The sequence below is a fragment of the Lactuca virosa genome, chromosome 5, assembly GCF_052849685.1.
Source record: "Lactuca virosa cultivar CGN04683 chromosome 5, Lactuca_virosa_CGN04683_v6, whole genome shotgun sequence".
NCBI classification, from domain to species: domain Eukaryota; kingdom Viridiplantae; phylum Streptophyta; class Magnoliopsida; order Asterales; family Asteraceae; genus Lactuca; species Lactuca virosa.
In genome coordinates, this window is record NC_136430.1 from 57,035,746 (window position 1) to 57,107,834 (window position 72,089).

The 72,089-nt window shown below is 37.2% G+C and overlaps 2 protein-coding genes and 1 pseudogene across 3 annotated transcripts; 1 reads left to right on the forward strand and 2 right to left on the reverse strand.

The window, feature by feature from the left end:
• The first annotated feature begins 40,882 nt into the window (after positions 1–40,882).
• Positions 40,883–44,875, forward strand: LOC145114758 (nucleobase-ascorbate transporter 6-like). Of its 2 annotated transcripts, none has more exons than XM_079050846.1 (15): positions 40,883–41,027; positions 41,209–41,352; positions 41,683–41,780; positions 41,875–42,048; positions 42,136–42,236; positions 42,632–42,707; positions 42,797–42,856; positions 42,983–43,167; positions 43,252–43,348; positions 43,443–43,529; positions 43,632–43,690; positions 43,788–43,879; positions 43,958–44,035; positions 44,132–44,292; positions 44,446–44,875. In XM_079050846.1, the coding sequence occupies exons 2-15, from the start codon at positions 41,247–41,249 to the stop codon at positions 44,659–44,661; spliced, it is 1,590 nt and encodes a 529-aa protein (XP_078906972.1). In that variant the 5' UTR covers positions 40,883–41,027; positions 41,209–41,246; the 3' UTR covers positions 44,662–44,875. The 2 variants fall into 2 exon arrangements, with proteins under 2 accessions (XP_078906972.1, XP_078906971.1); XM_079050845.1 differs by having other exon boundaries at positions 40,894–41,111.
• Positions 44,876–47,149: 2,274 nt separating this feature from the next.
• LOC145114708 (pentatricopeptide repeat-containing protein At5g66520 pseudogene) lies at positions 47,150–48,970 on the reverse strand (annotated as a pseudogene).
• Positions 48,971–49,065: 95 nt separating this feature from the next.
• Positions 49,066–51,251, reverse strand: LOC145114709 (LIM domain-containing protein WLIM1-like). Its single transcript, XM_079050786.1, has 5 exons — positions 50,968–51,251; positions 50,263–50,359; positions 49,896–49,936; positions 49,635–49,724; positions 49,066–49,536 (listed from the first exon to the last, which is right to left on the reverse strand). The coding sequence occupies exons 1-5, from the start codon at positions 51,103–51,105 to the stop codon at positions 49,312–49,314; spliced, it is 591 nt and encodes a 196-aa protein (XP_078906912.1). The 5' UTR covers positions 51,106–51,251; the 3' UTR covers positions 49,066–49,311.
• Positions 51,252–72,089: the final 20,838 nt, after the last annotated feature.

Consider the following 72,089-nt stretch of genomic DNA (forward strand, 5'->3'; position numbering starts at 1 on the left):
GGTCCCGAGAAGTAGTTATGTATGCTTGATGTCTTCGTGGTTCATGCATGTTTATGATATGTGTTATATGTTCCGGACTCCGGTACGATGCCGGGCAAGCCCGATGCAGTATATGTGATTATGTTATATGTTCATGTTTATGTTATGTCAGTTTATTCCGGACTTCAGTCCGATGCCGGGCGGGGCCCAATGTAGTGGGCGGGGCCCAAGTTATTCCGGACTTCGGTCCGATGCCGTGTGGGGTTCGATGTAGTGGGCAGGGCCCAATTTATGCCGGACTTCGGTCCGATGTCGGGCGGGGCCCACGATGTGTTATTGTATGGTATGTGGTAGTTGGGGGAGCTCACTAAGCTTCGTGCTTACAGTTTTCAGTTTTGGTTTCAGGTACTTCCACTAGTAAAGGGAAGGGCTCGGGATGATCGCATGACACACACCACAGTCACAGCCTGGGAGTTTACTATGATGTTTGGTTATGAGATTTTGATTTGAGACAGATACTATGATGTTTTATGATACATGATTTATGATTTTACTTATGACTTCAGATGGTTTATGATTTTACTAATGATTTGAAAACGAAATTTTTGGGTCATATTTTTGGGATGTTTCAAAAACACAGTAACCTACACGCGCTGGTACTCAACCTCAGGTGTTGAGATCCCAACATTCTCATAAGCAGACAACATCGGGTTGTCTGGGGTCATTCTCTTTATACTCTCACAAACATTAAAACACATGCATTAATACAAGATCGGACTCAAACATTTCAAACTGTTTTTATTTTCTTCAGAAAATATCGGATTTTCTGGTGTTTACAAAGTAATACAAAACGTTTATCTTAAACATGCTTATGAACTCACCAACATTATATATGTTGACCTTTTTAAATTAACTTGTATTCTCAGGGAATCGTTGAGCAGGTTGGTCAGCATGAATACCTGGATATTTTGTTATGTTTTGTTTCATTATACTTTGGATATTTTGGCATGTAATATTGAAATACAATATTTGATGTAAACCAATGACAGTTGTAATATTACATGTGTTATGATGATGATGTTACGTTTCACTTATATACTTTGTGAGGATACTACAAGAATGAAGTCACCCAAGCCCCGGGATGTTTCCGCCGTCTGGTTCGGGGGTGTGACATATCTGATGGGTTTTATGCATAAGAACAATCCTATGTGCTCATACAAACCCTAATGCTTGGATCTAGGTTTCTCTATTGTACATGCAATGAATCCAAGACTTGCAAACCCTAATCTAGCATACATAATATTATAATTAACATGTAACATCAGATCTAGATGTTTACCTATTCCAATAGTAGCTTGAATCTTCTTCTCTTGAGCTTAGAATCACAATTGTAATTCCTCTAATGGATCACAAACACCACACAAGCAAGAAGGCAATTATGAGAGAGGAGAGACAATGCTAAAATCGGCCCTAGGGTTTCTCTTGGGAACAAGTGGCCGAAAATTGCATGCAAGGGTCTCTATTTATATTATAGGCTGCTAGGGTAAACCCTAATGGATACCTTAGCCACCAAGTAGCCCAAGGAACCTTCTGGAATAGGGCCCTTGGACGAAAATATGATGACCCCTCATCATAATTTCGTTCCCCCTTAGTCCATTAGGTTTCCCAGCCCAAAACTCAACTATCACACATTTGACAGTTTATGCCCCTTTATTTAATTAATCTCTTTTAGTCACCAAATTAATTCCTAATTAATTTATGACTAATACTAATTAAATAAATATGATTTCTCCTTTAATATATTATTCTTATAATATATTAATAAACTATAATATCCTCTCTCTTTCCTTAAATTACCTTGTCAAGTTGCTTTGGTGAAGGCAACCCAAAAGGACCATGCATAACCGGGTCAAGTACATACTAAATATAGTTACGGGCTTAGACACTAATCCAACAATATCTAGAGTGTCAATTCATGTCACAAATGTCATTCACCTCTTAGATGTTAATTTTCATTTAGTTATTCATAGATTTCCCAAAAATGCCCCCAATGAGTACAAAATCCATAGATTCATCCAATAATCAATCAACACTTAGTATTTTTCATCCAAATCATTCTCATAACATTCATTCATGGTTATGAACTTCATTTTCTCAACAATCATACCTTAATGCATATCCATTGATGTCATCATATTTTTTCCGAAAGCCATCTAAAATCCATGTTTATGCAATATTCTACCATCATTGATGTGTTTGAGCATTGAAATTGGATTCATTGCCATAAAACATCATCTAGGTCATATAATACAATCCAATTTCATCATCAGTTGCAATATCCCCAAATAAGATTTCTAAGGTTCATGGAGCTTTTTACCCAAATCATCAAATCCATCAATAGGATGATTGGATTGAGATTAGAACAATGAAAACCACTCAATGGAGATTAGAAAAACAGACCTTAATCCTCAAATGAGATGAATTTCATATATAACTCCCAATCCATAGATGAAACTCGAATTCTATGTTAAGGAGGAAGAACGTATACCTTGAACCACTTGATTTATTCACAACTTGCACCAAATGAACCAAGAAGGCTTGAGATCGACAGCTAGGGTTTCTATTGAGCTTGAATCGCCATTTCACTTCCTCCTTCTTGCAAAACACATTCTAATGAACAAGGGAAGGACGATGCATCTTATTTTCCAAAAGTTTACCATTTGGTCCTTCAAATTTACTCATTTTGCCAATTTCCACAATAAACTCATATTTTGTGATTTAAACTTAATTTGTGACATAAAAAGTTCTTCTCCATCCATTATGTAACTTGTGTAGTCCCTTACATTAATTGAGTCAACCCTTTGGTCAACTTACTTTGCCAATTTGGCACTTTTAGCCCTTTAACTTTTAAAATGTTGTTATTTTCACTTCTAACTTTCTAAACTTCATATCAACTAATGATGTTATTATCCCTTGATGATTTAACTTTATAATCAATTTTCATTTATTTACTTTATTAATTTAAGAACCTAGTCTTAAATTTTAGGAAGTTACAATCATGAAGCATGATATCCCAAAATTCCTCAAAGGTAGTATGGAGGTTGGGAAAGCCCACAACACACCTTCTTAATCAAAATCAAGGGATTCAATTGAGGCAATTAAGCCCAAAAAAATTGATTAGCCTTAAGAATGAATGAATTCCCAATTCCAAGAGGATGCCAATGCTTACACATCCATAAAGGATTCATGATCCAAAAGCTAGAGATAATTTCTACCATCATAAAAAAAAGCCTTTGTTCTAAGCAAATTCAATGATTCATTGCTACATCAAAGAAAGAGACCAACAATTGCTCATTCAAGCACCAAGCTCACGATTAAAGTATTAAACAAGCATAAGAATTATGAACTAAGAATCATAAACATGAGAGAAATGATAACCAAACATGAATCCTTCAAAACTCACAAATATCCAAGGGTTTTAGCACAAGTAAACCAAAATAAAATAACTAGTCACTCTTGACAACAAGATAATGATCATAAAAGTGTTTTAACATAAAGGAATTAGCAAATACTAGAAGAATGAGAAGATGAATTCTCTAGCTCTCCAAATACTAGAAGAATGAGAAGATGAATTCTCTAGCTCTCCAAGTTGCTCCAATGGTGGAAAATAGTCCGTAAACTCTTCTCAACTTTTGATAAATCACCCAACGCTTATTACTTTTAAATTTTTAGTGTTTTTTGAAGTTGTGATTTGTTATACTAATTTAATCAATTCTCGCGCAAGAAAAACACACGTAAGATCCCGCGGTAAAACGCAAACTCAAATAAGTATGAAATATAGAGTACATGTTTTGGGCCGTGTGAGAGATAGTCCTTACTCCTTCGATGGTCACCCAAGTTGCCCACTATCTGAGCAAATTATTTAGGAAGTCATTAGTTAATCGATTATAAAAAACATTCAGTATTTTTAATTTATATCTTTTATTTTAAATTTACTATCCTTGATTATGTGTTATGGAATTGATTAAAGATGTCTTCAACAATGAGCTTTTAAGATTTTTTTTTAGTTTTTAGTTTTTATCTTTTAAAAAAAAGCTCAAGTTCAATAAAACAATTTTTTCAGGAGTACGAGCTTAAAACTTTTATTTTTTAAACAAAAAACTCATAATCCAAAAACTATTCCAAATAACTTTACAGAGTTTTTAGAAGCTTTTAGATTGATGTTTTATATTATTTTACATATTTCAAAAACTTGCAATTATTTTTGCCAAACATGTTTACACAATAAAAACTAGAACTTTCAACTTCCAACTAATTTTACCAACCATATCCATTTTTCAATCTTCGATGTTAATACAAAGAAAAATATCATTTTTATTCTATACGATACGATGTTACAATTTGGTCCAAATAAACATTTAACTATAATTTTAATATTTTTTTAGATGATATTTTTTTGTAGGATAATGTATGTTTTTTTAGAAGGTAGATTAGGTCTTGTTGTTCATACTAAATATCATTGACTATGAACACCAAATGTACCGATAACATGCTTACAGAAGAAAATTGTGTCAAAATTTCTCAATTAGTTGATATTTTTTAGACATATTGTAGGGATAATATATAAGATTCAATGTAACTTTTTTGTTGTTATATAAAGTATATGTCATAATGTCTCAACAAAATAAGCATTGCGGGAGCCGTGTGGTGGGGAAATATTGTCATCTAGTTACAAGTCGCATGATGCCAGCTATATATCAATTATTGTATTGAAAGAAAAAAACCAATATTCTTTTTTTTTCTAGAAACAATTCTTGTATGTGCCACATTTTTAATCTTCTATGACTTATGTATTTTATATAATTCGTTATAACTAGTTAATGTATTTTGGTAGCTATTGGGTATTGGTTAGAATTGGTTTTGGTTAACGGTTTTTGTCGGTTAATTGTTATGGTTGATAGTTAATATTGGTTAATAATGGTTGAAAATGAGATAAAAATAAAAATACTTTGCTATAAAAAAATGAAAAATTAAAGTACATTGTTAAAAAAAATGAACGATTCAGTGTTTATAACTATATTAATATGATAGAAGATCATATATCCCATTTAATTCCAAATATTTACCCATTAAATTTTCAATTCCAAATAAAATTACATACCATATATTTAATATTATATTATATTAAAAACATTTATTAATATTATGGGTTCGGTTCGGTTTTTAATGGTTCAGTTTTGGATGAAAACCATAATCGAACCATATGTATTTGGTTAATCAAATATAGAAACCGCAACACCTTTTTTAGTAATGATTCAGTTATTTCGGTTAATTTGGTTGTGGTTCGATTTTTCGGTTAATATGCTCACTCTTACTCTATGTGGTGTGTACTAAATAAGAGATGGTTAATTCTTTTCTTTAAACAACTTTTTTTTAAAACGACAAATAATTATATATTTCGCCTCACCTATATTTTTAATCTTACTCTTAAATTTAAACATTTGTCTATTATATAACTTGAATTCTCAACCAACTGACTAATAGACACATTTCCATTACACTTGATACGAATAGGTTAAAGTTCTTTTGAAGGCTAAATTATATTAATAGATAATTTTTTTAAGGATGTTTGGATTTTTTAATGGCTCAAACAACTTTACACCCATAACATGATGTCAGCAAAGAGTAACACTTCAACATGTCATGTGAGCTGTCACATAATCAAAGATTGCACTGCCAGCATGTCACGTCATTTAGCAAACGAGTGACCAGGTAAATCACCAATATTGAAACAATTGAAAAACAAAGTGTTTGAATTGAGATACAAATTAACGCAATGTCAAAATCAAATTTTTATGTAAACTTAATGACTTTTGTGGAATTTCTCTTTATAAATATGTATAACTCAAAATTATCATAAACGGTTTAGATTCGATATCATCAAAATCCAACGACTATAAACATATGCATCAGTTGTGGAATTTTTCTTTATGTATAATTGGAGTTGAGTTAATGTAAAACTTGTTTAAAACTTTTGACTAACACTACAATTTTATTATTATTATTATTTTAATTTTTTATCTTTAAGTTGTGTTTGATATATGAGACATAATGAAAGACGGATAGGACTCAACTGAAGAAGACATAACAACTTATTTATATAAGAGAATTTTCGTCAAATAACCATTAAATGGGGGGGGGGGGGGGGTTAACAATTTAACCATGAAAATCAAGTTTTTGTAGAATGACAACCAGATCCGTAGAGGGGGCTTTGCAGATCGCCTAAAGCCTCTGCAGAAATGGGATCTCTCTGAAGAATTAAGTGGCATGGGTTAATTTAGTAAATTCACAAAACAAAAAAACGACGTTCTTGGCTTCCTTTACTGCGGAAATAGGGTTTCTTTGGGGGAGTTTGATGCGGAATACGAAGACGAAGACAGAGGAGATTGTTGCCGGACCAAGGATCGAACAAAAGAGAAATGGTGAGGCGATTCCGGAAAGTGCAAGAATTACACGATGATGTCTTATCCGATGGGTATGGAACTCATGTAAGTGTTCCTCGTTTTGAAATTGTATGAAACCCTAATTAGCATTAGTAGCGTCGATTTTTTATTTTAAAAATGTGTTATTGAATCCATATTATGTTGAGAATTATGTCGTATAGGGTGCATGGTAGTGTAATAGATCAGAAAAATCCCGATTTTGCCATTGTTACTGTAGCACCCGATTCCTGGTATGTATTTTTATCTAAGTAATCTTGCATTTTGGTCTGGGATTCGGCGAGTTGAGGTCCAACTCGCCGAGTAGGAGCATCTTGGACACGGGAGTTTAATGAGCTACTCGGCGAGTCGGCGACCGGACTCGGCGAGTAGGTACTGTCTGGAAAAAAACCCTAATCTGAGGGTTTGCACCATATTTAAACGCCTTTATTGCGGCCACAACGTCCCCTATGCTCCCAGAAAAGCTCCCTTTGAAACCCTAGCCGTTGTTGAAGCAATCTAAGTCATTTTGGTGAATTTTGGTGTTGGTAGTCTTAAGAAGGAAGGAGAAGAGCTTGAGGAAACAAGAGGAGACCAGAGGGGTTCGAGTTTGTGCTTCATTCTCAGTCCTCAGAAGGTATAAAGTTGCTAACTTGCTTGTTCATTTGCTAGATCCCATTTTATGGAGATTTAGGGCTTTTATAAGCCATTTTAGGTAGCCAACCATGAATGCAAGCATGGTTGGGGACAAGGCTTCAGATCTAGGTCCTTAGAGGGGTCACAAGGCAGAAAGTGGGTGCTTTTACACCCAAGAAAGACTCCATGCAACCCAAGAGCTTGTTTTAGGACCTTTTGGACTCAAAGTCCCATGCATGCACGTAAAGTTTGTAACTTTACGTGCTAGAACGATTGTAGGAGCCTAGATCTATCTTTTGGTCATGAGTTGTACATCAGAAATCGAGGATTTAGGGTGTGGACGTTACCGACTCGGCGAGTCCGTTCTTGGGACTCGACGAGTCCAAGGCTTTGAGTCCCATATCTGTTGAGGGTCAAAAGAACTCAGTTGGGTGTTAGAAGGGTTGTGGTAGGACAGGAAGAGTGACCCAACGCATTGGACTTAGTTTTAGACCTGGAGTTCATAGGACTCGGCGAGTGCTAGAACAGACTCGGCGAGTCCAAGGCAATCTCCTAACCCTTGAGGATGAACTCGACGAGTTGTTCATACAACTCGGCGAGTCGAGGACATGACGTGTTCTTAGGATGAAGATGGACTCGACGAGTGTTCATACCGATTGGCGAGTCGGATGAAGGTTCATCTGAGGTTGTGTTAGAAGGAGAACTCGTCGAGCCGTTGCTAAGCTCGACGAGTAGGGGCGTGGAGGAGGTCAGTTGAAGAAATAGGGACTCGACGAGTTGACGACCCAACTCGGCGAGTCGGGTCAACTGGAAGTTGACTTTGACTTTGACTTTGACTTGGACTTGGTCTGGCGTAAAATAGTCATTTTACCCTAAGAGTAGATATCAGGTTCTAACTGAGTGTTTTGTGGGATTATAGCCGGAGGGTTACCGGAGCTCCAGTCAGACAGTTGTCGAGCAGTTTTCCAACAGTCAGCTTTACGAGGTGAGTTACCTTCCAGTAGTGGTGGGTCTACGGCCACAATGCCGGCCCACCAGTAGGAGTTGTATATTAGATGATTGTCTTTGTGATATTCATCTAGGTTTGCTACTACCTGATATGTTATGTGCTAGTATGATATGATGTTATATGCCAGTAGCAGTAGGGGAGATAGTCCCTAAGATCTCCAGTCGATAGGGCCAAAGAGGGGTAGTCATACCCAGTCATACTAGATAGAATATGATTATGTGATACATGTTATGTGGTAGTGGTAGAGGGGTGAAAGAGTCCCCGGTATCCGGTCGACAGGACCGAAGGGGAGGCCAGCACCTAGATATGCTAGGCAGTATCCGGTCGACAGGACCGAAGGGGAGGTCAGCACCCAGATATGCTAGGCAGTATCCGGTCGACTGGACCGAATGGGAGGCCAGCACCCAGATATGCTAGGCATTATCCGGTCGACAGGGCCGAAGGGGTAGGTCGGGCACCCAGATATGCTTGACAGAATATGTATGTTATGTGATTTTATGGTATGTGGTACGATGGGGGAGCTCACTAAGCTTTGTGCTTACAGTTTTCAGTTTTGTTTCAGGTACCTCTTCATCGAAGGGGAAGGAGCCGGCGCGGTAGCTGCACATCATACACACACCCCAGATTCCGCACTATGAGTTTCCTTGGGATTGTGCTCTGACATTATCACTATTTATGATTTGGAATTTTCAGACATTATACATGGTTTTATGAGATGTTATGATTTGACAATGTTTTTCCTCCGAATGTTTAATTTAAAGTAATTTATAAAAATGAAATTTTGGGCGTGAAAATTGGGTTGTTACAAGTTGGTATCAGAGCCCTGGTTTGAGGGATTCGGACACACCTTCGGGGGTGTCTGAACTCAAATCGAGGGATTTAAAAGATTTTTACAAAAAAAAAGTTTTCTAAAAGCTAAGTTGAAAGAGTTTTGAGAAAGAACGAAGTGTGTGATGTGCGCGACCGGCCGAGCTCAAGTAAGTATTCCCCAAAGTACCCATACAAGTTTATGTTATGTTTATCAGCTTCAGTAGAATAGCATGCTAGAGTAGGACTAAGGATCTAGGAATGATGCCTTATGTGCCTGTTATATGTGTTTGAACTTTGTGAGAATTGCATGCTAGTATTGAGTAGACAGTAGTAGGATAGCCTGTTTAGGTTATGCCTGATAGTATGAGCTTAGCATTATATGCTAGAACAGTTTCTCGTTATGAGGACAGGTTTGTCTGAGTAGTTTCCTGTGTCCAAATGCTGCTTGCTTTGTGCTCTGTGGGACTCCGAGTGATGGGAGTTAGCCATTAGGTGGATACGTCACGTTACATGTGATCAGGGTTGAATAATCTCAGAGTGTTGGATTTGGCCCTATTGCACAGCTCTTGTTTGAGTCTAACCGTTGTAGGGACGAGTCTTTTACTCGAAGGATTATCTGATCCTCGTTACATGTGATGGTATTCAGGTGATGACTAATTGGCATTACGAGGAGACCTTCAGCAACTGAGGTCTGGTTTAGGTAAAGTCAGAAATTTCCCTAGGGCAAGCCTAGGATGAGAGTAGCAGAGATCAGTAGTAGTAGAAGGGACTTGGTGGAGTCGAGGCGGTTCTTGAGGAAAGTACGGATAGATGTGGAAGGTAGTATGGGCCCGTACTACTGAAAGCAGAGGATCCGTACTTGAATTGAGGAAGGATGAGGCAAGACCAGGGAACTTGTGATGGGTGTGATCCCTCTAGATGTATCAGTATCACTGACGGTTGTCGTTATGTATTGCAGAATGGTGGTACTACGTTCGAGGCCAGCAGTTGGCAGTTCAGGAGAGGGATCGGGTTCGGGCTCAGGTTCCGAACTAGTGGATGAGAGGCTACGCGAGTTCATCGCGTTCGAGATCACTAGAGGCATCCTTGATGCGACCCTGATCATCTTTGGGTCGATCAAGGAAGGGATTGTCGAGCTGATGGAGGATCGCCTCCGAGCATTCAGGAGCGACATGGCGACCAGCCAGTCGGGATCACACACACTGTCCTTTAAGGACTTCAGGGGCAGTGGTGCGCCGGATTTCCATGGGGCAAAGGACCCCATTGTGGCCAGACGATGGATTGCAGACATTGAATCTTCACAGTTGACCAGCTTCTGCCCCGAGGGGTCGAAGGTACGATTTGCAGCAGAGTGTTTGAGGGATCGGGCTAGGGATTGGTGGGAGTCGGTTGGTGACTCTCTGGGAGCCTCGGTTGTTGAGGCTATGACATGGTCGGATTTTGTGACCCGGTTCAGAGCTGAGTTCGCGCCTGCGGTGGAACTCCAGCAGTTGGCCCGAGAGTTCCTGGATATGAGGCAGACGACTGAGTCAGTGGCGGAGATCACCGCCAAGTTTCGAGAGAGAGCCTTATTGGTGCCCCAGTATGCGGGTGACGAGGATATGAGGAGGACCCGCTACCACGACATGCTGCGAGCCGACATATGGGAGCATGTCAGCTTCTCAGCTTGTCCCACCCTGGATTCTATGATTGCCAGGGCAAGGGAGAGGGAGATTGATCTGGAGCACATCCGGAAGAGGAAGGCAGAGGAGGGGCAGGTGACTGGGGCTTCGGGGAAGAAGCCCAAGGGACCAGATGCTGGGCCGAAAGGCCAACAGAGTCGTAGCCGCTGTAGGAAATGCGGCAAGTCGCATGAGGGGGTTTGTAGATTGGGAGCGTCTGGCTGCTACAAGTGCGGCAAGACGGGGCACTTCAGCAGGGATTGTACCGCCCCTGCACCCACTTTTCAGACATCAGAGTTGCTGTGTTTCCACTGCAACTAGAGGGGCCACAAGAAGGCCAATTGCCCCCAGTTGACAGCAGCAGCAGCGCCAGTGAAGGCGCCAGCTCCAGCGACCCTGCGGATTACTGATGGCCGGCAGGGCAAGGCAGAGGCTCCAGTGGTGAGGAGCCGGGCTTTCCAGTTGACTACTGAGGAGGCACGCGCCGCACCCGATGTGGTGACGGGTATGATTCTTTCCCTCTGATTTATTTATATGATGTTTATTATATTGATATATGCTCTGTTTAGGATCGTTCCATGTGAACGGTATCCCAGTTCAGGTATTGTTTGATTCGGGTGCTACCCGATCGTTTGTTTCTCTTGCACTCAGCAAGAGGTTTCCCGAGTCTTCAGGCATGTTGGATTGCCCTCTAGAGGTAGAGATTGCCGATGATCGATCGGTGCGAGCATCAGCGGTATTCCGAGATTGTGTGCTGAGATTATTCGAGGAGCGCTACCTGGTAGACTTGGTCCCCATACCTTTGCGGGGGAACAAGGTTATTATCGACATGGATTGGCTAAGCCCCAATGGGGCGGTGATCGACTGCGCACAGCAGTTGGTGCGGATTAGGACCCCAAGTGGGGGAGAACTGGTGATTCAGGGCGAGAGGCCACAGCGATGACCAACTTTATGTTCGGCGGCGAGGGCTAGGCATTACCTTCAGCAGGGTTGCGCAGGATATGTCGTCTATGTCATGGATATCCGGGAGACGGGTAAGGCGACGGTGAGTGACGTTCCGGTGGTGCGAGACTATACAGATGTGTTCCCAGAGGAGCTTCCTGGGATACCTCCAGAGCGACAGGTGGAGTTCAGGATCGACCTAGTCCCTGGTGCGGCTCCGATAGCCAAGGCACCGTATCGATTGGCTCCTCCCAAGATGCAGGAGTTGTCTACGCAGCTGCAGGAGCTGCTAGACAAGGGGTTTATCAGGCCGAGTAGTTCGCCTTAGGGAACCCCGATCCTGTTTGTCAAAAAGAAGGATGGGTCGCACCGTATGTGCATAGACTACCGGGAGCTGAAAAGGTAACGGTGAAGAACCGTTACCCACTCCTGAGGATTGACAACCTCTTTGACCAGCTGCAGGGAGCATCTTGGTTTTCCAAGATTGATTTGCGCTCAGGTTACCATTAGATGAGGGTCAGGGAGGAGGATGTGCACAAATCCCGATTCTCCATTCATCCCGGGGCGACGAAGATGTATAGGGATCTTCGTCTTGAGTATTGGTGGCCCTGCATGAAGCGGGATGTAGCATGGTATGTGGAGCGGTGCTTGAAAGGTCAAGGCCGAGCACCAGAGGCCACACGACAAGATGCAGCTGTTGGATATTCCCCTGTGGAAGTGGGAAGATATTACTATGGATTTCATCACCAAGCTTCCCAGGACCGCGCGGGGAGTGGATTCCATATGGGTCATCGTGGATCGGTTGACCAAGAGTGCCCATTTTATACCAATCCAGGAGAGCATATCGGCCGAGAAGCTGGCCGATATTTATATTCGAGAGGTGGTGGCTCGTCACGGGGTGCCGGTCTCTCTGATTTCTGTCAGGGATGTTCGGTTCACTTCCAGGTTTTGGAAGAAATTCCACGACGAGTTGGGTACTCGTCTGCATTTCAGCATCGCCTTTCACCCGCAGACGGATGGCCAGAGCGAGCGGACCATCCAGACTCTGGAATACATGCTGCGGGCGTGTGTGTTAGATTTTGGTGGTAGTTGGGATACTTACCTTCCGTTGGCTGAGTTCTCCTACAACAGCTACCCCGCAAGTATTGATCGTCCTCCCTTTGAGATGTTATACGGGAGAAAGTGCAGGACCCCGATATGCTAGGGCGAGGTTAGCCAGAGGGTCATGGGGAGCACCGAAGTGGTGCTCAAGACGACGGAGAGGATTCAGCAGGTCCGGAGCAGGCTTCAGACTGCTCAGAGTCGGCATAAAAGTTATGCCGACAAGCGCCGATCGGACCTGGAGTTTCAGGTCGGGGATATGGTTCTCCTGAAGGTGTCGCCATGGAAGGGCGTCATCCGATTCAGGAAACGGGGAAACTTGGGTCCCAAGTATATTGGACCCTTCAGAGTTATAGCCCGGGTGGGCAAGGTGGCATATAGGTTGGACCTGCCAGCCGAACTCAGTCAGATTCATAGCACCTTCCACGTCTCCCAGATACGGAAATGCCTGGTGGACGACTCAGCAGTGGTGCCCCTAGAGGATATTCAGGTTGATGACAGCCTGAACTACATTGAGCGGCCTGTGGCCATCCTCGACCGGAAGTCGAAGGATCTGAGGAACAAGAAGGTCGAGCTAGTGAAGGTGCAATGGCAGCATCAGAAGGGCTCGGAATGGACGTGGGAGCCGGTAGACGAGATGATGGAGCATTATCCAGGGCTCTTCCAGGATCGAACAGCAGACTTCGAGGACGAAGTCTAAAAAAAGCGGGGGAGATTTGTAGCACCCGATTCCTGGTATGTATTTTTATCTAAGTAATCTTGCATTTTGGTATAGGACTCGGCGAGTTGAGGTCCAACTCGCTGAGTAGGAGCATCTTGGACACGGGAGTTTAATGAGCTACTCGGCGAGTAGGTACTGTCTGGAAAAAAACCCTAATATGAGGGTTTGCACCCTATTTAAACGACTTTATTGCGGCCACAACGTCCCCTATGCTCCCAAAAAAGCTCCCTTTGAAACCCTAGCCGTTGTTGAAGCAATCTAAGTCATTTTGGTGAATTTTGGTGTTGGTAGTCTTAAGAAGGAAGGAGAAGAGCTTGAGGAAACAAGAGGAGACTAGAGGGGTTCGAGTTTGTGCTTCATTCTCAGTCCTCAGAAGGTATAAAGTTGCTAACTTGCTTGTTCATTTGCTAGATCCCATTTTATGGAGATTTAGGGCTTTTATAAGCCATTTTAGGTAGCCAACCATGAATGCAAGCATGGTTGGGGACAAGGCTTCAGATCTAGGTCCTTAGAGGGGTCACAAGGCAGAAAGTGGGTGCTTTTACACCCAAGAAAGACTCCATGCAACCCAAGAGCTTGTTTTAGGACCTTTTGGACTCAAAGTCCTATGCATGCACGTAAAGTTTGTAACTTTACGTGCTAGAACGATTGTAGGAGCCTAGATCTATCTTTTGGTCATGAGTTGTACATCAGAAATCGAGGATTTAGGGTGTGGACGTTACCGACTCGGCGAGTCCGTTCTTGGGACTCGACTATTGGGTTTTTGAGCATTCGAACACTCCTATGGTGTACATGCAACCCTATAAACCTTGGATCTATGTTTTCTCTATTATACATGCAAATATTAACTATTCCAAGGTTTCATCCTAACTAGCATATTATGAAGCACCTATACTACAAAGTTCTAGTTAGATGACATACCTTTTGATGTAGCTTGATGTCTTCAAGCTTTAAGAGCTTAGCCCCAATAGTGTGGAAGCCTCAAATGGAATCACAAATCACCAAAACACCTTGGAAGAACTTGAGAGAATATGTATGCACACTAAAATCGGCCCACTCTTATTTTCACACACTTGTGCCAATTTTGTGAGCCAAGGACCCCTTTATATATTATGGAGGATTAGGGTTACATCCATGTAAACCCTAATACCCGTGACCTTTCATTTATATAGGATTCATGGGTTAAAAGCTCCATGGACCATCCATGAAAGCTTAACCCAACCTAAATGAACTTGGCCCATTCCATATATATAAGAGTCCATATTTAATTAGTTCTTTTTGATCACTTAATTAATTCTAAATTGATGCTTGATCAATACTAATTAAATAATATTATTCCATATTAATATATTAGAACTTATAATATATTAATATAAATCATAAATATACTATTCTCAAAAGACTATCAATATAAATTGTGCCGGTGAAGTGCAACCCAAATGGACCATGCCGGGTCGGGTCAAGTACATACCAAATATAGTTATGGACTTAGACATTAATCCAACAGTCTCCCACTTGGATAAGTCTAAAACTATTATTGAGTATGACTTCATAACCTAACTGGAAATCGTAGCTCTTAAAGCCGCTGTCGAACTCTGACCTTGTCAATGACTTGTCCATTAGATAAGGGATCATATATTCCTCCATTCTAGATATCATATGGACTGAGACATGGATTATAATCATTCTCTCTGTCCATTTGTTGTTTCCCGATTTTCGATTTATGATGACTGGCTGATTGAGCAAATCAAATCAGTCCTGGCTTGGCCAAGCACTCACATGTGTCATCGCTAAATCATCGAGGGGCCCACAGATATCGCTTTTATCCCGAAGGTAAAAGGAATGGATAAACTTCGACTCATATGGCTTGTTCTACTACTTGTTGAATCATACACAAAGGCACGTTTTATAACATCGAGTTACCAAATGCGTTTTCGTGCAATCAATGTATAACCAACTCATAGTAACAACTCATATATCTAGGTTTGAAGAATATAAGATATTATCGTCTCATGATCACTCGTGATAAAATCTATGAAGTGATTTAAATGAGCGCGGGTTGAATCCAATACTCAGAACTTATGAGCACTCATGAGTGTTGTAGCACCACTTTGTCCACCAACTTGGACCTCTACAAACCAACCCATGACACTCTTGATTCATATCTACTTCCAACATATGACCGACTGTGGATGGTTTGAATAACTTAATCATTCTGTAAGAGCGACTTAGTTATTCTGGAAGTCAAAACAAGCAAAGTGAAACACAAGAATAAATGAATCAAATATGGTATCAAACCCTATGAATATAAATAAACACTTTTATTTATCACCATACTACTCATTATTCATTGTTTCGGTTTTATCAACTTTATACTTGAATTAAAAACACTAGTTGTCCCATGCTCCAAGCATGTACACTATGTTTTTCTTAAACAATAGCTTTGCCATACACCAAGTATGCACTCTATGTTTGTCTATGATCCTTACTTTGTGAAATAAACCAATTGAACATAATTTCAATGATTCTAATTTCACACTCCCAAATCCTTATCGAAAAATGTGAGAATTTCAAATTCCTATCATTTATCGAAATCTGTTTAGATTTTAAACTTATATGCACTGACCCTCCTGTAATGAATATGTACAAAGTCACAAAGACTTGTCAACAGTCATTATAAGGTATTCCAATGGAGATCAACTTCATGGAAACTAAGTCTCATATTCAAAGTACATTGCTTTGGACATGCTTCTTGCATTAAGTTTTCTAATCTTACACAGATAACTTCCACCTATGGAGACAACTCTATATTCTCATTTTGACTATCACTTCTGAACAAGAGATGCCTCTTTTCAGAATATGTCAATATGGTCCTTCCAAAATTAGCACTATACTTCCAATTGTCCCTGAGCAACCAATCTTTGGTAAACCTCAGATTGTCCTCGAAAATTGTTAATCATTTTAGTCATATCCAATTCTAGACCTTTTCCCTTCTTAATGCCTCTGGGCATTTGGAAAAAATTAGAAATGACAAATATTATAGCACATGCAATCGATCCTGTACCCAAAGCAAATGGTACACGATTCATGATGTCTCACATAAAGACATGATTCTAGACCAGTCTTTTGCTACATAAAGATATGAAGAAGGATGTCGTAATCATAATCGAATTTTGAGAACACAATATATAGAATTTCCTTAAGTTGAACCAATCCAACATGAAATTCATATATATATATATATTCTTGACTAAAGATGATTAAGGTCTCAATCTAAGCCTTTAGAACTGAAATGAAGTATATCCTTTCCCTTAATTATAGCAAAACAACTTTTTCAATCCCTGCAGCCTCACGAATTGAAACTTTTGTTTTCTATAATTAACATTGCTAAATTGAAACACTAACAATAATTATCATTCTCCCACTAACATGATGATTATTAGCATAACACTTATGCTCCCACTAGCTTTGACATGTACTCAGAAATCAGCTGGACTTCTAGAAATCAGTACTTTATTGACTTTCTTACCAAAATTCAGATTTCTGATACGAGATGCTTTGATAAAACTTTATCAAAATCATACACCTTTCCTTAGATAGCATGCCTGTGTGTCTAAACAATTTCAGAACTATGAAAAGGGATGCCGTAATCATAGTCTCAATTGTTTAGACCTTTTGCCATCTGCTTCAAATCTACTTGGTGGAAGTGTTTCCTCACCATCATTTTCATGAATCGGAGAGAAACCTTATGACCCTTAGATTTTATGGTGTATGTGTTCTTATCCATGTGAATCGTCAAAACCATAGTCACAAGACAAGGATAATGACAAATCCAAACTCATATGGACTAAACTTATGCAATCTTAACTTCTTGCCACCTGGCAGTACAGGGCCTGCCATTGCTTCCAAGTTGTTATGCAACCAATTGAGAACTTTCAGAACTCCTATGCAAAGCCAACTTTAACTGGAATGGGCACAGAATATGTCAACACGATAGGTTATAAATCTCAAGTCGTGTGCTAGTGAAGAACCTCAGGTTTTATTCTTGATTAGTTCTTGAAATTCTTTTTAGGATCTTTAAGACTCCCACTATCCTCTTGACATATAAGACTATCTTGCCAAATATTCAAGAGATAGTGCGGATTCTTTATCAAGACAAACACTTCACACAATTGGCCTTAGTTGGTCTTTGTTTTATCCAAAACATCACAACTTACCAATTTCAAATGTACAAGAGTAGGACTCTTTTACTCTTACATTTGACAAGTGTTTTAAACCTTTCTTTAAGATATACAATCTTGGAGTATGACTCTAAGAATTGTTTTGGAACGAAGTATGACTCATCTTCCTGATCTAACCATTTCAACAATTCATGACTCCTCTTCTTAGTCATAAGAATGCACTAAGATGACCTTTAGAGGACTAATTGTGATATGATTTCTAAATCATTAAGATGATCACAAACATGATACTAAAGTACTCTCCCATCTTTTCAGATTTGAGAAACTTTTATCTTTCTGCCTAATTTGATTCTTCCCATTCGTTCTGTCATACATTGAGACTTTTCCAATGTTTCAGAATTATACTTAAACTTGTAAGTATAACCATATTTACTAAACTTTAGTAAATCAAATAGTCTTAACGAGCTTTGTGGTGGACATGACTAGTGCAGAAGAATGTGTACTCGATCCCTTTAGTCCTTCACTTGACTCACACATCCATGTGAACAAGTAATTAGTCTTGATTTTCCAATGCTTGAAAGTTCTCATTCATCATACTATTCAACTTGCATGATTCCAAGTTTCGGTCCAATTGAAACTTGGGTGATGAGGAACTTTCCTGATTTGGTAAATTTAGACACTACCACAAATGAAAGAATCAAATCCATTTTCCAATATTGCTGTCAGTGGAATCATATAAGCAACAATTTTCCACAAATGTCATTGTAATGATACTTCAAATAAATAAAATTAAACAATTTTCTTTTATTTTAAAACTTTGCGGAAAAACTTATCCTTACAATCCACATGGAAAATTGTTGTTATCTATTCCTTAGCAATATATCATAACTTCTTAAGCAACTGCTCAAAATTCTGATGCGATCGAAATCCACCTTCGCGATCAGAATCAACATATACTTCCTTTAAGATTTCTCTCTATTCTTTGATTCTTAAAACATCAACATGTGACCCAGTCACATCATGTAATGAGGATCTCAGAATAGAACTTAACAGAGTTAGATAATGGGCTCTACCTGATGTAGAGTCAAACTTATTGACTTTAACATCCTTAGGTAAATTTGGCAGCTTTGCAATCAACGCCCCTTCCTTTGGCAAAATAAACATATGGACCCTTTGGTAATGGGACTATCTCAGACTTAGCCTTTCTCTTTACCATTTGGTCAACCTGGTTGACTATGGCCAATCCCATTCCATTGGGAAGAGAATGCTTTTTTCTGGATTTCCAGTGTCACCATTGTCACTGTCCATAAAGTTTTTGGGAAGTTGATGGTGTTTTATGATGAAAGTTGAGGGCAAGTTTTGTAATTCTTGAAAACCTTTGGATTCCATAACTTATGGAATTAATGGTGTTTTATGATGAAACTTTCCATGTTCCATAACTTAAGAACAAGTTATGGAATTCTTTAAAACATTAACACCAAATTTTGTAACTCCATAAAAAAAAAATTAAAAAAAACTTTCATATCCACAACTTATGGAAGTTTCAAAAACCCTTAAGATCACAACTTTAAAAAAAACTTTTGAGCTCCAAAATTTTATGACAAAATTTGTAACTCCTTAAAACATTTAGATCAAACTTTTAAAACTAATAAAATAATCATATCATTTTATCTTTTACTAAATTTGACCTAATTCAACTCATATAACAAAATATTCAAATTTTACAAATAATTCGTTTTTCACAAAACAAGTAATTATCTTAAAATTTGACAAACGTCATGTTTTTTTTTCCTTTTTTTTCAACTTGAAAATAAAACATTTGCATCAATATAACAGAAAACAACCCATGGCTCTGATATCACTGTTGGGTTTTTGAGCATTCTAACACTCCTATGGTGTACATGCAACCCTATAAACCTTGGATCTATGTTTTCTCTATTATACATACAAATATTAACTATTCCAAGGTTTCATCCTAACTAGCATATTATGAAGCACCTATACTACAAAGTTCTAGTTATATGACATACCTTTTGATGTAGCTTGATGTCTTCAAGCTTTAAGAGCTTAGCCCCAATAGTGTGGAAGCCTCAAATGGAATCACAAATCACCAAAACACCTTGGAAGAACTTCAGAGAATATGTATGCACACTAAAATCGGCCCACTCTTATTTTCACACACTTGTGCTAATTTTGTGAGCCAAGGACCCCTTTATATATTATGGAGGATTAGGGTTACATCCATGTAAACCCTAATACCCATGACCTTTCATTTACATAGGATCCATGGGTTAAAAGCTCCATGGACCATCCATGAAAGCTTAGCCCAACCTAAATGAACTTGGCCCATTCCATATATATAAGAGTCCATATTTAATTAGTTCTTTTTGATCACTTAATTAATTCTAAATTAATTCTTGATCAATACTAATTAAATAATATGATTTCATATTAATATATTAGAACTTATAATATATTAATATAAATCATAAATATACTATTCTCAAAAGACTATCCATATAAATTGTGCCGGTGAAGTGCAACCCAAATGGACCATGCCGGGTCGGGTCAAGTACATACCAAATATAGTTATGGACTTAGACATTAATCCAACATCGACGAGTCCAAGGCTTTGAGTCCCATATGTGTTGAGGGTCAAAAGAACTCAGTTGGGTGTTAGAAGGGTTGTGGCAGGACAGGAAGAGTGACCCAACGCATTGGACTTAGTTTTAGACCTGGAGTTCATAGGACTCGGCGAGTGCTAGAATAGACTCGGCGAGTCCAAGACAATCTCCCAACCCTTGAGGATGAACTCGACGAGTTATTCATACAACTCGGCGAGTCGAGGACAGGACGTGTTCTTAGGATGAAGATGGACTCGACGAGTGTTCATACCGCTCGGCGAGTCGGATGAAGGTTCATCTGAGGTTGTGTTAGAAGGAGAACTCGTCGAGCCGTTGCTAAGCTTGACAAGTAGGGGCGTGGATGAGGTCAGTTAAAGAAATAGGGACTCGACGAGTTGACGACCCAACTCGGCGAGTCGGGTCAACTGGAAGTTGACTTTGACTTGGACTTGGTCTGGGGTAAAATAGTCATTTTACCCTAAGAGTAGATATCATGTTCTAACTGAGTGTTTTGTGGGATTATAGCCGGAGGGTTACCGGAGCTGCAGTCAGACAGTTGCCGAGCAGTTTTCCAGCAGTAAGCTTTACGAGGTGAGTTACCTTCCAGTAGTGGTGGGTCTACGGCCACAATGCCGGCCCACCAGTAGGAGTTGTATATTAGATGGTTGTCTTTTTGATATTCATCTAGGTTTGCTACTACCTGATATGTTATGTGCTAGTATGATATGATGTTATATGCCAGTAGCAGTAGGGGAGATAGTCCCTAAGATCTCCGGTCGATAGGGCCAAAGAGGGGTAGTCATACCCAGTCATACTAGATAGAATATGATTATGTGATACATGTTATGTGGTAGTGGTAGAGGGGTGAAATAGTCACCGGTATCCGGTCGACAGGACCGAAGGGGAGGCCAGCACCCAGATATGCTAGGCAGTATCCGGTCGACAGGACCAAAGGGGAGGCCAGCACCCAGATATGCTAGGTAGTATCCGGTCGACAGGACCGAAGGGGAGGCCAGCACCCAGATATGCTAGGCATAATTCGGTCGACAGGGCCGAAGGGGTAGGTCGGGCACCCAGATATGCTTGACAGAATATGCATGTTATGTGATTTTATGGTATGTGGTACGATGGGGGAGCTCACTAAGCTTTGTGCTTACATGTAACACCCAAAAATTCAAGCCAAATTTAAACTTTTAAAACATGTCGAATTTATCAAAACATTACAACTTTGTTTTCAAAATACATTTATATCAGAGTTTTCCCAGAAACATAACATAATAGGAGGAGCTGTACGATCATGCCTTCGCCTTGCCGCGATCCCCTGATGTACCTGAAACAATAAACTGAAACTGTAAGCCCGAAAGCTTAGTGAGTTACCCCCAAAATACCGATACACATACAGTCCACATAACCATGTCACACCATGACATATCATAACAAACTGAGCAGAACAGCACATAACGGGTCCACAGCTTTACAGACTGGAATACCCCTGGGCCCACAGTGTGAGTCTGGAATGCCTACCGGGCCCTCAGCTCACATCTGGATTGCCACCGAGCCCTCAGTACGAGTCTGGAATGCCTACCGGGCCCTCAGCTCGTATCTGGAATGCCACCGAGCCCTCAGTACGAGTCTGGAATGCCTACCGGGCCCTCAGCTCGTATCTGGAATGCTCCCAAGTCCTCAGTATGAGTCCGGAATGCCTATCGGGCCCTCAGCTCATATCTGGAATACTCTAGGGTTTGTTGGCTACCGCACGGAGCAATACAACCTCAACCCATCCCACATAACATATCAACATGTAACAGATAATGCACATGCAGACAATCAATCAGTATCACAGGTAGTCCTACAGACCTATCCTCTAGCGTATCAAACTAGCATGCATAACTAACTCATACTCAACATAATACAACTACTAGGATATCATATCCAATGGGCCGGCCTTGGTGCCTTAGACCCCTTAGTATAGTGAGGATAACTCACCTCGCAATTGTCGTCGGAAATAAGAAGGCTCAACTCCTGGGTCCAACACGAACTCCACCACCTATAGGTACCATACAAACCTTTTTCATAAATCTCCCAATTACCAGAAACCATCAGAAGTCAACTGGTCAACCCTTGGTCCAAGTCAAAGTCCACAGTCAAAGTCAACAGTCTATGTTGACTCGACTCGTCGAGTGCAGATCACCGACTTGTCGAGTCCTTCCTGAACTCGAGAAGTCGTGAAATCCTTGATTGGCTCGTCGAGTTCCCTTTTTAACTCGTCGAGTTCATACGTGGCCAAGATTTGGAAGAAACCCTAGCCAACTCACTGAGTCTTCTAACAACTCGCCGAGTTCAAGGCAATCTTCAACGAACTCGCCGAGTTGCTCAACCAACTCGTCGAGTTCACGGCTATGTTCATAGGACTCGCCGAGTCCAGCGTTCTACTCGCCGAGTTCATTCAGTCCTTTTTCCATACAGACCTGGTTTGAGCCATGCAGCGGCTCCAAACCACAGATCTAGGCTTCTAGGGCATGCTTATCACGTAAAGTTGCAAACTTTACATGCATGCATAGCTTTAAGGGCTCCAAATGTCAAAACTAAGCTCTTAATGGGGTTCTAAGCTCAAGAGGGACCTCAATCACGAACATAACTGAGACTTTACAACTCTAGAAGGTAATGAGGGTCCAGATCTGAAGTATAGCCCAACCATAAGGTTTCTCTACCAAGGATTTGGGGTTTTAGGGCTTAAAAGCAACAATTTAGGGACAAACAAGATCTAATAGATCAATAATCAAGATGGAAACTTTATTACCAGAATGGGTGACCACAAATGAATGTGTTCTGGATCTAAGTCCCCTTCCTTGAGCTCTTCAACCCCTTCCTTCTTCCACTTGCTCCAATGTGCACCAAAAGTCCCTTCACAAGGCAACAATCACTCAAACTCACCAATGGAGACTAGGGTTTCGATAAGGAATGCTCTGAGGGTGATGGAGGCTGAGATGGGGCTATAAGGACGTTTAAATAGGGTGCAAACCCTAAGGATTAGGGTTTCCTCCTGACTGGCCTACTCGCCGAGTCCAGGCGTGGACTCGCCGAGTCCAGGCGTGGACTCGCCGAGTAGATCACTTAAAGCCCGCGTCCAATTCGACATCTACTCGGCGAGTTAGGGCTACAACTCGCCGAGTAGCTCTTACAAAAAGAAACATTTAATCAAATTAAATACGTACCAGGAACGGGGCGTTACATTACAGTTTTCAGTTTTGTTTCAGGTACCTCTTCATCGAAGGGGAAGGAGCCGGCGCGGTAGCTGCACATCATACACACACCCCAGATTCTGCACTATGAGTTTCCTTGGGATTGTGCTCTGACATTATCACTATTTATGATTTGGAATTTTCAGACATTATACATGGTTTTATGAGATGTTATGATTTGACAATGTTTTTCCTCCGAATGTTTAATTTAAAGTAATTTATAAAAATGAAATTTTGGGCATGAAAATTGGGCTGTTATAGTTACCTGAAGAACATTTCCCCAGAGGACCTTTCTGAAGAACAGATTCGCAGAGGCCTCTGCGAAATTTATTTTTTTGACGATTTTGAATATGTTGTAAATGTGATTGGAATTTTGTTAATAAACAATGTTGTAAATGTGATTGGGATTGGGTAAATGTGATTACGATTTTTTATAACTACTTAAAATAACAATGTACTTTAATAAATTTATGTTAATTAGATTAGTTTAGGTTAAAATTTATAACTATTTAAAATAACATTGTGCTTTGCTAATTGATGAAATATATGTTTTAAATTGTGTTAAAGAAATTGTCCCTCTTGCATAGTACATTGCTATATAGTTTAAAGAAATTTATCTTATATAGGTTAGGTTAGGTTAGGTTTAAAATAACAATGTGTTTTGATAAATTTATGTTATATAAATTAGCTTAGTTCTAAATTTATAACTATTTAAAAGGAATTTGTAGTATTGATGTAATAATTTGCCATATATATGTGTTACACAAATTGTCCCTCTTGCATAGTACATTGCTATATCATTTAAATCAATTTGTAGTATTGATGTAATAATTTGCCATATATATGTGTGTTATCTTTTGCAACATAGTATGCGAGGATGGCCTGCAGAATTAACTTTTAAAGGGGTGGTAGGCACAGTGTTGAGGAAGTGCATTCCAAAAATAAATAGTAGGCGACTCGAATTATTTTGAGAGACACCATTTGGGATCTTCATTGGTATGCCCACCCCGAATGGTGACCCGATGTTATGTCATTTGATGATGTTGCATGAGGTTCGTGATGTGCTGGTAGCCAGGGCTGGGAGGTTTCGGTTCGAGTTACAAGGCAGGGTGGTGGATATGGTGAAACCGAATTTTGTTTGATTAGCGGTTTGAGATTTGGACCTTATGTTGATGTAATCAATACAAAACACAACACAAAATCTGCATTACGGAGTCGCTTGTTCCCAAATTTGAGAGATGAAGATTTACGGCTGAAAGATATAGAAGACTACATAAAAGGGCCAACATTCTTGACTTGTAGCGATGATGATGCGGTAATGCTTATGAATATGTTGTTTTTGTTGAAAGGTCTCATAGGACATGATACAAATACGTGCATTCCGCCGGTAGTGTTTGAGCTCGCCGATACTGTATATAATTGGAACATGTAGTAAATTTAATATTTATTTATAACTTCAAGATGATTTATATTAATTATAATGAGTACGACAGGTTTGCGTGAGGTACATTTTTATGGAGGTATAGTGAAACACAATTACGACTCTGGTTTGGGAAAATCTATAGATATTTACGAGATCAAGCCAATGTGGGTCTTGTGAAGATGTTGAAGTATACGGTGACCGGTTTTCACCTCCCGTTTAAGGTTAGTTTTACGTGAAATTAATATTACACATTTTAAAGTGTTTATAATCATCGGAAAATCATAACATGTTAAAGTTATACTAGGTATGGATTTTAGAGACATTTCAAGAAGCTTTGAGGTATGCCCATCACACCGCAAATGAATTTCCAAGAACAAGGCATGGAGAATAAAAACACAATTAACTGTCGAGAAATGTTTACGTATATTAGATGTGTCACTGGTATAGTTATACGTTCCTTATAAAGTTATATATAGTGAAAAATCGATATGTAGTTAAAGTTAATGTTTTTATTTTGCAGGAAAACAACATTCCACGTGTTGTTGAAGCAACGGAATTTGAGATCCAATTGTCATTCTATTTGCGTTATCTGAGTTGGACTTTGGAAGGAGTGGAGTCTCCACCGATGCAACAGAGCCCCCCTAAACATCGCTGTAACAGCCCAAAATTTCAAGTAAAAATTTTCATTTAATATTAACAATCTATGTTTAATAATTAGAAATTCCCACCATAAGTTGTTTCCAAAATTCAATACATCATCATATCATTCAGAAAGATCAGAGAGTCCATAATAACTAGTGGAAAAATGTTGGAGAGTGCACGCTACGCCATCAAGTCGGGCCCTTGCCCTTAGAGTTAGAAGTACCTGAAACATCCAACAAAACTGTAAGCACACGCTTAGTGAGTTTCCCAAAACACACGAAACATATAATCACATAATGTCATACACACATACATATAAGGTTGTCATGGACTCCCTCCATGGTCTTCACTTGGAATGTCATGGGCTACCCCCATGGTCTTATATTCCTGAGCCATGGGCTCCTCCCATGGTCTTGCCAAGTGCCATGGGCTCCTCCCATGGTCCTCACATAATTTATATATAGATCAAACATCAACCATTACATATTCCATAACTAAACATTTCATATCAATTAATGGACCGACCTTGGTGCCTTCGACCCATGAGTGTAGTGAGAAGACTCACCTCAAATACTGAATGATAGCTGACTAGGTCCTGGCTCCGAATATCAGCTCTACTCAACCCCTAAACAAAAACAATTCCTTAATTACAACTCAAAATGCCCTAAAACCCCTTAAAAGTCAAACTTGGTCAAAGACTAAGGTCAAAGGTTAAAGTCAATGGTTCGAGTTGACCCAACTCACAAAGTTGTCATTCAACTCGTCGAGTTTCCCCATTAACTGCACAGATTGGGAAAACTCTCATCAACTCGCCGAGTTCACTAATGAACTCGCCGAGTTTGCCAGAAATCCAACAGCTTAATGCATTAAGCTGTTTCCATCGAATCTAGGAATTCCAATTCTCAGATCTCCTTCAAAATGATGTCTAGAAGGGTAAAGTTTCCAACTTTACCCTTACGAACCATCCAAAGCGAGTCAAATCCAAACCCTAGACTCATTAGAGTGAGGCTTGACCCATTAAGCCCTTAAACTCTCAAAATAGAGTCCCAAAATGCAGATCTGGCCTCCAAAGGCTGGAAAATCACGTAAAGTTTCCAACTTTACGTCCATGCATGCTAAAAGAAACCCTAGGGCTCAATATGGGTTTAATAAAGGACTTATTGCATAAATGGGACCTAAGACCTAGTAAAGTTTGCAACTTTAAGCCAAATGAGGCCATGAAATGGATAGATCTAGCATGACAACCCCTGGAACACTCAACTTCTTGGACAACTCAACCATGAGTCCAAAATCAAGATAAAACCCCGAAACAATATATCTAAACAATAACAAAGCAAGGTATAAACTTGATACCTTTAAATGACTGAAAAGAGTGGGGAGATTCTGGATCTAGGTCTTCCTTCCAAGCTATGCACCTTCAACTTCAAAGATCCTCCAAAAGTGTGAAAAATATCAACACTAAAGGCCCTCCACAAGCTCACACACTCACAAGGACGATGATACATGTTTTTAGGGTTTTCTGGACAGAGGAGGCTGGTAAGGAGGCCAACCAAGAGACTTAAGGCCTTTAAATAGGGTGCAACACCCTAAAAATTAGGGTTTCCTTCCCAGCCGCCAACTCGCCGAGTTGAGGCACCTCAACTCGCCGAGTTGGTTCATTAATTCCCGCTGCCAAAGTCCACTCAACACGCCGAGTTGAAGCTTTTAACTCGGCGAGTCCAACAGGAAAAATCAACAATTCAGGGGAATAAATTTATACCGGAACCAAGAGTTACAAATCTCCCCCACTTGAATCAGACTTCGTCCTCAAAGTCCGCTGCCTCGAATAACCTCAGGTAATGCTCCCTCATCTCCTCCTCGAGCTCCCACGCCCATTCTCAGCCCTTCCGGTGCTGCCACTGCACCTTTACTAGCTTCACTTCTTTGTTCCGTAGGGATTTTGTTTTTCTGTCCAGAACCGCAATGGGCTTCTCCACATAATTCAGGCTCCCATCAACCTGAATATCATTCAAGGAAATGACTGCGACCTCATAAGCAACACACTTCTGAAGCTGAGACACGTGGAAGGTGTTGTGGATCTTAAGCTCATCCGGTAGATCCAATCGATAAGCAACCCTGCCAATACGGGCAAAAATCCTGAACGGACCAATAAATCGGGGCCCCAACTTGCCCCTCTTCCGAAACCGAATGACACCCTTCCATGGTGACACCTTCAGCAAAACAAAATCTCCCACCTAAAACTCGGGATCCGAACGACGTCGGTTAGCATAACTTTTCTGCCGGCTCTGCGCGACTCACAACCTCTAAAAATCGGTAGGTTGGACAAACTTTTTTTAACACCTCATTGAATGAACTCATTTTCACGACTATCCACAACTTCTAAAAATTAAAATGGTTGTCCAATTTAAACGGAATCCATATTCATAATTCCGTAGAACTATTTACGAACCCGCAGAGCTGTTTGGGAATCCACAAAGCTTTTTGTCAGTCCGCATAACTGTTTAGGAATCCGCAGAGCTGTTTGGGATTCCGCTTAGATGTTTGTCAGTCCGCAGAGCTGTTTGTCAGTCTGCAGAGCTTGTTGTCAGTCCCCGGAGTTGTTTCTCATTCCGCATAGCTGTTTGTCAGTCCTCAAAGCTGTTTCTCATTCCGCAGATCCAACTAACAGTCGTTTTTCTTATTTAAGTAATCATTTATTCTTCAATAAACTCACACCTTTATTCTGAAATGGCTTGCGATGTACCAACTTCTTCAAATGCAGCGACATCGTCCGATGCCTGAAAGGACCCCTTTATATACTTTCATATTTCTGAAAGACCCAAATTTTCATACATGACAATATAGTTATTCCGAAACATGCTACATGCATATTCATAAAACAATATTTTATATTGATAATGTGATTACAAACTACTGGATACAAACCCACTATTTCATAGTGTTATATATTACATAACTCCCCAGGATACTATAGTTTTATACATATGGGAGTGCAAAATACAATAGTTTCAAACTATTCGAAAATCTTCTATCAAAATAATAGTTTCAAACTATTCAAAAATCTTCTACCAGTATATCACTATACTGGATGCTTATCTCCTGCAAATTAGTTAAACATTGAGAGGGGTAAGCGGTGACGCTTAGTGAGTTCAATAATAGATACAATATAACGTTATGCCATATATATACTTCACTATGGCAGAGGCAAGGAGGATCAAGGAACAACAAAGGCATATGTGAATCATGTGACAAACTTTCCATATCAATCATTGATTTGATTCAAAAATATACAATCAATGAGACATAACAATTACCATACTTGATATACATCAATAAAGCTTTGGCCCAAATGGCTTTGGAATAAGTACCGGGGCTTCGGGGGAAGTCGGAATGTAAGAAAATGTTGAAAAGGGGTGAAAAAGACCAAAATTCAAACATCTAACCGGGAGGTCTCGCAGCTACTATTTATAGTAGCGAGGTCCGGAGCTTCGGCCGAAGGAAGGAGGACACGCGGCAGCTAGAGCGAGGCTCGAATCCAGAGGATTCATCTGCGAAGGCGAGTCAGCAGCCACGTGTCAGAAGGAGAAGCGAGAAGAGTGGCCGCCTCGGATGCGTGTCGGACCAGGAGAGGACCGGACTTCGGTCCAATCAGGAGGCGCCTATGACGACTTCGGACCAATCAGCGGGTGACACGCGTACTGCAGTCCAATCAGCAGCGAACACGTGTCCGACACGTGGAACCCTCGCATGCGAAGGGTGACGTGGCAGCACTATTCATGCGATTTTTCTAGAAAATTGTGCCAAATCTTGTAAAATCCATAACTTTCTCATACGAGCTCCGTGTTTGACGTTCTTTATATGCACGCGTAGAGAAAATTATGCTCTACAACTTTCGTTTAGACTTCGTCGGAAAATTTTGACTTCATTTTTATATTATTATTTTTAACAGACCGGGACTGGTAAATTCGTTAAAAATTCATAACTTCTTCATCCGACGTCCGTTTTCGTCAGACTTTTTACCGTTGTACTACTAATGACGAGACCTTCGATTCTCGTTTAGGTTGTGTCGGCTAAAAAGCACTCGATCTAAAATTCGAGTTTTTAGCTGTCTACTTCTAAGCTGAAACTTGTAAAAATAATAACTTCCTCATACGAAGTCAGATTTTGGCGTTCTTTTTATCGAACTTCTCGGTTTAACGAATACTACGACTTTCATTTAGATCACTAAGGCTAAAAAGTAGTTTATCAAAAACTCACTTTTTACGTCATTCGGCACCGTGCCGGTTTTATCGCGGATCTTCGATTGGTCATAACTTCTTCGCTACAACTCGGATTTCGATGAGGTTTTCGCCTACATGTTTCTAACGAGATTATCTACAACTTTCAATAATAAAATTTTACTTATTTCAAATTTTATATTTTCGCTAAATTTCACTATTTGGCTTTTAATTGGAATCTCATAAGACTTCCAATAGTTTATGAGTGATTCTAAACATAGTTTTACCTTATTTCTAGTAAAAACTATCTGTTAGAACTCAATACTCAATATCACATAATATTTCATAATATTATTTATATAAAACACGATCTCAAAACGTGTATGTTACAAATACCTCCTCCTTTTGAGAATTTCGTCCTCGAAATTACATCGATTAAAATAAATGGGGGTATTTCGCTCTTATCTCATTCTTATTTTCCCAAGTATAGTTCGGGCCTCGATGGTGTTTCCACTTGACAAGCACCAACTCTACTTCTTTATTACGTAGCTTAGTCGTTCTTTCGTTTACAATCTCTTCAGGCTCTTCTACATAAGTTAACTTATTATCCAGTTTCACCTCGGATAATGGAACTACCTCACCATAGATGCTCAAGCATTTGCGCAGATAACTCACATGGAAGACATCATGAATACCTGCCAAATCTTCAGGCAATTCCAAGCGGTATGCTTGTTTACCAATCCTCTGAAGGATTTTGAAAGGACCAACAAATCTAGGACTTAGTTTTCCTTTCATTCCAAATCGCATAAGACCTTTCCATGGGGATACCTTCAACATTACGAAATCCCCCACCTGGAATTCTATTGGTTGCCTCCTCTTTTCCGTATAGGACTTTTGTCGATCCTGGGCGGCTTTCATTCTTTCTCGTACAATTTGAATCTTGTCGGTGGTGTCTTGAATCATTTCAGGGCCTCCAAGGATTTTCTGTCCTATGTCACGCCAACATAATGGAGTACGACACTTGCGACCATATAATGCCTCATATGGTGGCATTTTGATTGAAGCGTGGTAACTGTTATTATACGAGAATTCGACAAGAGGTAAGTACTTATCCCAGTTACCACCGAACTCCAAGACACATGCACGAAGCATATCTTCTACAGTTTGGATTGTTCTCTCCGTCTGACCATCTGTCTGGGGATGATAGGCTGTGCTGAGAGCAACTCGAGATCCCAATTCACGTTGCATACTCTCCCAAAAGTGAGACGTGAAGCGAGTATCACGATCGGAAACGATCTTTAGTGGCACACCATGCCTTGCAACAATTTCATCCAAGTATACTTGTGTGTATTTATCCATTGGAGCCGTTTCACGCATGGCAAGAAAATGAGCGCTTTTAGTCAGGCGGTCGACGATTATCCAAATGCTATCATGTTGTCTAGCAGTCTTTTACAATTTGGTAATAAAATCCATGGACAATTCTTCCCATTTCCATACAGGTACACTAAGACTTTCTGGGGTTCCGTAAGGCTTTTGGTGCTCTGTTTTGACTTGTAAGCATACTAAGCATTCTTGTACATATCTTCCAATGTCTCTCTTTAATCCAGGCCACCAATAATCAGCTCTTACATCATAGTACATTTTACTTGTACCATGATGTATTGACAGTTTAGACTTATGGGCTTCATCTAAAATCTTCTTTCATAATCCACCAATCTTCGGAATCCATAGCCGATTCTCGAATACCTTCAATCCTCGCGGATCATCAAGTAAAACATAGGTGTAATGTACCATCCCTTCTTTCTTCATATTTTCTAGCTTTAGGGCTTCTACTTGCCATTTCTCTAGTTCATCTAGAATAGTGAACTTTACTGTGGTGTGAGTAATAGGATAACACATACTATTACGATAAACCTTTCTGCTAAGTGCATCGACAACTACATTAGCCTTTCCAGGATGATATAGGATTTCACAGTCATAGTCTTTGATCAGCTCCATGGCTCGTTGTTGTCTCATATTCAGAGTTTGCTGACTGAATATATACTTGAGACTCTTGTGGTCGGTATACAATTGACATTTTGTACCAAAGAGGTAATGTCTCCAAAGTTTTAGGGCAAATACCACTGCAGCGAGTTCGAGATCATGAGTGGGATAATTCTTTTCATAATCTTTCAGTTGTCTTGACGCATAGGCTATCACTTTACCACGTTGCATCAACACACAACCGAGTCCTAATCTTGAAGCATCGCTATATACAGAGAAATCATCATCACCTTCTGGAAGTGATAAGATTGGAGCATGGGTCAAAGGATCTTTTAGAGTCGAGAAAGCTTTTTCTTGGGCTTCACCCCATTCGAACTTCACTTCCTTTCGTGTAAGACTCGTGAGAGGTACGACTATACGAGAAAAGTCCTTAATAAATCTCCGGTAATATCCCGCGAGACCCAAGAAACTACGCATTTCGGAAGCATTACGAGGTACTTCCCAATTTTGAATAGCTTCAATTTTAGTAGGATCTACGGATACACCGTCACCAGAAATAACATGGCCGAGAAATTGAACTTGGCGAAGCCAAAATTGACATTTCGAGAATTTAGCATAAAGTTTCTCCTTTCGAAGAAGTTCTAATACCGCACGAATATGAATGGCATGATCAGCTTCAGACTTGGAATAGATTAGAATATCGTCAATGAATACGATGACAGATTTTATCGAGCATTGGGCGGCATACCCGATTCATCATATCCATGAATACAACAGGAGCATTCGTTAAACCAAATGGCATAACAAGGAATTCGTAATGCCCATATCGAGTACGAAAAGCAGTCTTCGGTACATCCTGCTCGTGAACTTTCAACTGATGATAGCCAGATCTTAGATCAATCTTGGAGAAATAGCTAACACCCTGAAGTTGATCAAATAAATCGTCAATGCGAGGTAGTGGGTATTTGTTCTTGATAGTCACCTTATTCAGCTCACGATAATCAATGCACATCCGCATCGATCCATCCTTCTTCTTGACAAACAATACCGGAGCACCCCAGGGAGAGGTACTTGGTCGGATAAAGCCTTTGTCAAGTAATTCCTGCAGTTGGATCATCATTTCTTTCATCTCAGCTGGCGCAAGACGATAAGGAGTCTTAGCAATCGGAGCAGCACCAGGCACAAGATCAATTCAGAATTCTACTTGCCTGTCCGGAGGAAGTCCAGACCATTCTTCGGGAAAAACATCTGGATATTCCTTAGCAATGGGAACATCATTCACCGTTTTCTTATCTTCTTTCGAGACATCGACTGTGTAGGCCAAATAGATAGAACACCCTTTCGATATGAATTTACGGGCTTTGAGGAAAGATATTATTTTTAAGGTTCCTTGTTCACCATAGACATAGATAGGATTCTCCCCTTCAATGGGAATACACACTATCTTTTCATAACACAAGAGGTCTGCGTGGTTCTTTGACAACCAATCCATGCCGAGAATAATGTCAAAGTTGGGCAAGGAGATAGGAATTAGATTAGCAAGAAAATTGTAGCCTTCAATTTCTATAACACAATTCCTATAGACTTTATCGGCAAGTAATGATATACTTCCAGCAGTCTCTACGTGAAAAGGTTGCGCAAGTGCATAGCAAGCAATTTGAAAAGAATGCGCAAATTCATAAGACACAAAAGAATCTGAGGCACCAGAATCAAATAAGATGTGAGCAGGTCTAGAGTTAACAAGAAATGTACCCGTCACAACATTCGGGTCCTCGCGTGCCTCTTCTGTGGTGATCTGGAATGCACGACCCTTAGCTTTTGGAACCTCCTCCTTTTTAATTGGAGTACCCCTTGATTGTTGAACAGGAGCTTGACTTTTCGCCGGTTGTTGAACGTAAGCTTGACTTCCCGTCATCTGACTAGTAAGAGTGGGGCAAAAACGCTTCTTGTGGCCAGTAATACCACATGCAAAACAAGTAACATCCTTTCTTGGGAAAGCTGGCTTTATATGACCCCTTTCTCCACATCCAAAACAAACAATGCATTCCTTGTCTATTTTGCATGGGCCCAGATGATTCCTACCACAAACACGACATGAAGGCGATTGAATAGAAAAAGATTGTGATCTACCGCGTCCACGAGAGGCATTTTGAGTTTGCACTTGATTACCAGGCTCAGTCTGAACGGATTGAGCTGGTAGAAAAGAAGGAACCGGAACAGTTCTTTCAGTACGTGGATGATTTGGAGCAGTAAGAGTGGCACCAAGTATCTCTAAGTCATGCTCACGCCTTCGAGCATACTCAACAGCTTTATCGAATGATAGAACCTCCCGATTGGCAACGAAATCGTGGATTTCGTGCCGTAGTCCCTCCATGAACAACTGAATTTTCTCGTCTTCAGTTGGGATATACTTTGTAGCAAACCTTGCTCTTTGATTAAACTGAGTTTCATACTCATTCACAGTCATTCCTCCCTGTTTAAGCTCGAGGAATTCTTTCTCCAACCTCCTCCTCATGTCTAGAGGACAGTACTTCTCTAGCACACGAGTTTTGAACATTTCCCAGGATAAATTCTCCTGGTCAAACCTGCTGAGAGCTTCATAGGTTGCTTCCCACCAGACCAAGGCTTCTCCGATGAGCATTGCAGAAAGTATAGTTAGCCTTGTCTTCATCATCCACATGAGAAATATGAAACACTTTCTCCGTGTTCTGGATCCAAGTAAGAACAACAATTGGATTAAGAACACCAGAAAATTCTGTAGCACCGCTACTTTTGAAATCCTTGAACGAGGGACGCTTCACCTCTCCTCTCGAAGATTCTCCAGTGGCTTTCTCTTTTCCTTTATCACCACTCTTTTTGTGTTCTTCGAGAGTCTGTCGAATAACGCCAGTAAGTTTACCTAAGAGTCGCTCCTCACGAGGAGATACTGGAGTGTTCACTTCCTCAGGTTGAGGACCTCCACCGACTTCGGGGGTATGGCTACTAACCTGTTCAGCCATTGCTCTGTAATAGGGAGTAATATTGTATTTTTATAATATTAGGGTTTACTATTACCTAATACTTTTATATATATATTTCCTATGGTTTGTATCCCTATACTTACAATGATTAAGTTCATATATTGAACTTCCAATAGTTTAAGTCTAAATACCAATCCATGAAATTTAGTTCACTTAAACCACTGCTCTGATACCATGATTGAAAGGACCCATTTCTATACTTTCATATTTCTGAAAGACCCAAACTTTCATACATGACAATATAGTTATTCCGAAACATGCTACATGCATATTCATAAAACAATATTTTATATTGATAATGTGATTACAAACTACTAGATACAAACCCACTATTTCATAGTGTTATATATTACATAACTCCCCAGGATACTATAGTTTTATACATATGGGAGTGCAGAATACAATAGTTTCAAACTATTCGAAAATCTTCTATCAAAATAATAGTTTCAAACTATTCAAAAATCTTCTACCAGTATATCACTATACTGGATGCTTATCTCCTGCAAGTTAGTTAAACATTGAGAGGGGTAAGCGGTGACGCTTAGTGAGTTCAATAATAGATACAATATAACGTTATGCCATATATATATACTTCACTATGGCAGAGGCAAGGAGGATCAAGGAACAACAAAGGCATATGTGAATCATGTGACAAACTTTCCATATCAATCATTGATTTGATTCAAAAATATACAATCAATGAGACATAACAATTACCATACTTGATATACATCAATAAAGCTTTGGCCCAAATGGCACAGAAGACATACAACTTCGAATTAACCTTTTGGTAGATTTCAGGCTTATAGCCCTGTCTAACCTTCTGCCAATACCATAGAATAGAAATCATTCTCTTACGGAGACATGTTCTACATGGCCAGAGGCTACGTACCAGTACCAATATGAATCTAAGTCCTTTCACTGATCACATGGTCAAAGGTATTACTTTGCTATTAAACATAGCGAATAAAACTTAACACGGGAAAATAAACCGGAATAATACCACCGAAAAACACATAGCACATATAACACATAACATACAATTGTTCCTATATATTAAACTCACCGAGAAATAACCGGGGGTCAAAATAGTAATTCGGGCAGCACTTCGGCTCTAAATATGACTTTCTTTGTTGAAAACCGGGAGTTTTCTTGAAAACCGGGCTCTGCGAAAGTAGAGCTTCGAAACCGAAAAGATAATTTTTTCGGGCTTCTCGGGAATCTCGGGGCGCGCTTCGGGCTTTGGAATAAGTACCGGGGCTTCGGGGGAAGTCGGAATATAAGAAAATGTTGAAAAGGGGTGAAAAAGACCAAAATTCAAATATCTAACCGGGAGGTCTCGCAGCTACTATTTATAGTAGCGAGGTCCGGAGCTTCGGCCGAAGGAAGGAGGACACGCGGCAGCTGGAGCGAGGCTCGGATCCGGAGGAGTCATCTGCGAAGGCGAGTCAGCAGCCACGCGTCAGAAGGAGAAGCGAGAAGAGTGGCCGCCTCGGATGCGTGTCGGACCAGGAGAGGACCAGACTTCGGTCCAATCAGGAGGTGCCTATGACGACTTCAGACCAATCAGCGGGTGACACGCGTACTGCGGTCCAATCAGCAGCGAACACGTGTCCGACACGTGGAACCCTCGCATGCGAAGGGTGACGTGGCAGCACTATTCATGCGATTTTTCTCGAAAATTGTGCCAAATCTTGTAAAATCCATAACTTTCTCATACAAGCTCCGTTTTTGACGTTCTTTATATGCACGCGTAGAGAAAATTATGCTCTACAACTTTCGTTTAGACTTCGTCGGAAAATTTTGACTTTATTTTTATATTATTATTTTTAACAGACCGGGACTGGTAAATTCGTTAAAAATTCATAACTTCTTCATCCGACGTCCGTTTTCGTCAGACTTTTTACCGTTGTACTACTAATGACGAGACCTTCGATTCTCGTTTAGGTTGTGTCGGCTAAAAACCACTCGATCTAAAATTCGAGTTTTTAGCTGTCTACTTCTAAGCTGAAACTTGTAAAAATCATAACTTCCTCATACAAAGTCAGATTTTGACGTTCTTTTTATCAAACTTCTCGGTTTAACGAATACTACGACTTTCATTTAGATCACTAAGGCTAAAAAGTAGTTTATCAAAAACTCACTTTTTACGTCATTCGGCACCGTGCCGGTTTTATCGCGGATCTTCGATTGGTCATAACTTCTTCGTTACAACTCGGATTTCGATGAGGTTTTCGCCTACATGTTTCTAAAGAGATTATCTACAACTTTCAATAATAAAATTTTACTTATTTCAAATTTTATATTTTCGCTAAATTTTACTATTTGACTTTTAATTGGAATCTCATAAGACTTCTAATAGTTTATGAGTGATTCTAAACATAGTTTTACCTTATTTCTAGTAAAAACTATCTGTTAGAACTCAATACTCAATATCACATAATATTTCATAATATTATTTATATAAAACACGATCTCAAAACTTGTATGTTACAATGCCCCACGTCCATAGACGACAACAGATGTGATGGTCCTAACACGATGTTGGACGAACGTTTACGAGGGTGCAACACCAATAGCTCCCCCTCATTGCCTTGTAGGTGATGAATGAACCCGCATAACAAGTTTGTTCAACCATGAGATGGGAGAAGGACAACACCGACTTAAAGAAGATATTGTTAGTAAGTGGATGAAATTAAAAGAAAAAATCACATGGTTCAATTGATGGTATAATTATGTTAAAAATATGCCATATTATTATGCAGACGATGAAGAACTTTTACAAGTTGTTAAAGAGCATTACATGATGTAGCGTGATGGTAGTGAGTTCGAATATTAGGACGTTTGGAATGTGGTTAAAAAAAACCAGTATTTCATGTAGACAGTAATGTTTTATGCGTAATGTTTGCTACTGCTTTATCTTATTATTTGTTAGGTTTGTGTTTTCTGTTTCCATGTATTTGTAGTGTTTGTAGTTTTTGTTCCCTGGAATAAAGTAGAAAACAACTCAACGTATTTGTATTTGTATTTGTAGTGTTTGTAGTTTATTACGTAGACGATGAAAACAACGTAATAGAAACCAAATACATAAAAATAACCTGATACAAAGCAGTATATATAAATAACTTTAAAATAACCAAATACATCTAAATAACCTAATAAAAACCAAGTACATAAAAATAACCTACTACAAACGCAATACAAATTAAAAATACGGGAGATCTTTTATAAGATTCCAAGGGGCTTCATTCTCGAATTCCGACTCGTCGCTAATGGATTTGTATTCCTCTTTCGCCGCCTCCAAGATCACTTCCTCATCTTCATTCAGCTGTGCGTCATCAATTTTGTTATAAAGATCGTTGAATAACAAAATTTCTGTTTTTACTTCATATCATTTTGCTGTGATATCAATGGTGTTACGATAGTTTTCTGCAGCGGTTTGAGGATCAACGTTGAAGGTATAAGTTAAACAGTTTGAGGACCTGAATTTTTTTTGTCGTTTATCGATGCCACCTCATTTCCGCAGAGGTGTGCATCGATTCTCAGAAAGTTTAACTGATCCGCAGAGCACCTTGTGGTTATTCTACAAAACATTGATTTTCATGGTCAAAAAGTTATAACAACCCCCTAAAATTGGTTATTTGACGAAAAATTATCTTTATATAATGTTTAGTAAACTAAAACATTAAAGAACAAAATATTATAAATTACCACTTTATCGTTAGGAACCGTAAAAACACTAATACAAATGATGCAAAAAAAAGAACACACACGTAGCCTCGTTGCTATGTTTACCGTTCTATTTGAAGAATTCCTCCCCTACACATCTATTATAATTTTTTACATTTACATTTGAAATTAATTCTATAACTCGAAATGGTTCGTGTGCGATGAAAGCCGATTTTACTTCCTGTGTATTCTTGTCATGCTGGCTGGGTTATTTTTTTAAAAAAAGACACTACATTATAAGACATATATAATGACATCAATGATGGTATTCATCATAAAGAATGTAAAATGAAGGTCGTTATGTTAAATATGATGAGTAAAAAAGAATATTGCTTCATGGTAAAGAATGAAAACAAGAAGTCATGATTGTTGAAGTCTTGAAGATGACAAATAAAAAATTATTGCATCACTGTTCATTTTGAATAAGGAAGAGAGGAGAAGGGGGCCGTGTGAAGACGATGAAAAGATAAGAGGGTATTTTTGTCTAAAATGAGCTGCCTATTTGTGTTTCATCCTATTGGGTCGGACAAATATATATATATATATATATATATATATATATATATATATATATATATATATATATATATATATATATATATATATATATATATATAAAGCATAATTGTACAGTATGTATTTAGTCTTGTATATATATTATAATAATTATTATCATAAATATTAGGAATGGCGTTAATTGTTTAAAAAGAGAATGTGTCGGTGTCCTTTTAATTTATAGTTTTTACAAAAAGTGTAGGTATTGTTTTGTACATCCAATGCATCCCTTTGTTGAATTTGGGGCTCCTTTTCATTCAATTTGCTTTATTGCTTTAATAATGGGGTCTACGATATAAACCACTTTTTGATTTTTCAAAACGGATTGTCCATGGGTCACTCTTTTAGAGTCTCGATCCGTTTTGGGTGCTATAAAATAAATTTTAAGTACATTACACAAATGGTCTATATAGTTATCTAGTTTTTTCTTTTTTAATCAAATTTTCTTTTCATCAATTGTAACGACCATTCTAATGCTTTGATTTGATTTTGTTTCCTTTCCCATGAATTGTCTCACCTTTGATCGCTCATCATGCAAAGAAAAACCAAGAATATAAAGCGTAAACCATTACTTAATGGCTAATGAATTTGAAAAACAATCTTAAAACACACAAATTTATCATCAAATTCAACTAGATCACTATAATCAAGTCCGTTGTCACTACCTAAAACAACGATATTGAGTCAGAACACCTCATGTTGATATCTATCGACCATCATGGAACACCAGAAGTCAGCACTGATCTTCGGCTAATCCTTATCCAAAAACGAGACAAAAACTAACAAGAAAATTAATAAATGACATCTTAATTTACCATGTAGTATTACTAGTAACTTGTTTGTAGTAAATCGCTTTAAACACTTTCATATTAAAGGAAAAAGAAAACACTTTCATTTTTTCTATCTTGCAATAGTTTATTCTAGCCGACATAAAATTTTCATATCGAATTTACTATTCAAATATAATATGATATTTTAAATTAATCCTTATTATAAAAATGATAACTTTTAAGAAATTCCAAATAGAGAATTTCAAAGTATTGTGTGGTCAAAAAAGAAGAAAGTACGGGAGAATAATAAATTCAACATTCATTTATTATGAGCTAGATTTAGGTGTAAATTTATTTAAACAATTTGTTTTTTTTTTTTTTTTTAATCTTATGAGCTAGTATTTTCAAGAAGAAAATATCATTACTTGTCAGTTTAAAAGATTCTTCATGTTTTTTCAACCTTTATTAATTAGTTTTATATAAAAGTAATGTTCTAGACAATCCATTTCTAACTTCTTGTAGATTATCAATTGATAAATATTTTATAATTCATAGTTTAAATGTGGAATAGGAGATTCATTTTCAACATATTTTATTATTTTAGAAATTTTCAGCTATTTAAACAAAAACCAATAATTGCATTATCTCCCAATAATCTAAACTTTTTAACATTATATAACATATGTAACTTTTGAATTTGAAGTTTATATACGAGTTGTCTCATTAGCAAATAATCTTTTAAAGACAATATCCTTATAAAAAATACCCACTAAATGCCAATTCCCTTTTTACCCCTGTTTCTTTTGCAAAAATGGTTGACAAATCATCATAAAAGGAACACTTTTTGAAAAGTTTTCTTGGTGGGGTGTCGTAATTTCTTGATTTTTGGTAGCATGCCCATCTCTTTCGTTGTTTTGTTTTATATAATTTACAAACTTTCTCACTTAAATACTTTTATCTAAAAGATTTTCGTAACTCATAATCCATCATAAATCTATGTCATTCATCTGTACACTGCTCCACGAGTAAAGAAAATTAAATACCGGTGAAAAGTAGCTTTCTTGATTAAATTAGCATGATTGAATGAAACAAAAAGCTGCAGTTTTGCCTCTGAATATAAAAATGGTTTCCCTTTTGCATTTAATTTTTTGACGACACTATTTTCTTGAAATTGTTACTTCCCTTGATTCACACTGTAAACACACACACTAAAACGCATCAATTACCCTGTTTGTCGTTTCTCCATTTTAACAAATTACACACCTGTAGTGAGTAGTGGGTGTGTCCATTACTACTACTCCATGTGGGTTGTTTGCTCATATTTTTTGTCATTTGTTTTCATCGTTTCTTTATCAAAATCAAAATCATTGCATTTTTAGCTCCATAAGTACTCCCCCAATCCCAATTTCTTTACTCTTTCCACTGTTTTCCGACAAATATCATTATATAATCAACCATTTTCGATCTGGGTTTCTTCATTGCAGATTTGGGGGTGATATCATAACTTGGCCGGAAAAGAAAGATGGCCGGAGGTGGAGGCGGAGGAAAATCCGACGAGCCAGCAGCACACCCACCCAAAGATCAGCTTCTTGGTGTGACTTACTGCATTACAAGTCCACCCCCATGGCGTAAGTTTGTTTCAGTATATTCTTGTAGATGTTCATGTTCCTCTTTTTGAAAAAAGTTATTTCAGATTCTTTATATGGCAAGTGGGTTGTTCTAAATTAGGTTGTTTTAGGGTTTCTTTAAGGCTCGCATATCTGGTACCAAATTCATTCTGATTCCTGTACAATCATTCCATGTTTCTTATTTAATTCAAACTTTATCATTTACTTTTATTAATTCCTACAAATATTCTTTATGTTCTTCGTATCTAATTTCTAATTTCTAATTTCGTTCTTTATACTTTAGCATATTCCGAGAAATTAAGGTTATGTTATCCTTTCTTTTTTCTGCAGCTGAAGCTATTCTGCTCGGGTTTCAGCATTATCTAGTAATGCTTGGCACAACCGTTATTATTCCGACAGCTCTTGTTCCTCAAATGGGCGGCGGAAACGTAAGACATTAAAAAAATTAAAATTAAAAAACATATTGTTCATTCTTCTTGTAATTCAATACTCAATAGTAACTTTTTTAATAAATTCTATCAGGAGGAGAAAGCACAAGTCATTCAAACGCTACTTTTTGTTGCCGGGTGGAACACGTTGCTACAAACTTTGTTTGGTACTAGGTTACCAGCCGTAATTGGGGGTTCATATACTTTTGTTGCACCCACAATCTCAATCATCTTGAATAATAGATGGAATGATCCAGATCCTATAGAGGTGAATCTCATGGGTGCTTGAAATACCAAAATTCATCTTGAAATGAGTAAATAGTGATCAAGAAACAAAATCTTGATTTTCTTTCAGAAATTCAAGAAAACAATGCGGGCAATCCAAGGTGCTTTGATTGTTGCTTCAACTCTTCAAATTGTTCTAGGGTTCAGTGGTCTGTGGCGAAATGTTGCAAGGTTGGTTCAAAATTGATTATTGCAACTTTAAAGAATCATAATCATAATTAAACAATCAGTTGATTAAAGCTACGGATATACACTTAAATTTACATATATCTTAATAACCAGTTTGTTGGCAAAATGTTCTCAAAGATTCCCGCCCACTGATTTTTCTTCTTTTAGAGAAATAAGACCACAAGAATATACGTGGAAAACTCCAAAAACGGAAGAATAACTACGGGCCCACTTTACCTTTTTACAATCTATCAATCTGGGACAAAATCTTTCTTTCATATTACTGTTTTAGTCAACAAATCTGATAACAGGGTTTTCGTGTGAGTTGTCTCCAAACATGATATTTTGCTAATTTTCATATAGCTAACAGTTGCATTCTTTGTTTAACATCATTATAGATTTTTGAGTCCTCTTTCTGCTGCTCCTTTGGTGGCTCTTGCTGGTTTTGGGCTCTATGAATTTGGATTCCCCGGGGTAAGTATAAAAAAATTAAAGAAATCATTTCTTCTTATGATCACATGTTTAGCTAAATACATGAATTACACTTATCTTGTCTTTTTTAGGTTGCAAGATGTGTCGAAATCGGGCTTCCTCAACTCATCTTTGTAGTCGTCTTGTCACAGGTAATAATATTGTCATATTTTAATGCATTACTATGCACTTAATCTGGTAAGCTATATATGAGTCAGAAAGAAAAGAACGACTTAATACAAAAAGTACTAAATTTGGTTTGTTTGGTTTATATGTAGTATCTGCCTCATTTGATACATTCAGGAAAAGGGATCTTTGAGAAATTTTCAGTTGTGGCATCGATTGCAATTGTTTGGATTTATGCTCATTTGCTTACGGTTGGTGGGGCCTACAATCATACAGCACCAAAAACACAAACAAGTTGTCGTACTGATCGTTCTGGATTAATCGATGCTGCACCATGGTTAGTTACTTATTACACACTATTAATTTAGCTCTCAATTTTTTATTTTATTTTGTAACGTTTTTTTTTTTAAATACTTTTAAGGATAAGAATTCCATATCCATTTCAATGGGGTGCACCTTCTTTTGATGCTGGTGAAGCTTTTGCCATGATGATGACTGCTTTTGTTACCCTTGTAGAGGTCCGTTTGACCTTTTGACCTTTTTTTTTTCTTTTTGCTAATATTATTAAAGTCAAAATCAATATTATTTACATGTTTCAATTATATGATTTAGTCAACTGGTGGATTCATTGCGGTTTCACGGTATGCAAGTGCCACCCCTTTGCCTCCATCTATTCTAAGCCGTGGTGTCGGTTGGCAGGTAATTATAATTCTTTTGAACTTTTAGTTAAAAATAATTATGTGTTTTTTACAAAAAGAAAAAAAAAAGACAAATATGTTTTGTCTTTTCTTTTGTTGTTAGGGAATTGGCATTTTGTTGTCTGGCTTGTTTGGAACAGTAACTGGATCTTCTGTCTCTATGTAAGTGACAAATCTCAACTTTTTTTTTAGCTTCTAAATAAATCACTACTTTTATAAAAAATAAATAAATGAAGAGTTTATAATTTGTTATTTGCAGTGAGAATGCGGGTCTATTGGCTGTGACCCGTGTAGGAAGTCGAAGAGTTGTACAAATCTCAGCAGGGTTCATGATTTTCTTTTCGGTTCTTGGTATTTTATTTTCCAATTTTACCCTTTTATATAATTTTAAAAGTATCATATTCCTAAACTTTTGGAAACGATCGACAGGTAAATTTGGAGCAGTCTTTGCGTCAATTCCTGCACCAATTGTCGCTGCTCTTTACTGCCTTTTCTTCGCTTACGTGGGTAAGTTTACATAAATATCCAATCCACCAACCTTTTATTAAGTCGTTAGATTAGAAGTAACTCCGAGGGCAATTATGTCTTTTCATGTTTCTGTAGGTTCATCGGGTTTGAGCTTCCTTCAATTCTGCAACCTTAACAGCTTCCGAACAAAGTTCATACTCGGGTTTTCAGTCTTTTTGGGCTTGTCTGTACCCCAATATTTCAATGAATACGAAGCCATTAATGGATATGGCCCTGTTCACACTTCAGGAAGATGGGTACGTACATTAATAACCTAATTTTTTAGTATTTTTCCAAGATTTTTAGATATTTCAAGAAAAAATTGAAATCTAGGAGACCCCACGAAAGAAAGCTTTGATCTTGGCCTATCTATACAATAATTGACCTCGATTTATGTTATTTTTTTGTAGTTTAACAATATGGTGAATGTTCCATTTTCATCGGAAGCTTTTGTGGCTGGTGTTGTGGCGTATTTTCTTGATAATACACTTCACAAGGATAGTTCGATAAGAAAAGACAGGGGCAAGCATTGGTGGGACAAGTTTAGATCGTTCCACACAGACTCAAGAAGTGAAGAGTTTTACTCACTGCCATTCAATCTCAACAAATACTTTCCAGCTGTGTGATTTATATAATTACTATTGTTTTTTTTAGTCAAATATGTATCTAATCTTTGTGTTAAAGTAGTTCATGTTCAATTGTATCTCAACCGAGTGATTCTTAGAACATTCCCCAATACGGGTAAGATGGATCCAAAGGAGAAAGGTTAAGTTTTTGTTGCTTTCAAATTCTTACGAACATTGTCTCCCCACTTTTGTAATAGAAATCTTGATTCCTGAATATGTGCCTAGTTTTGAAATCTCATTATTTTATAATGGCAATCTTGATTTCAAAGGAAAAATTGTTCAACTAAATGTGTTGAGTCGTGGAAACCGATGGTTGCCTTGAGGCCCCAATGATAGAGGGAAGAAAATTAACTTTGGGTCTGGTATTGTATATTTATTTCATGTACTTGTAAACAGAATTATGATTACTTATAATCCATAGTATGAGCTACTTTAAATAATTATTTGAAGATAAAAAGTTTGTATTAATTTGAAAAACAAAGTCATTTTAAGAGAACAAATTGCATATAATGGACTTAAACGGTAAAAGTCCTCAACATTTAAAAGTTTTAAGTGTTAAGACATACGAGAGTGTATCTGTATAATCAAGAGACATAAGTGTTAAGACATAGGAGAGTGTATCTGTATGATCAAGAGACAAAGATAGAGCAAACAATTTTACATACATTTTAAATCTTAATTATACATCTAAATATGCAAAATCTAAATTCTATATTCGGTCTCTGACTAAGTCTTCAAATCTAATACATGACAAAATAATAGGATAGACTTGGAAAGCCCAATGAATACATCAATTCTTAAGGATATTAGATAAGTGAACAATCCATTCTCAAAGTCAAACCCCTTAAAGATTTTTAAAACTCAAAAGTTTAGTAAATACTTATCATGTGGGGAAAGACGCATTAAAGTGTAGGCATTGGTAAACATCAAAAACAAATCCACAATTTCAAATATGCAATGCATATGCTTCTACGTCCCATACTCAAGTCAATCTCAAAGTCCAACTCCTCACTCGTTATAAGGATGATAAATAATCCATGTAAAAGTAGTGAATAACACACTCTATATATATGGACTCTAATTAGGATCATGTGCCCATAACACATAAACCAAACAAGAGGTAGCTAGCATCATGTACAAGTGAGGCCTATCTGGAATGTCATCACTGTCATTGGTGCCAAATCATGCAAGCATTGGCTTGCCAATCATAGGTTCAATGAACAAAATAATACAAGCATTGACCTGCCAAAACATAGGTTCAATGACCCAAAATCAAAGTGTCCAAATCATATAAGTCATAACCTATCCTAAGTGGATGCACAAGAACATGTTTAAAGTGAAGTTTCAAAGCAAAAAAGTTTATCCTCATTTTAAAATCCATTTCATGTATGCACACATGTACACATAGCAATCACATAGTACAAACATATGATATTCCAAATAAAGGAGAATTTAGGTAAGCAAAATATAGTAATGACATGTATTCTTGGGTAATGAATTCACCTAAACTTGTTGCAATATACTACTTCACTTCCAATGTTGTTTGATTGTCTAGTTGTCACCTACAAATAAACATAACTCGAGTAATTACTAACTAATTAAATTCCAACAATCTCAATCCCAAACATCTCATTTTAAACATTGCATGTAATCTCTAAGATCATGGAAAAAGAATGGAAGCAACTGAAGTAGACTTGGACTTTAAACTAAAAGTTAAGTTTTCTTTCACACAGGTTTACTCAGTCGAGGGGAATTTTCTTTGTAACTCCACTCGGTCGAATGGATTTTCTAGACAACACCACTTCGAGTTGTAACTACTTTTAAGTTTCCACAACTTGTACAAATCAATTTTAATCCATTCTATTCCACTTCTAATGACCATGGATCATTAACTAACATCCAAATACTAGTTTCAAAACTTTGATTAATTTTATTAGAACTAGCAATAGCTTCACAATAAGAAATTATCTTCAAATGATGATTTAATACCATCAAACATGATTCTAATTGGTGATTTAAACTATATTTAAAATATAATTTGAAGTTTCAATGAATTAAAACACAAATCATATCAAATCTAAAGCTAGAACATGTTGTCATTGGCTTTTTACAACACTTGTCCATTTATAAAACAAAGTTTATAATTAAAATATATACACAATATATCTAATCCAGTTTATATAAAATTACAATTCTTTTATAAAATACAACATTTTATAAAACTTTTCTTCATTTTTATGAAAATTACTTCAGTTAAATATTTCAATAAATAAATTTGAACAAATACAGCTTCAGATTATTGAAGAAAAAGACATCGATACACGTTAATAATATTCCTTGATTTCCTTCGCTTGAAGACTCCTAAAGAATAAAAGAAACAAAATAACTAATATAATGAAAGTCATAAAATATAAAAAAGGAAACTAAAACCCTAAGTTCCCTTCAAAATTCCTAATAAGCCTAATTTTGGCACAAAAATCACCCCCAATTTTGCATACAAACCGGACGCCTGAACCCGACCCGTCCAGTTTGTAGAATCCGTTCATGTGCTCCTTTTCGGACTCGTTTGATTCGGTTCCGGGGCTCCCTGCATCATAATCGGTTCATATATGGAAAAGTGAATGATCTCCCACATCAATCTCTAAACTTATTCTTCTCATAACTTCATTTAGCTTCAAATTTATCTCTGTGATTCTAGGATGAAGCTTATCTGCAGCAAGAAATTCATTTACAACACCATCAATCTCAATATAACTACAACCCGGGGTTGAAGTCGAATCACCCTCTTTATCAATCTTGGATTCTCTTATCTTTCTTACATTATCCCATTGGCCCAAAGAAGCATACAAATTCGAAAGCAGAATATGCCCTCCACCATCTCTTCTTGTAACATGTTCAATAATCCGCTCTGCAAGACCTGCATTTCCATGGAGTCGACAAGCACTCAACAATGCTCTATAAATAACACCATCAGGTTCCATACCCATTTTCTTAACAGCTTTGAATGCATCTTCAAGTTCACCAGCGCGACTTAAAAGGTCTATCAAGCATCCAAAATGTTCAAGTTTGGGTGAAATCCCCCACAATCGCTCCATATTGTTGAAAATCAAGATTCCTTCTTGAAGTTTCCCTGAATGGCTACACGCATTAAGAACACTAACAAGGGTGATGTTATCTGGTTTGATGTTTTCTGCTAGCATTTCAGTGAACATCTGGAGTGCGTCTTTACCAAGTCCGTGCATAGATAATCCCGAAATCAAGCTTGTCCATGTCAGAAGGTCTCGTTTGTTTATTCCATTGAAAACCTGCTTTGCGTAATCTATTTTCCCACATTTTGCATACATATCGATTAGAGCAGTTGCGATGTTTGAGGTTTTTGGGACGCCATTTTTGTCTATGTAAAAATGGATCCATTTTCCTTGGTTTAGTTGACCAAGATGAGCGCAAGCTGAAAGGACGCTGACATAAATTGCTTCATTGGGCTCGACATCACCATTAATCAACATCTCATTAAAGCATCGTAAAGCATGATTATACATCTTGTGGCCGACATAACCCGCGATCATTACTGCCCATGATACCTCGTTTCTTTCAGGCATTTTCGTAAACAGTTCTTCTGCTTGCGGTATCTTGCCACCAGTTGCATACCCTTTGACCAGACTCGTCCAGGTAACTGTATCTCGTTGAGACATTTCATCGAACACTTTCTGGGCAGATTCCGTTCTTGAATACACAACGTACATATTTACTAAAGCGTTGCCTACACAAACATCTGAATCATACCCAAGTTTAATTACCATTGTATGACAGTTTTGAGCAAAACCCAACAGTGTCCGATGGTGTGAACAAGCTGTAATGGTAAACGTAAAGGTGTAATCATCTGGAACTGCTAAAGAGTGGCACCCACCAAGCAGAAGCATTTCTTTGAAAAGATGCAGTGATTCTTTATTACGCGCTGTTTTCGAATAAGCTTGAATGATGAGATTCCACAAAAAAGTGGGTGGTAACGATGGGTATCTACTGAATACCTTCCTAGCGGATTTAAGTTCTCCATGATCACTGTATGATCGAATTAATGATCCAGTAAGATTATTGCTTTTAACTAATGATCTAAATATGACCTGGGCGTGAATTTTCTTAGTTTGCTTCAGTGAGGGCCGGTGTTTTAACAGCTCATACAAACGAACCTTTGGTTGGCTCATGAGTTGTCACTTGTCAGAAAGGTGTTTGATGAAATGCGTTGGAGAAAAATATTCAATAAACCTATATCTGGCTCGAGGGTTGTCACGCATCACCTTATCTTTCAAAAAAAGTAGTGACAGATCCATAATTCTTAACCTTAGTATCCATACATATATATAACAAAATCGAAGGAAAATTGAATGGAAATATAACAAGACAACAGAAAAAACCAATCAAAAGCCTCAAATAATCACAAGAAGTCAAGAACCACACATCCTTACAACCCCACAACAACTTTATTCAGTAATGACAAGTTATTCACTCAACACACGCAGTCAAAACTCAAAAAGTTCAAATCTTGTAAATAATCTTCTTTGAACAACATAAGAAAAAACATAAACTTTAAAAACTCTGCTCAAAATATAATTTAACATTCAGAAACCCGATCTTGAATTTAATCTCAGATCATCAAACTTCGGTTGTGTTCTCAGTCACCCCATTGGGCACTCCATGATTTGGTTCATGTTGCTTGTCAAATTGGCTGAAATTTCCCTTTGCCATGAAAAGCTGTGCATGGTGATGCTTGCAATAAAGCTGATGCTCATGAGCCACGTAGTTTGATGGACTTATATGACACCCTCCATAGCTACACTTGAAACAGGCCTTGTGGTATGCATTTCCATCAACACCCACCTGAAAAAAGATCATCAAGATTGTGAATCTTTAAAAAAGATTGAAACTTTATTGATTAATTTCAACTATTTCATGCGAATTCTTGTTTATTACTTTACCTTTTCAATAGGGTAGACGGTTTTCTTGCAAGAAACACATTTGTCTTGTGTTCCACCAAACATACTCGATACTTTACTGTTAGATTGCCCCTGAAAGTTTTCACGTAACAAATATTAGTGTCACATCATTTTAAGAATCTATGCAACATGTTTCTTTTAACCCTTTTTAAACAAACATAAAATGGGAAAAATAATATGTATTTTTGTTACATTAAATGGTTAAAAGAAAGCATGTCAATAATGTTTCCAATTATGGAGTACCTGATCAGAAGATCTATCAACTCTAACAGTTTTGGGGGTACCTGTTAAGACATGAAAAGTGATATCGCTTTATGTTTTTGTCATATGTGTAATTGGTTAGATTAATAACCAATTACAGACTTCTTATAATATTACAGTATTTTGTAATAGACTCAAAGATGTATTTTTCTCTATATTAATACAACATTCAACACCTTCTTCACTACATTTACTGTGTGTTCTTGCTCGTATTACAATCATAATTCCACATTTGACCATTTCGTGGATCTAACAGAGTGAATTAGTAGCAAGATTCTGTTATTTTGTCATTATTGAAAGATGTTTATAACTTTTTGGTAAGTAATTAGGAGTACAGGATTAAACTAACCTTCAAAACTCTTATCCAAACTGCCAGTCAATTTGAAGAGCTGATCAAAATGAGGTTGACAGTATAATACTCCTTCAAAAGAGCTGTAATTACTTAACTGCAATAAAAAATCGAAAGATATTACTATTATAATGTGTGCGTTTTTTTTTTATACGAAGGATGTGGTCATTACACAAAACCAAGATCATAAATAGCAAAATTATGAACTAAAGTTTTCAATAAAACTCCATCAGATGAATCAATAAATTCAGTTCTGGCTATTTAAGATCACAAATAGCAAAAATATTAATTAAAACCAAAAAAAGAATACTTAAGTAGCTCATAAATCTTTATCAGATGAACCTAAACTTGAACACTGGTCATTTTAAATCAATAATCACTGTAAGCCAAGATCAAAAAAAGCGCAAAAGATTCAACAAAAGATCAACTTGTGTTACTTTAAATTAATGATCACAGAAAACCCGGATCAAAAACAGCATAAAAGATTCATTAAAACTAATAAACTCCCCTTCAATTATTAAAATCAACTTTGGTTACTTTAAATCAATAATCAAACAAAACCCAGATCAGAAAAGGTGCTAATTAATATTTGCAATAAAACTCAAGAATCAGAAAAAGATATTAGAGCATAATTCTAACAAAAACAGATTGAATCAAAGTTGGGATCATGGTTTACTAATCAGAAGTCAAAAGAAAGAGAAAAACCTTGAGGGTGCTTTTGCAATGGTGACATCTGAAACAAGCTCTGTGATAAACTTTATTATCAACAGTGAGTTCATCCACCAAGTAAACAGTCTTTTCACAAGCCTTACACTTTTGTGTTGTCCCTCCATAGGAAGCCATTTTTGATGATCTTTCTGTATATAGACTTTCAAAGGTTCAACAGATTTCAAGACCCAACAGCGATCGAATCAAGCAACCCAAAAAGAAAACGGAAATCTGTGATCAATCAAGAAAAGGAAAACACTTGGTTGTGTGTGTGTGTGTGTGTGTGTGTGTTGGTGGAGTCTAATAAGAGGGCCGTGGGTTTACAACAAGATCGTCGGGGGGAGTCAAACACTGTTCTGTAGCTGTCAATTGTGGGGTCATCTTGGTAATTAGGCCAGGAGATGGGGCTGATTATTAGGTGGAATTTGTGCGAGATTACCGTATTGCCCTTTCATGTATACTCGACTTTTGAGTTTTTAGGAGGGAATAGATGTCCTCCTTCCGACCAAAAAGTTCTGCGTTTTACAAAAGCAATTCAGATTCGGATGTTCAAACTTCAGAGTGTTCTCACGCTAAATACAAAATAATATATTTATGAGTAAATTACAGTTTTAGTCTCTTTTGTTTACGTTAATCTGCGGTTTTAGTCTAATTCTGAATTTTTGACATGACTTGTGATTTCCAAAAGTTATATGCGTTGTTGTGGTCCCCAAGACTAACTACGTGAATTCTCATATGTTTAATGCGTGTAAGACCTTTTTATTTTATTTTATTTGGTTATATTGACATTATTAGGGGTGAGTTTTTAGTACTAAAACTCAATCCATTAATACAAGGAACCAACCAGTTATAAGTATGAAGATATAAAAATTTCCTTATGTGCATGCTACTCTTGATCTCCATGTTTAAATAAAAATAAGTAATGGTTACCATTTTAAAATCAAATCACCATTATAAATTAAGATATAAGATCATCTTCAAGTACTTGAAGCATAGGCGGATCCAAGGGGATCCCGGGGTAGCCCGGGATACCCCTCAAAAATTTTTCGGTAGTGTAATTTTTGTTACAAATTCTTCATTTTTTTTCGGTATAATGTATATATATGTATCCCTTAAATTATAAACACAAACAAATAGTAGAGCTATTGGTTAAGGCCTTGCCTTATCTAAGTAAAGCTCTTAGGTTCAATTCTTGCTCCTTGCATATTCTTTGTTTATTTTTGTTTTATTTTCCCAGCTATTCTATCTCACATCGCCAAATATATGTAAACTCAACCATTTTTGTCTATTATATAAGCATGTTATCCTCATACTTTATTTGATATCTACTTTGAATCCCACATCGATTCAAGAATCAAAATATACTTCAACTTCATGTTTATATAACAAGACTTGAGGTTAGCTAAAGATTTGATTAAGGTTTGGATTTAAAACTGAAATTGAACCGGGGAAGCCCAAGTACCCCGGAAAATTTTTTGGGTTACCCTAAAAATAAAATTGGGATACCCCTTTACTTTGATCCTGGCTCTGCCACTGACTTGAAGAAATGATCGATTTGTGCCTCTGTTGTCCTTTTGTTTTGCGTATTATAGTTGAAGCAAGAATAATGGAAGCAACTAAAGCAAGTCGCATAAGAATTTATTTCTTGTCATGCAATCTTGTGTCTATTTTTTTTTCCTGAATGAATTCACGTAAGGATGATATATCTTTAAGCCTTTATTCTTTGCTGTTATACCTCTTTTTTTATGAGTTCATGTTAGAGATCATCTTCATCTTCAAGTAAGAGATCATCTTCACCTGTAATTGTTTACTATCATGCCTCTTTTATTTCGAATACATGTGTTTAGGTCATTCAAATTTGATTATATTGATACATGTCTGTATGATAGATTACTTAGTTGTTATTATAATTAATTAGAATTGTTAGAATCATGTGTGATAATGATATGTGTTTTGGTAAAGTTTAGGGACCTAAAGTAAAACTTTACATAACTATACTTTAGTTAAGTAAAATTTTAGTTTTGGTACCTAAACTTTCGAAGGTTATTGATTCCTACCCAATTTCCCTTTTTTTATAACACTATATATACTTTCAGAAAGTTGTTATTTTGGTCTCTTAACTTTTAAAACTTTAAGTTCCCACCCATTTCCCATCTTTTGTAACATTCTAGGTATTTTTAGAAACTTTTTTGTCCCTAAACATTCCACAATTGCGGCTTCATACCCAATTCCCGTTTGTTTTTTTATTTATATTTATTTATTTATTTATTTCTTCAAATAACAAATACTTCAAGAAAGTACAAAAACCCCCCCAAAGTTAATTGTTTCGTAGTTTACTCATTTAATTAATATACTTAACTACTTAAGTCGTTGTATTATTTAATGACATTTAATGCCCTTTAATTAAATTTTTTTTTGGAAACGGCCATTTAATTAAAAGCACCCAAACAAAGCAAGAAGCTAAGCAGAGACAAAAAGGGAAATCAAACAAAAGGGTACAAGAGCAGAAAAAGAAGAGAAAAAGAAATTACATCAAATAAAATGGAGAATTATACTAATTCACCCAGTTACATGGAATATCCGATCCCCTACATTTGAACCATAAATATGTCAATGATTTAATGTATTCCACTCCCCTCCATGGTGTAGTGAATATGCCCCGAAATATCCTATCATTCTTGAATTCCCATATTCCCCAGATGAAACCATAACATATAACCAAATATTCTTCTCTTATTCAAGCTAGTACCCCAAGTGTTAGTAAACTGAAGTAGTTCACTAACAATATTAATTTGGTTTGAGCCAACTCCACACCACTTGAAGATTATATTCCGTACGTGTTGTGCAAAATGACAAGATACTAGCATATGGTCTACTGATTCATCTACACCAACACAAGAACCACACATGGTCTCACTAAGGCTAACACCACGATGAGCAAGTGTCACACCCCCGAACCAGACGGCGGAAACGTCCGGGGACGGGTGACTTCATCTTGTAATATCATCACAGTGTATATAATTGAATCATAGACAACATCATCACCATAAATGAAATATAACAACCATCATAGTTTTACATCAATGTGTTTGTTCACAAATTACATCACAAAATGTTAAATGTATGATAAAAACAAAAATACAACAAAAGTCTGCATTTCTTTGACAACCGACCTGATTAACGAGTCCCTGAGAATACAAGTTATTTTGAAAACGTCAACATATATAATGTTGGTAAGTTCAAAAGCATGTTTGTATGAAAAGTTTTGCATCATTTTGTAAACACCAGAAATCCGATATTTCCGTGAAAATAGTTTGAAAGTTTTGTTTCAAATCTTGTATTAAAGCATGCGTGTTCTTGCTTGGTAGTGTAAAAAGAGTGCTTCCCAGAAAATCCGATATTTTCTGTTTGTAAAAGTGAAGTGGTCTTAAAACCCTAAGACCCGAGTAATGTAGTAAATGTATAGTTCGTACAATGTATCAAGAGTATAGTATGTGTATTCCGTAAATTTATTTGTTTGTTATTCTCTATGTGAGTCGCTATAACCATACTTGATATGACTGATATGCCTGTCGTGACGTTCTTCAGGCGTCGGTTAGGTAAGACATTTGTCACCCTAGACTGGCCCGTCTAGCTGTAGCAAACAGCTCAGGTGCGGGGGTGTCAACCCCGTATAGATTTATACACAAATTCTCGCTCTCCCTCCAGGAGACTCTTGTTATAACTACAGGACTTATAGTGTACACTAGGTAGGTACAAATGAAGGCGTGTCATACAAGAGCCTTTTACGCGAATATTGTATTTCATTTCTTAACACTTTAAATAGTGTTTCAAGTATGTATTTTGTTTACAATTCATCGGTGATAAAAATATATTTGTTCATATCAAAATGTCAAATATTTAATTGATATCGACCCGATAAGCATAAAATGTGTCGCATAGGCCCATTAAGAAAACAAATGGGCATATAAGGCCTAATTAGGATAGAAATACCAAACATGACCCAATAAGCATGTAAGGCCCAATAAGCGTGTAGTTGGGTACGTAAAGACCCAATAAACATGTAAATGGGTATATAAGGCCCAATTAACAAAAACGACGTAAATAGTCCGTTTGTCATCAAAATACTCGGTTTAACTCAATTATTACCAAAATGACATGAAATGCCTACTTTTATTAAAAATGTCCATTTTGGCCCAACAAAACGAAATTTATAATAAAGGCCCACTTTTGTTAAGAATGACAATTTAAGCCCATTAAGGCCGAGAATTTCAACAATGGCCCATTTTTATTACAAATAACATTTTAGGCCCCCCTTAAAGCCGAGAATTTACAATTAAGGCCCGTTTTTGTTAAAAATGACATTTTTGGCCCATTTAAAAAACCGTGTTTTGTCAAATAAGGCCCATTTTTATCAAAAATGACATTTTAAGCCCATTAAGGCCGAAAATTACATTTTAAGCCCATGAAACCGTGAATGTCCAAATAGAGCCCATTTTTATGAAAATTTGCACATTTGGCCCATAAAAACCGAGGAGGCCCAATATGAAGCCCATTTTGACAAAAGTAACATTTTTGAACCCCATAAAACCGTGAGTGTCACAAAAAGCCCTTTTTATCCAAAAATGACTCTTTTTGACCCCTCAAAACCGTGAGTATCATAAAAAGGCTCACTTTTGCTTATTTGGCAAATATGGCCCCTCTTTATATTTTCTTTAGTTTTATGGTATCCTTTAACATGTTTAATCTTTTCAACATCATAGTGAGTTACATAAAGTAACTTGTTTTCCTAATATCTTCAAGACTTGGAAGATATATCGAGTTTATGAGTGTTTAACATAGTTTCATAACATATTTACACAACATATCATGAAAATACACACAAGCATGCATAAATACTTAGATTTAACACAAAACCAACTTGTATTCTCCCCCAAAAGTTAGTAAATCACGAAAAAGGAGGGGTATGAAGCTCACCTTGGTGTTAGTTGGGTTTTGAAGAGAAGATTGAAGGAGATTTCGGCCTTGAATGCTTCTTAGGAAAAGTTTTCGAACTTAGGGAGCTTTAGGAAGCTTGAATCACGAAATGGAGTGTTTATGAGTGAAAATCTTAGCATAAAAATGAAGTTAAACATCTTGGATGTGAAGTAACTTACCAAGTTTGCAAGCTTGAAGACCTTCTTGAGCTAACTCACATACCTACGGTTTTAGAAGGGGAAAAGAAGAGGGAGTTTTTCCTTTAAGGGTGAAGAAGAAAATGAGGGTGGTGGTGATGCTTCTTGGCCGTAAGTAGAGGGAGAGAGAAGAGAGAGAGAGTTAAATGGTTATTATATGATGGTTTGGACTTAGAAATATGGGAGATAGTTGTTTGGATTACCACTAAACAACAATGAGGTGTCACCCCCATGTACATTTGCCCTTGATAAGTTTTTTTTTATCAAAAACCGAAAATTAGGGGAAAGGAGAAAGAAAAAGATATTGGGCTTGAAATTTGAATAGCAACCGAACATATAAAGCCCAATAAGAAATCTTTTCAGCCCATTAGGGGCTTACGGCCCAAAATAGTAAATGAAATGGGTTTTCGGCCCAATGTGATTAAATAAGTGGGTTTTTGGCCCATAGAGACATAATGAGTGATTTCCGGCTCAATAAGGCCTATGAAAGGTCTTATAGCCCAAAATACTATTGCTTAATGAATGTGGGTCCACCTAGGGCCCAAATGAGGATTCTTGGCCCAAGAGAACCAAATTGAGGGCTACTGGCCCATTAGGCCCAATAAGAGAATCCTGGTCCAATAAGAGTTTAAACCGGGAAATTAGGGCTTCAAGCCCAAAGTTGAGTGAGTGCAGCGTATCGAATTAGGTTTAGAGCTTTCACGAGTTAGTTTTTGACTTGAATTGTCGTTTGTGAATGTATAATTTGTATAACATCAAACTTAGAGTCACAAGATACATCAGGAGTTAATTGCATATGGACAGAATTTCCTAGCCTTAAAATGATAGTTGTGACAGCAAGTGACATAGCTGAGGGGATACGCCCTTGAGCTGCCCTCCAAATGAAGCAGATGACTTTTATCGGAGCTTCTTTACACCACCTAACAAGTGGACAAGACAATGGAAGTGGATTGTGGTCAGTCATGTTTCTAAGGCACTCCATCGTGTAAGTTCCATCTGCCATAAGATTACAATGCAGTTGATCGACGTCGGTCATGAGTCTTGTGTGGGAAATATCGTTGTATAGTGACCTAAACCGCTTTCTAGTCCCCTTGCTAACGGACACAATCTCCACGAGATAGAATTTCCATTAATTTTCTGCGCATAAACATTTAACACATAAACATTAAACGCTTAACATAAACCCCATACATTAAAATTTAAAATCTAGACCCTACGCCCTAAACCTTATACACCAAACCATAAACCATATTCTATCAAACAACTTTTCATTTGAATTATCAATTTAATCATTAGTTCTATATATGATGCTAGTAGATCTATCTATGAGAACGATGTCTAGAATAGTCACATTTGATTTGATTGTTGGATTTTTAGAAATATTAAATATTGAAATGATCATGCCTCTAGAATGTTTTCGTTTAAGCTCATAAGCTTAAACGAGCTTTTATGTAATATAAATTTATTTTATTTCTTATTATATATTACTTATATATTACTTATATATTAATAAAATATAAACAAAATTAACGCAATCAATCACAATCTTTAACGAGCTTCACATACAAACAAGCATTAATCAACCCTCAAAGTTAATTGTTTCATAGTTTACTCATTTAATTAATATTATACGTAATCGTGCGCGTTGCACATATTTGTAATCATATAGATAAAATATTCATTGTAAAAATTTTAAAATATGTTTGAATTTATATTTTAAGCATGTTTTTTGGTCACTATATAATCCTAATTTACGAAATAAAATTTGTATTATACATATGTAAACGGAAACAAGAAAAAAAAAATTTATTAGCTTTTTCTTACTATATAATATAATCCAAACTCACCTTAAACTTATTGTTTTATAATATTATACATTATAATTTTTTTTTGTAATACCTAATTTACTTGTAATATTTTTAAAAATTTTGTATTTCTCAAACAAATTACAAAAATTGTCTTAGTGGTTTGCTAACTTTTTTTTTGCTTGTCTTCTAACGGGTTTCAAAATTGTCGTTTTGCTATTTTGGCATACTTTGGTTCTTGTATTTTATCTTCCAAAATTTTCATTTTCATTTATTATTTGTATTAATGGTGATTGTCATTATATAAAAAGAATGAAGATTTTAATATAAAAAAAATACAACCTAATCTTATTCTTTTGCTTTTAAATATACTACCATATCAATATCTACTTATTTCTCACATTATATAACTTTATTAGTTTTTTCTTAGTATATAATATAATCCAAACTCACCTTAAAATTTTTGTTTGATAATATCATATATTATAATTGTTTTTTATAATATCTAATTTACTTGAAATACTTTAAAAAAAAATTGTTTTTATCAAACAAATTGCAAAACTTGTCTCGGTGATTTGCTAACTTTTTTTGTTTGCCTTCTAGCGGGTTTCAAAATTATCGTTTTGGTATTTTGACCTACTTTGGTTCCTGTATTTTATCTTCCAAAATTTTCATTTTCATTTATTCTTTGTATTAATGGTGATTGTCATTATATAAAAAATGAAGGTTTTAATATACAAAAAATAAAACCTAATTTTATTCTTTTGCCTTTAAAAATAATATCATATCAATATCTACTTATTTCATATTATATAACAAACAATATTAAACCGATAACTAATTAATTAGTTTTTTCTTAGGATATAATATAATCCAAACTCACCTTAAAATTATTGTTTTATAATATTATATATTATAATTATTTTTCATAATATCTAATTTACTTGAAATATTTTATAAAAACTTTGTTTTTAACAAGCAAATTGCAAAAATCGTCTCACTGGTATGCTAAATTTTGCTTGCCTTCCAGCGGGTTTCAAAATGATCGTTTTGGTATTTTGGCCTACTTTGGTTCATGTATTTTATCCTCCAAAATATTTACTTTCATTTATTCTTTGTATTAATGGTGATTGTTATCATATAAAAAGAAATGAATGTTTTAATATACAAAAAATACAACTTGATTTTATTCTTTTACCTCTAGATATACTACCATATTAATATCTACTTATTTTTCTCATATTATATAACAAACAATAATTAGCAATTATTCATTGGTATTTGGATTGGTTAGTTAATTAGCAACTACAATTAGTAAATAAGACTAACAATTTCTAATATATAAAATTAATAATAACTCATGCAAATTCACAAATGAATTATAGAACAAAATTGTTATAAATAAAAATATAGACTACAAAATTTTTGGACCAACATATATTACATTCACTGAACTTTTATAAAAGAAGACCATATGAACAATAAGAAAAACTATCAACAAATGTTAGTGTATACAAATTAATATCTAAGGACAATTAAGTACCATAAATGAGAAAACTCTTGATTTGTAGAAACTAATTAGTTGAAAGTTAATATATAAGTTGAAAATTCTTTAGTGATAGTGATTAATTAGTTGAAAGTTGAAAAGTTGTTGGAGTTTCAAATCAATATGGTGTAAGAAAAACGGTTATCTTAAACCATATTGATTTGGAATGGACTCTTATATAAGATATAAAGATACTTAAGTCATTGTATTATTTAATGACATTTAATGCTCTTTAGTTAATTTAAATTTAAAATATTTTTTTAATTAATTTGAATTAATATTTAAATCTCTGTAACATTTAATACTTAAACATTAAACCCATCAACATAAACCGAATACATATTCGCTACTTAAACATTAAACCCTTCGACATAAACCGAATACATATTCGCTAAAATTTAAAAACTAGACCCTTCCCCCTAAACCTTCATTGTATTATTTAATGACATTTAGTGCTCTTTAGTTAATTTAAATTTAAAATATTTTTTTTAATTAATTTGAATTAATATTTAAATCTCTGTAACATTTAATACTTAAACATTAAACCCTTCAACATAAACCGAATACATATTCGCTACTTAAACATTAAACCCTTCAACATAAAGTATTCGCTAAAATTTAAAAACTAGACCCTACCCCCTAAACCTTATACACCAAAACCATAAACCATATTCTATCAAACAATTTATCATTTGAATTATCAATTTAATAATTAGTTCTATATGTGACGCTAGTAGATCTACATACGAGAGCAGTGTCTAGAAAAGTCACATTCCACTTGATTTTTTGATTTTTAGAAATGTTAAAAATCGAAAGGGTCATGCCTCTAGAATGTCTGGCAAGTGAGGGCTCGTTTTAGCTCGTGAGCTTAAAAGAGCTTTTATGTAATATACATTTATTTTATTTATTGTTATTTATTACTTATATGTTAATAAAATATAAAAAATGAACACAATCAATCATGGTCTTTAACGAGCTTCACGTACATACGAGCATTAATGATTTGATCTCAAGATTCGATTATGTTTCACGAGATGAACTCGAACTCGAGCCTCCATACTCTTAATGAGCTTGAGATCGAGCTCAAGCTTCTATAAGTTTAAACGAGCATGGCTCGATTAGGGTCAAGCTCGACTTATTTACATCCATAGTTGTCCTATAATGACAATGTTATGAGATCCTAAAGGGGAAGTAAAATGTTACAATGATGTAGTGTTGTGGATATAGATCAAGGAAATAGATGATCAATGATGAGTTATGGTAATGGTTTTTATGTTACAGAGTTGAACAACAACACTAGGGAAGGACAATGGTGGCTTGTAGAGATGACGATGGTGTCTTGTAGGGAAGGACGATTATGGCTTGCAGGGGACAATGAGATAGACAATGGCATGAAAGGGATGACGACAACATGCATGGATCGGCAAGGTTGGAGAGAGATCAGTTGTGGTAAGTGGGGCGTCTTAGGTTTATGGTATTTATAAGTAGATGTGGTGAGGTAGGATTGTAGGCTTATTTGGGTTTAATTGTTAATGAATTGTAACACCCGTTTTCCATAATGGATCGGTTTAGGGCATTAAGGAGTCAAAATCATGGTTTTTGGGGAAAATTGGGTGTCTCGACGTGACCATAGGGAGGTCATGACGTGCTAAGTTAATTGAGAAGCATGTATCCGGTAAGGCTTGTCACGAAGTGACAAGAGAGTGGCTGCAGCCCAAGCCGATGAATTTTAGGGTTTCTTCCATATTTAAAGCCCTTAACTCTGGCCTAGGGTATCCTGTTCAGCCCCCATCCCTTTCAAAATGACCTCTAGTGTAACGACCCAAAAATCACAGGTATAAATTTCATTTTTATTTATAGTCAAAGCACATATATCGTTTAATCCAAACATCCCAAAAACATTGCTAATGAAAAACATTTATCAGAGTCATCCCAAAATCACATATTGCGGAAAACACGGGTGTGTGCGCTGCAATCAAGCCGGACCCTTCCTTTCCAAACCGATGATACCTGAAACCATAAACAAAATTGTAAGCACGAAGCTTAGTGAGTTCCCCAGAGCATACCCCCCATAATCCACATAATCATACAATCCATATCAATCACATAAACCATATCAACCATATAAGCTACATAAGCCACATCAACCACATAAGCCATGCATGCAAACATATAAGGATGCCATGGAAACCCTCCAAGGTCATACACCGAGTGCCATAGGAACCCCCTCATGGTCTTAGCCCACTACCATGAGAACCCCCACATGGTCTTAACTAACTGCCATGGGAACCCCCACATGGTCTTAGCCAGCTACCATGGGAACCCCCACATGGTCTTAACTAACTACCATATAAACCATACATACAAACATATAAGGATGCCGTGGAAACGCTCATGGTCTTACACCGGGTGCCATGGGAACCCCCACATGGTCTTAGTCTGGAATGCCATGGGAACCCCCACATGGTCTGATATCCAACTGCCTCGGGAACCCCTTGGGGTCTTCCATGCAAGTATCACAGAGACTACTAGCATATCATATATCACATAAACAACTAGTATACCACATATCACATAATAGGCCATGGGAACCCCCACATGGTCTTAACTGACTGCCATGGGAACCCCCACATGGTCTTCTCATAAATACATAACATATTGACAGCACATTTGCAAATAACCACTACATGCAAGAGTCACGAAGACAACTGGCATACTACATATAACTAATTGCCATGGGAACCCTTACATGGTCTTATCATAAAGACATAATGTATCGATAACACCCTCACAATAATCATCACGGCCAAATAAATGGGCCGAACTTGGTGCCTTCGACCTATTGGTATGGTGAGGAGACTCACCTTGAATGCTGAAGCTCACTGCAAAATCCTTAGCTGCTGCCTGACAACTTCCTGAGCTATCAATACCAAAATATCACCCAATTAGCAATTGGGTCTCAACCATGATCCATAAACCTTACTTGGGGTGGAATGAGCGTTTCACCCCCGACCCATTAAGGCTCAAACTATAAAATCCATGAAAGCCCATCAATGGCCCAATCTTCCAAATTAGGCCCAAACCCTTACATGGAACTACCCTTTAGAACCCATTCCATACTTCATAACCCTCCAGGGTTAACCTTGGTCAAAGTCAAGTCAAGGTCAAAGTCATCGTCTGAGTCAAAGTCAAAGTCAACACTCCGAGTTGACTCAACTCGTCAAGTTGTCCTTCAACTCGGAGAGTTCCCTTAAACCACCGAATCGTGATACAACGAATCAACTCATCGAGTTCTCCCTTAACTCGTCGAGTTCTCTCATTTTTAACAAAATTAGGACACTTCAATTTAACTCGTCGAGTTCCTCTAAGAACTTGTCGTGTTCTTCAGTCTGTTAACTCCTTCTTAATGTGTAAGCCTTTATTTTTCATATTTGAACCCAATACTCTAGATCTAGACTGGAAATACCTTTTAGAAGGGTAAATTTTCCAACTTTACCCATTAATCCCTTCCTAAAGAGAATAAGCTCAAACCCTATCTCAAAAAGGGTCAAAGTCTTAATCCAAAACCACCAAAACTACAAGGTAGACCATGAGGTCATAGATCTGAACCATAAGAACCAAGATATCACGTAAAGTCCTAAACTTTGTCCACATGCATGGCCATTTGGGGCTTGAAAGGCCAAAAAAAGAGCTTAGAGATTGCATGGGGCTACTGTTGGATAAAGTGTCTAAGTCCATAACTATTTCTGGTATGTACTTGACCCGACCCGGCATGGTCCATTTGGGTTGCATGGCATCATGCATTTGGATAGACTAAATGAGAGAAATAACACTTGTGGTTTATTAATATATTATAAGTTCTAATATATTAATAGTATTATTTAATTAGTATTGATCAAGAATTAATTTGGAATTAATTAAGTGATCAAAAGAAGACTAATTAAATATATGGGTTGATTATGTAAATCATCCATAACTTGTATAGTGGGCTAAAGGCTTCATGGGTTATCAAGATGGGCTAAGGTCCATAGGATGATCCATGGATGCTCCATGGGAGTTACAAACCCATGGGTCATGGAAAGGAAGAGCCATGTTACATTAGGGTTTACATGGTGTAACCCTAAGTGTAACACACTATATAAGGAACATGACAACCACCAAAATCGGCTACACTAAGAAATAGAGAGGACAAGCCGAATTTAGAAGTGTTTTACATTCTCTCAAAGTCAATCCAAAGCACTTGGTGTTGTGTGTAACATTTGAGGCATCACACTTGGGGTGCTAGGCTCTCAAGGCTTTCAAGGAATCAAATCAACTACAAGGTATGTAATTCTAGCCATCTTTTATGTTAAAAGTTCCCCATGTATGCTAGATAGGATTATGAATCTTGGAAAAAAGTATTTTGCATGTATTTTAGACAAACATAGATTCAAGGTTTTCTAGGGTTGCATGTACACTTAGGAGTGTTAGAATGCTCAAAACCCTTCAGTGGTATCAGAGCCTAGGCTTGTTTGTTTGATACTTGATGCAAAATTGTGAAAAAACTCAGTTTTTATGCACTCTGAAGCATGAACTCGCCGAGTCCATGGGGGGGGGGGGGGGGCTCGGCGAGTCCATGACCAAATTCATCCTACTCGACGAGTAGGCTCTTGCACTCGACGAGTAGGAGCCCCTGAATGCAGAATTTCGAGTTTTGCTGCTGGAAATGGACTAGAAACATTACCCTAAACTGTTTTGGTGTTATAAAACTTGTTTTAGATGGTGTAATGGTTGTTCTAATCCATTTACAGTGGCTAATATCAAAATTTCATGTTTATATGTGTTCATATGTTCTTGAAATTTTGATAGGAATATTCATGTTGTTATGAGTTCTTGATAGATCATAGGAATTACTTGTTTAATGTTTAATTCATGATCTTTATGTGTTTGAATGGAATCCATAATTTGTCCTCAAGTTATGGATTACCAAAAGTCATTCTTTTAAAGTCCATTATCAAACACATAGGTTACATAAAATGAAAAGTCACTCATTTTATTACATCATTAACTCATAAGTTATGAAAGATGAAAAGTTTTGAAAGTTACAAAACTTGCCCTCAAGTTTTGGAACATGTAAAGTCACTTTAAATACTTTAGTTCCAACCCCTAGAATTTTAAAAGTTAAAATTCAACCCTTATACTTTATAATATTATAAGTTAATAATATATAAATATGTATAAGATCACGTCGTTTTACCGTTAGTAGGTCTCATTCACGAAGCCGGTGTATAAGGGGGTATAAGGTTGTTGCTTATAAAATGGCAGCTTAATGGGTGTCCACTCTCACCCACCGCTTCCTTGACTGATGGAGGGTCGTTAGCCGAACGGGTAGGACAATGACTTAAAATTCTCATTAAAAGTATAATGATTAATTATAAAGTAATTAAATGTTTTTTATAAATTCCCAATCTTAGTTACTTTAGGAAAATGTGAATACAGTGCTAATCCATGAAATTACACTTTGCACTTTGACTAAGTCGTTGGTGGAGCGTGTGTGGTTAACCGGAACACTAACTAGGACTTAACAAGGTAGGCAAAGGGTGACTTAAGGTTTTTTCATAGGTCGGTGGAGCGCGTGTGGTTAACCGGCACATCGATTAAGTGAAAAACATTAAGGGTACCAAGTAATTTGTATGGTTACTTCACACATTGTTTTGTGATCCTCGGTATCCCAGTCACAAAACATGAAGGGCACACTCGAGATTGAAACATGCCATTGAAAAGTTCAATGAATATCAAAAGAATCTAGGAGTTTCAAAAAACCAAATAAAACCTAATAATCTATATTTCGTTTTCATGGTGGAAATTGGTGAATCGTTATTCACCTACCTTTCAAATATGTTATAGCTTGGATTACGGCATCCCTCTTCTAAGTTATAATATATTGTGATTGGATCCTAGCCTTAATATTACATTTGGGTGCTTTATTAAGGGCTATCTTGATATCTAAACTAAACTTGTCTTTTCTTCTTTTCAGATGTCTTCCAACAATGCTGCTTCTGGCTCAAACCCTACCGACTCCTTCTCTCTCATGAACCTTTGTGGGAGAGTCATCTTTGATGGATCCAACTTTACAGATTGGATCAGGAACATCATGATGGTCACTCGGTATGAGAACAAAGAATACGTTACAAGGAGCTTAAGGTACCTGAGCCGACTGCTACTCCTGAGGAGCTTGCTGAATATGAGGCACATGAAAGAGATGCTACCAAAGTGGCATGCATCATGATGGCCACTATGACAGTCAAGCTTCAAAAGTCCTATGAGGACTACTATCCTTTTGAGTTGCACCAGGATTTGATGGACCGCTACCATCATAGTGCTCGTCAAGAGCGATATGAAATCATCTCCTCCATGATAACAACCCGAATGAAGGATGGTGAACCCATCACGGGCCACAAGCAGAAAATACAAAGGTATGTGGACCGTTTGATGAAGCTGAATGTGAACTTCCCCGAGGAGTTAGCAATAGATATCATTTTGTACTCCTTACCATCGTGTTATGATCAATTCCGCATGACATACCACATGAACAAGGAGGAAGTTACCCTCAGCAAACTTCAAGGACTCTTGAAGACCGCCGAAAGTGGTCTTAAAGGTAAGTCGGTTGTTACCACTCCTACTCCTACTCAAAACTCCGCCCCTGTCTTGGCAATCGGGAAAAGTAGAGGGAAGAAGAGGAAGAACCCTTCGAAGGGTACCAAGGGTAAGACCCTTGATGGCTCCTCTTCAAGCGGAACCAAGAAAGGTTTTGTCACTCCTTCTTCTGATCCAAAAGAGGCTGAATGCTTCTATTGCCATGAAAAGGCGCACTGGAAGCGGAACTGCCCAAAGTACCAGCAAGATCTGAAGGATGGGAAAGTGAAACCCAACCATGTAGGTATTTACACTATATTATCTAATAACTCACCCTATTCTAACTCTTGGGTCCTTGATACCGGCTGTGGTATTCATATTTGTTATGATTTGCAGGGAATAAGAAGAAGTGAGAATGTGGAGCATGGGAAGATAAACTTGATCATGGGAAATAAGAAAGTTACACCTGTCACCAAGATTGGAGTTTATTCTTTGTTGCTAAGTAGTGGGTTTACATTAGATTTGAATAAATGTTTTTACTCTCCTGAAATGGCAAGAAATATTATTTCCTTTCATGCTTTGTACAAACAAGGTTTTACTTTTTCATTTGATAATGATAGTGGTGGTATTTATGCTTTCTTTAATAATGTTCTTTATTTTAAAGCATTACCTTGTGATGGTGTGTATGAAGCTGTGTCGGTTGTAGACAATCTAGGAAATAATGTGTTGTGTATTGATTCTTCGAATAATAACTTGGATAAAGCATCATTATGACATTGTCGTCTTGGACATGTAAGCAAGAAACGCATAGGCCAACTCCAAAAGGATGGAGTCTTGGAGTCATTTGATCTAAAGTCAGATGATAGTTGTGAATCATGCTTACTTGGGAAAATGACAAAGTCACCCTTCACTGGTACATGTGCTAGGGGTGAAGGTTTGTTGGATCTTGTACACACTGATGTGTGTGGACCCTTCAAAACTGCCACAAGGGATGCTAATCGTTATTATGTGACTTTTACTGATGATTATAGTAGATATGGTTATGTCTACTTAATCAAGCATAAGTCATAGACTTTTGAAAGGTTTAAAGAGTTTAAACAGGAAGTCGAGAATCAATTGGGCAGGAACATTAAGATGCTTCGATCCGATCGAGGTGGTGAGTATCTCAGTACAGAGTTCCTTGACTAATAGAAGAGAAGGAGGAGGAGAAGAAGAAGATGAATCTATGATGTATTCAATGAAATTATTGATGCTCCATACACATAGTTCACACACACTCTTCTCTCTTGTTTCTCTCACACCTTAGAATACACACACTTAAGCTCCTCACTCTTACCCTCACATACACTCCTCACCCTATATATATATATATATATATATATATATATATATATATATATATATATATATATATGGACCTAAGGCCAAGCCCAAAATACAAATAATCCAATGCTAGACCGAAAACACATGGGTTTTCGGTCCAAGCTACAATTAATCCTATACTATTTTCGGCCCAAATAATAAAAACAATAAATGCTTAGAAAAGCAAAGTATAAACCATATTTATAGACCCAACAATCTCCCCCTTGGTTTATAGCTTTCTTTTCTAAATGACCCAACAAGCTCCCCCTAAAAAGGTAGCTGCCTTTTCTTGTTAATCTTCATTGTGAGCTTGGCTTCAACATTTATCTTCAAATTCTTCACAACTTCAAGATGAACTTGATGAATCTTCAATGAATGACTTCATCTAGAGCAGTTGGGCTTATCTTCAAAATTTGACATTGAACGCGCATTCGGTGAGAAGGCTTCTTGAAAAGATTATTGAAAGATAGCGTTTTCAGCTTGAGAATCTTCAGAGAGAACATCAGAGAGAACGAATTTTCTGGATCACTTCAGCAGGTACATAGATAGCAGCAAATTGATTAAGGAGGCTTCAATGCAATCTGTCACATAATCTTCATGTGCAGCTTCACCTTGCTTCTGGGGTTGAAACATTGAATGTCGAAAGAATAATCTTCATTTCTTGCTCCTTCGAATGAGAATTCTTCGATGATCACGGATAAAGCCTTGGCTTAGAAAATCTTCGATACAGTCTCCATGAGTCTCATCTACATCTGAATTCATTTTTTCAAGACGAAACAAAACTAAAAGAAAAATTAGCACACAAAAAATATTTTTGGATTTTTGATTTTCTGATTTTTGTTTGATTTTTGAATTTTTCTGATTTTTTTGTTTGATTTTTTTAATAATTTTTTAATTTTTGTTTGATTTTTAATTTTAATTCTCCCCCTAAATTTGTGCATAGAGGAAAAATATGAACAAATTAAAAAAAACAAAAATATTTGGGATCAAAGTTGTCAAGCAATCCAATATCGTTTATCAGCACACGCCTGCATGTCTAGATCTGGTCAATTACCGGTATTGTGGTCCACTTAAACACAAAGGATGTTGACAATTTGGACATATTATAGGTGACAAGTGTTAGGTGCAATTTGTGCACCTTTTTGCACACCTTTTAGTCTCATTTCATGCATCTATTTAGCATAATTGTCCTTCATTTGTCTTGCATTTCATCATATTTCATGTTAGTCTCTAGAACAACCTTATTTGCACATTTTCATGTCTTTTTCAGGTAAATCGGAGGTTGGAACGCGCTTTGGGAAGTGTCGGGAAGCATTGGTGAAGATTTCGGGATGATCGGGCGAAGAACGAAAAAGTTGGAAAAATCAAGTTTGGATTCGGAGTCAGAGGGGTACACGGGCCATGTTGGATTTGTTGGATATAGTGTCTAAGTCCATAACTTTATTTGGTATGTACTTGACCCGACCCGGCATGGTCCATTTGGGTTGCATGACATTGCAATACTTGGATAGACTAGATGAGAGAATAAGGCACTTATGATTATTAATATATTATAAGTTCTAATATATTAATAATAGTATTATTTATTTAGTATTGATCAAGTATTAATCTAGTATTAATTTGGTGATCAAAGTGAGACTAATTAAATATATAGGGTTGATTATGACAATCATCAATTCTTTTATGGTGGATTAATGATCCATGGTTTATGGGTTTGGTTATAACCATATGGAGCTCCATGGATAGTCCATGGGAGTTACAAACCCATGGGTCATGAGAAATCAAGAGTCATGACAATTAAGGGCATTCATGTGTAAACCCTAATTGTGACAACACTATAAAAGGAACCCTATGGCTAGCAAAATCGTGACCTAGTGTTACTAGAGAGGGCATAACCGATTTTGAGTGCTAGAAGTATTCTCTCAAGTTATTCCAATTCTTGTGGTGTTGTGTGATGCATTTGAGGCACAACATTTGGGGTGCTAGGCTCACAAAGTCTTGAAGGAATCCAAGCAACAACAAGGTATGTATTTCTACTAGTTTTATGTTCTATATAATCCCCATGCCATGCTAGTAAGGAAACAACCTTGAAAAGAAATTTGCATGTATATAGAGAAAACATAGATTCAAGGTTATTAGGGTTGCATGTACACTTAGGAAGTTTTAGAATGCTCAAAAACCCATCAGTGGTATTAGAGCCTAGGATTGTTTTTTGTATACTTGTTGCAAAACTGCTTAAAAATCGAAAATTCTGCACTCTGACGACTGGACTCGCCGAGTCCATGGGGAGGACTCGCCGAGTCCATGAACAAATTCATCCTACTCGACGAGTAGAATAATGCACTCGGCGAGTAGGAGCGTGCTGGGCAGTTTTTTCGAGTTTTGTTGCTGAAAATGGATTAAGATCATTATCCCAATCTGTTTTGGACTTGTAAAATCTGTTTTTCAAAATGATAATGATTATGTTAACCCATTTTACATGACTTTTATCAATTTTCAAGTATTCTATATGTTTATATGATTTTCTTGAAATTGCTTGACATGAATTTGTGTTCTTATGAGTTTTTAGAAGATCATAGGAATTATATGTAACCTCCATGTATGTTTAATTCATGATCTTAATGGCTATGATGGTGTCCATAACTTGTCCTCAAGTTATGGATAACCAAAAGTCACTTCTTTTAATTATGATTAAAGAACTAAAGAGGTTTCATAAAATGAAGAGTCTTCATTTTTATGAACCATTAAAACTCATAAGTTACAAATTGAAGAGACTTGGAATAGTTTCAAATCTTGCCCTCAAGTTTTGGAATTTGAAAAGTCTTACACTTTAATACTTTAATTCCAAATTAAACCTTAGTTTTTTAAAAAGTTTAAAAATCAACACTTATACTATTATTATAATTTTATTATATAGATATGTATAAGAATATGTCATTCTTACCGTTAGTAGGCCTCATTCACGAAGCCGGTCTATAAGGGGGGTATAAGGTTGTTGCCTATAAAATGGTGACTTAATGGGTGTCCACTCTCACCCACCGCTTCCTTGATCGGTGGAGGGTCGTTAGCCGAACGGGTAGGATACGACTTTAAATACTCGTTAAAAGTATAATGAATTATAAAGTAACTATACATTATAAATTCCCAATCTTAGTTACTTTAGGAAAATGTGAAATTGGTGCTAGCCCATAAAATTACACTTTGTACCTTACCAAGTCGTTAGTGGAGCGTGTGTGGTTAACCGGCACACTAACATGGACTAGTAAGAGTGGCAAAGGGTAACTTGGCTTTATTATAGATCGGTGGAGCGTGTGTGGCTAACCGGCACATCGATTAGGTAATATTGTTGAAGGTACCAAGTCAATTTGTATGGTTATTCACACATTGTTTGTGATCCTCGGCATCCCAGTCACAAACTTGAGAGGGCACAATCGAGATTCAAACATGCCATTGAAAAGTTCAATGTATCTCAAAAGATCTAGGAGTTTCAAAACCAATAAAACCTAATAATAAAATATTTCGTTCTTATGGTGGAAATTGGTAAATCGTCATTTACCTACCTTCAAATATTTTATAGTATGGATTACAACATCCCTCTTCCAACTATAAATAGTTTGTTGGATCCTAGTCTTAATATTTCATTTGGGTGAATTATTAAGGATTCCTAATCTAATGAAACTTGTCTTTCTTTCCTTTCAGATGTCTTCCAACAATGTTTCTGGCTCAAACCCAACATGCTCCTTTTCCCTTATGAACTTGTGTGGTAAGGTCGTCTTTGATGGATCCAATTTCAATGAGTGGATCAGAAACATCAGAATGATTACCCGCTATGAGGACAAAGAATATGTCCTCGATAGGGAGCTTAAGGTTGTGAATGAAGCCACTGCTACTCCTGAAGAGTTTGCGGAGTTTGTTGCACATGAAAAGGATGCTACTAAAGTGGCATGCATCATGATGGCCACCATGACTCCTGAACTTCAAAAATCCTATGAAGATTTCTACCCCTATGAGATGCACCTGGATCTGATGGAAAGGTACCATCAGAGCGCGCGTCAGGAGAGGTATGAAATCATCTCCTCCATGATAACCGCAAGGATGAAGTATGGTGAACCCATCACCGATCACTTGCAGAAGATGCAAAGGTTCGTTGACCGGTTGCTGAAGCTAAATGTTGACTTTCCTGAGGAAATGGCGATTGACATCATTCTCCATTCCTTACCTCCAAGTTATGATCAGTTTCGTATGACTTATCATATGAACAAGGAGGAAGTCATACTTAGCAAACTTCAAGGACTCTTAAGGACAGTTGAAAATGGCCTTAAGGGTAAAGCGGTTGCTACTTCTACTCCTTCAACAGCCCCTGTTCTGGCTATTGGGCAGGGAAAGGGTAAGAAGAGGAAAAACCCTTCGAAGGGTACCAAGGGTAAGACTCTTGATGGTTCCTCTTCAAGTGGGACAAAGAAAGGTCCCATTACTCCTTCTTCAAACCCAAAGGAAGCACAATGCTTCTATTGCCAGGATAAGGGTCACTTCAAGCGAAGCTGCCCTAAATATCTGCAAGATGTAAAGGATGGGAAGGTTAAACCCACCCATGCAGGTATTTACACAATATTGTCT

Bases quoted from the DNA above. Each gene is read 5' to 3' on its own strand.
- LOC145114758 (XM_079050846.1), top strand. From the start codon at position 41,247: ATGGCCGGAGGTGGAGGCGGAGGAAAATCCGACGAGCCAGCAGCACAC. The intron at 41,781-41,874 runs GTAAGACATTAA...AAATTCTATCAG, and splicing joins CTCAAATGGGCGGCGGAAAC to GAGGAGAAAGCACAAGTCAT. The intron at 43,691-43,787 runs GTAAGTGACAAA...TGTTATTTGCAG, and splicing joins ACTGGATCTTCTGTCTCTAT to TGAGAATGCGGGTCTATTGG.
- LOC145114709 (XM_079050786.1), bottom strand. From the start codon at position 51,105: ATGGCTTCCTATGGAGGGACAACACAAAAGTGTAAGGCTTGTGAAAAG. The intron at 50,360-50,967 runs GTTTTTCTCTTT...TTTTTATTGCAG, and splicing joins ATTGCAAAAGCACCCTCAAG to TTAAGTAATTACAGCTCTTT. The intron at 49,937-50,262 runs GTTAGTTTAATC...ATGTCTTAACAG, and splicing joins TTTGGATAAGAGTTTTGAAG to GTACCCCCAAAACTGTTAGA.